Source organism: Paroedura picta, chromosome 15 (genome assembly GCF_049243985.1).
Source record: "Paroedura picta isolate Pp20150507F chromosome 15, Ppicta_v3.0, whole genome shotgun sequence".
Lineage (NCBI taxonomy): Eukaryota > Metazoa > Chordata > Lepidosauria > Squamata > Gekkonidae > Paroedura > Paroedura picta.
The window spans coordinates 23,654,029-23,725,670 of NC_135383.1; the positions used below are offsets into that span (position 1 = coordinate 23,654,029).

The 71,642-nt window shown below is 48.0% G+C and overlaps 1 protein-coding gene across 1 annotated transcript; it reads right to left on the bottom strand.

Annotated features, from left to right (window-relative positions):
• Positions 1-23,381: 23,381 nt before the first annotated feature.
• LOC143824831 (dickkopf-related protein 3-like) lies at positions 23,382-41,914 on the bottom strand. Its single transcript, XM_077312566.1, has 8 exons — positions 41,810-41,914; positions 38,226-38,308; positions 36,194-36,309; positions 28,266-28,318; positions 28,060-28,152; positions 26,016-26,163; positions 24,933-25,095; positions 23,382-23,869 (listed from the first exon to the last, which is right to left on the bottom strand). Exons 1-8 carry the CDS (start codon positions 41,912-41,914, stop codon positions 23,545-23,547), a joined length of 1,086 nt encoding a protein of 361 aa, XP_077168681.1. The 3' UTR covers positions 23,382-23,544.
• Between the last annotated feature and the right edge of the window lie 29,728 nt (positions 41,915-71,642).

Genomic DNA, 71,642 nt, shown 5'->3' on the forward strand with positions numbered 1-71,642 from the left:
TGGTCTCTTACAACATTTATAGTACCTACGACAATAAGTCAGGGGTCCTGCTTGTTTAACTATGTGGGCAAAACCAAATTATTTTTGAGAATGCTAATGAAACCAGTGGGCAAGGGGTTCAGAAAAGAAAAGCCTCTTGGATCACCACGTCTAACAATTTTTCTCTCCTGCCCTTCAAAGAGAACAACTTAAAATACATTTAGGAAGAGCTTCACTTCATATTCTACTTCTTCCAGCTACTCAGAACTTTATTCCCACTTCATCGTTGGCCTTTGTTCTGTTTGTCCTGCTCCTGCCCCCAAACAACTGTGCTCGGGCCCCAAAATCCAAAGAGGGGCTGCAGTGTTTCTCGTCCGTTGTAGGGATATTTATTTATCTTACTTTTTGCAACGTTTTCATTAATGGCCATACTTCTCTTGGACTGTGGCACTTCAAAGGAGAGAAGCATCACGTCCCAACATGTTCCCCAAAGGGAAGAAACACACTCTGCATACGGGGAACATAGCATATAGCTGAAAATGCTGCGCTAAACGCTTCTCCCTTGCAGTCATCTTCTCTCTGCCCAATGATTCCCCCCCCAGCGGAATAGTCCAGTCTACTCCTTTATTTTTCTATAAACTGGCCCTTTTTTCCTCTTTAAAAACAACCCCAGTTGCTTCACCCCACAGTAGCTCTTCAATAAGGCTGCCCACCACATGGAAGGGGTAAGCGTCAGCCATGGTCTGTCGCACCAAAGGCCCCGTAAGCTAGAAACTGGGGAGGCCGGCCACAATGTGTCTCATTGAGCCTGCGATACATGTCCACATGGTTGCCTTTCTCTACTTGGTGGGCCATTCAAAAAAAAAGAAAAGAAAAACCAGGACAGGAGGGGGGGGGGGTCTTTTAACTCAACTCCAGTCTAATCAAAGACATGATGGGATGATGGGGTCAGGTGGCAGTTACGGTAAGCAAGCTCCTTTTGCAGTTGATACTGCATGGCTCATAATTGCGATGGCTACATAAATGGTGCTAGGTATCCAAAAGGAAGAGTCCTCCCCCCATCCATTTGGTCTTTTCTTCCCCCCCCCCCCACCCAGCCTTAGAAAACTAATTATCTCTATGCAAGGCACATAACCCCCTCTCTACGTCCCTGCAGATGGGAAAAACAGCTCTTACCCAGGAAAGGGGTAATTAACAAATACAATAGTACAGATCTCATTGAGGAGTAGAATGGAATGGAACGGTGAGAACAGATGATGGGGGGAAGAGATGGTGGGCTATATAGAACAGAAATGTCAGATCAAGACGTTCTGTATTTATGACCTCACACACCTGTCTGCTTTACCTTAGGGAAGAGAACAAAAGCAGAGTCCAGGGGCACCTTTACAACCAACAAAGTTTTATTCAAGGCGTGCGCTTCCGAGGGCAAGCCCCTCTTCCCCAGAGTGTGAACTGACCATCATGACAGTGGGAATGTATAAGCAGAAGTTATTGGTGTCAAAGACAAAAGAAGCAGGAGTCTTGTGGCACCCTAAAGAGTATTCCCAGTACAAGCTTTTGTGGATCAGAGCCCATTTACGTGAACTGACAATAGTCAAGATATCAGGCAACTCTGACGTTGGAATGAGAAAGGAGGAAGGACTCGTGACATTTTGAATGACGTGCACAGGCAAGGCAGTCTGTGGCATAAGGGGCATGAGCCGGCGTTTCAGAGGACATGATTGCCACCAGGAAGATATGAGTCACTCAGCACCTCAGGAAGGATCAAATATTTGAAAATTGTTCTGGAGGGTATAATTCAATTCACCCAAGCCAGTTTCATCTTCTCTGTCCTGAAAGTACAGTGCAACGTCAGAAAGCAACCAGAAGTGTTTATATGTAATTCCTATAGGTGAAAAGGGTCAGGCACTAGGAAGTGTCATGCGTTTTCTGAACATCACTGAACTGCTGTTTCGAAACCTTCGGAAAGATTTTCTCAAGTTTCACTGAAAGCTGTAAGAGTCTCATCTTTCTTTTAAGATTTGAGCAAAGCACTTGAAAATAGGCTTGGGCACTAAGGGCCCAATTCGGCTGATTTGGCTTTGGCACCCATTGAAGTCAATGGTGCCGTTGACTATAATGGGAATTTCAGCTTTTCCCCCTTTCCCAGGGCCTGGGGGGGATGGGGGTTTAAGTTATAACCTCCAAACTTTCAGGGTAGCTCTTCCCTGGCTCCCCTCCAAATTCTGAAATGATTGGCCCAAGGGGCCCACTTCTAGGGGCTCCTGAAGAGGGTGCCCCCACCCATCCCTCCATTATATCCGATGGAGAGTCCGTCCCATCGGAGCGGATGATTTCAGAGGCCAAATGACAGCAGCAATATGATTAGATTAGGAGTGAAGGACAGAGAGGTATCTGGGGGGAAATCAGCCCTGTCGATGAGCTATCTGTGTTAGGGACGGAGAGTAGTCCGTTCGTATTCTTGGTACTCTGCATCATTCCAAATCAAGAAGGGAGGCTTGAAGTTTCAGCACTTTTTTCATAACGGCATCCTGAATTCAACACTCAAATGGAAACAAGTACTTAAAAAAAAACAGTTTAAAAAGCAGGTCAGGAAATCCTATCATGGGTGCCCCTCTTCCCAGAACAAAAGGGACCAGGAAAAAAGGTCTCTGTGTTCCATTTGTAATGGCCGCACTCACCTCTTCTTCCGTGTCAGTGCTGTCTTCTTCACTACCTGTCACCACAGGGGACGGCATCCCATCAAAAGGGTTAGGCAGACCGCCTTCTTCACCCTCCTCCTGCTGAACAAGCAAGGTCCTATCAGCTCAGGGCTCGATCAATATGGTCGGTGGCTTTAGTGTCTTCCCTCAAGGTCGCGTTTCTAGGGCAGAGAGAGCACTGCTTCCCAGGACCAAAACGGCAAGGGGTCGTCCCCGAGAAAATGCTGTTCCCCTTCCAGGTAGAGTTTGCAAGGGCTGATTGTGGAACTATCAAGGGCCAACACTGGATATTCACTACACCAATGTTAACATGGGTCATCTTCTTACTTGTTGGGATTCTTCAATCTCCACAGAGAGGGGCTGTGCATGGTAGGCATTCTCATTTTCGGGGGAACCTCTCAGCAGCCTGCATTGAACAGAGATCAGACATAGCATTTACAGGAAGGAAACATTTATTTTGGTGTGACCCCCTACAATACAGGAGAGGAGCGTTCCAGATTTGGGATGCGGAATTTACTATCTTGTACTAGGTGGCCTGGCTCAAGATGGGGGCAAATAGGGAGGGAACCCCAGGTATGGGCTGAGCTGGGCAGGGGGGGGGACCATATATTTAGAAATACTTACGCTTCTTCTCCTTCATAGGAATCGCCCTGCTGCTCTTGAAGCCTGCGGACGTCCGATTTCAATTCCTGTACAAATGTCACAAAGAAAACTTGGTACGCCTGTTCAACTGCTACTGTGGCCACCTAGACAGAACCACAGGCCATCAAACAGTTCAGGTGTCGATGCTTGCCTACTAAAGCTTGGGGAGTCTAGTTTTCTAGGGATGCCAGGTTTAATGGTGAGAATTCCCAGAGTTTTATGTGTGGAAACAGTAGGATTGTGTTAGAAGCTTTTTGCTTCAATATACCTCCTGCCGCCCGACCTAACAGCTCTCTTTCTTGGACAGGACTCCCTCCTACCCAAAGATAGGACAGTTGAGGGTTCACATGTATTTCTACATCCCACACTAAATCAAATGCATATTATACAATATATTACAGATAAACCACTCTGGGTAGGCTCCCCGAAGGTCCCAAATAAGGCCAAGGTCCCAAATAAGGCCAATGTTACCTGAACCATCATTTGGTATTCGTCTAGAGTCACTGTCAACTCTTCCACTTGTTTCTCTTTCTGGGAAAGCCAAAGATAATCGTAGCAGTCAGTAGAAGATTATGACAACCTCGCCTTAAAGCCAATTGCGATCTTACAACACAACAAAGCCAGAGTCCAGTGGCCCCTTGAAGACCAACAAAGATTTATTCAAGGCGTGAGCTTTTGGGTGCAAGATTCCTCAGATTGTCACTCGAAAGCTCACGCCTTGAATAAATCTTTATTGGTCTTCAAGGGGCCACTGGACTCTGGCTTTTTTTTTTTGTTTGTTTGTTTGTTTTTAATAATTTCAAATTTTATTTACAATCCATTACAAGAAAAATACATTTAGCCATCTCCAAAGTTACACACCAATAGACTATACTACATTTATAAACAATAACTTCCAACTGTATTTGTTAAAGAATTTACAAGAAAAAAACATTAATTCTCCTGTGCAAAATTTCAATCCATTCTCATTTCCCCTTAATAATTATAAATCGTAACCAATAGTCATAAATCCACAACTATACTTTTTTCTAATATACTCTATCCATGAGTTCCATTTTGTCTTAAAGTCTGTTATTAGTTTATCTTCGACATAAGTTGTCAATTTTGCCATCTGAGCAATTTCCAATGTTTTCAACTGCCAATCAAATATGGTGGGCGTCTCTTTTAACTTCCATTTTTTTGCCCAGACTATCCTTGCCGCTGTTGTCAAATATCTAAATAATTCTCCATATTTTTTATCTTTTTCATTTATCAGAAAACCTAAAAGATAAGCTTCAGGATTTAAAGCTATGGAGTCCTTAAAGATTTTTGAGATTTCTTTGTGGATATTCTGCCAAAAGTGTCTTGCTCTTTTGCATGTCCACCACATATGGAACATTGTCCCTCTCACTTCCCCGCATTTCCAACATTTGTCCGGTAGGCTTTTATTCATTTTTGATAATTTGTGCGGAGTCATGTACCAACAGTAATGCATTTTATAATAGTTTTCCTTAATATAATAACTGTTCGTAAATTTCAGATCTTTACTCCACATTTTTTGCCAGGTTTCCAATGGAATGTTGTGACCAAGATTCCTTGCCCAAACAATCATAAAATCTTTGACCACCTCATCTTCCGTGTACAGTAATAAACATAATTCATACATCTTCTTGATTAAATGATTATCATCTTTGCATAAATATAACTCTAATTGTGATTTTTCTACTTCAAATTCCCATAGCTTCCTATCCCTTTCATATCTATCCTTAATCTGTCTATATAGCCACCAATCTACATATTTATATTCTTGCGCTAATTTCTCGTGAGATTTAATTCTAAACTGCGTTATTCCTTCTTGAGTAAAAGTCTCAATTATATCCTTATAATTTAACCATTTAGTTTCTGGTGTTACTTGCCCTCTGAACAGAGCTTCCTGTGGTGACAGCCATAAAGGAATTTTAGAATATAATTTTCTTTTATACTTATTCCAAACCTTAAATAAAGCAAATCTTATAACATGATGTAAAAATTGTTTATTTGCTTTCTCTTTTTCGTACCATAAGTATGCGTGCCAACCAAACCTCAAGCCTGCACCTTCTAATGTTAATAATCTCTGCTCTCTTAAAACTATCCATTCCTTTATCCAAACCAGACTACATGCATCAAAATACATCCTTAAATTTGGTAATGACTGTCCTCCCCTCTTTTTAGCATCACAAAGAATTTTCATTTTTATTCTAGGTTTTCTCCCTCTCCAAACAAAACTTGCCAAATCCCTCTGCCAAATTCTGAATGGCTTATCCGATTTAATAATTGGAATATTCTGATACAAATACAAAATTTTTGGCAAGATATTCATCTTTATGGCGGATATTCTACCCATAAAAGATAAATTGAGAGTCTCCCATTTTTTTAAATCTTTTTTGACCTCTGTCCATAGTTTCTCATAATTATCCTGGAATAGATTCAAGTTTGTGCTAGCAATATTGATACCTAAATATTTATAAGTTTTAACTATTTGGCATCCTGTTTTCCCTTCTAAATCTTTCTGACTCTCCTTATCCATATTTTTCACAATTATTTTTGATTTGGTTTTATTTATTTTTAAACCAGTTACCTCTTCGAAATCTTTAAGCTTACCTAATACCACATCTATACAATCTAAAGGATCCTCCAAAATCAATATCAAATCATCTGCATAAGCCCTCAATTTAAAGGTCTGTTGTTTAATTTTCAGACCTGTAATATTTTTGTCTTCTCTTATGTCTTGATTAAAGACTTCTAGAGCCATGATAAAAAGTAAGGGTGAGAGTGGGCAACCTTGCCGTGTTCCCTTCTGAATATTAAATTTCTCTGTAAGCTCACCATTTACTATTACTTTTGCCCACTGTTCTTTATAAATCTCCCTTATCCAATTTATAAATGTTCCACCACATTCCATCCTTTCGAGTAAGCTAAATAAAAAACTCCAATCAACAGAATCAAAAGCTTTTTCCATATCGATAAAGAATAACGCCAGTTGTTTATCCGGTCTCAGTTGGTAATATTCGATAACATTTAGTATTATCCTTATATTATTTCTAACTTGTCTACCGGGCAGAAAACCCGCCTGGTCTTCATGTATTATCTTAACCAGTATCCCTTTCAGCCGATTAGCCAGTATATTCGTAAAGATTTTATAATCTATATTTACTAAAGAAATAGGCCTAAAATTTTGCACCTCATTTGTCTCCAGTTTAGGTATAACCGTAATATGTGCCTCTTTCCAGGAATCTGGGATGCCATCAATTATAATCTTGTTCATTGTCTCCTTTAAAGCTATTAATATTTCTTCTTTGAAAACCTTATAATATGCACTTGATAACCCATCAGGTCCCGGAGCTTTACCATCTTTTAGATTGTTAATTGTGTTTATAATTTCCTCTGAGCTTATAGGCTGATTTAATAATTCTAACTGTTCTGAGTCCAATTTCAAAATATTCTGTTTTTCTAAGTATTTCTCTCTTTTCTCCCTAGAGATGTCCTGCTTCTCATATAATTTTAAATAAAATTCAAAAAAACCTTGTTTAATTTTTTCTTCCTCCAGTAATATATTCCCATCTTTCTTTAGTGCTGTAATCAATTTATTTTGTTGTTTCTTCTTTAATTTCCAAGCGAGCCATCTGCCTGGTTTATTTCCCAGTTCAAAATGTTGTTGTTTTACTTTGTTTAACTGTTCACCTAATCTGGCCACCTCTAAGAGTTCCAGTTGTTTTCTTAATAGCTTTAATTGTTGTAGAGTATTTTTATATTTTGGTTTTTCCAACAACATTTTTTCCTTGTTTTTTATTGCCTCTTCTAGTTTCTGCCTTTCTTGATCTTTAATTTTTTTTAATTTACAGCTGTGGGATATCAATAGCCCCCTCATGTAGGCTTTACTTGTATCCCACACCGTTTTCATTTTAATATCCTCCTGCATATTTAATTCAAAGAAGTCTTTTAGTTTCTCTTTACAATCTTTCACAACTTCTTCATGTAATAGTAGACTATCCATCATTCGCCATCTTTGATTACTTTTCCTTCTCTTGGACTTCAAGCTCATTAGTACAGGTCTATGATCTGATATTAATCCCGGTAGTATCTCAATTTTTCTTACATCTAAAACAATATCTTTTGTAACCCAAATCATATCCAATCTGGACCATGAACTATGTCTCTCAGAAAAAAAGGTAAAGTCTTGCATAGTTCTTAACAAAACTTATAAGAATGTCTCTTGGCAGATTTCTTTCTTTAGCATATTTTGAGTTTACACGAAAAATTTCATCCACCTCCAAATTCATTTCTCCCTCATTTTTCTCCAACATCTCACACAAAATATTAACTACTCTATGTGTATCTTCTCCTTCCAGCTCTTGCAGTGAACGCAGTCTTAAGTCTTTCCTTTTGTTTCACTTCTATCCACATTCTTTCTTGATTTTCTCTCTCCTCATTTTCCAGGCTTTCCATCCTATCTTCTAGACTTTCCAGTTTTTCATTGACAATTTTAAAGTCCTCTACTAGTTGAGATATGCCATGTTCCAGCTTTGAAATCTTTGCTGTCTCCTGTTTAATATTGCTTAAATCTTCATCAATTTTATTTACTTTTCTATTCATGTCATTTAAAGTCTCAGTCATTTGTGTTAATTTTATCATCATCTCCTGCATATTCACTTTATCTGGCGTGGGGACAGCAAACTGCATTTGTACCTCCTTTTTTTCCCTGGGAGTCATTATTCCTTTTAGATAAGTAGTAACACTATTCAAAAGTTAATAAGGCAACAACAAAAATCTTCTGTACCGTCTGTGACTTTATACATCAGCTTTCCCTTCCCCTCTTCAGTTTCTCCTTCAGCGTCTTAAACAGGGGTGGGGTGTTTCAATCAGCCTTCGGGAAATAAGAATCTAGCTCAGATGAGTTAGAAGGATTCTTCAACAATACAGCCTCCACTTTACATTTCAATTGTTTAATCACCTAGTTTTAGGAAATGAAAGGTCGCTCCAGCCTCAGTCCCCTCAGGGTCTTTCATGTTGATAGGGAGTTCTTTTTCTCCTGCCGGGATGAAATGCTGCTCTCGGGTTACAGTCACTACGACTGTTTCTCCTTCACAGCTTTCACCTTTATCAGGCACTGGAGCTCCCCCGTCGCTTCTCCTTTGTACTGGAGAATTCTAATTTGCAGGTTAAAGAGTTTTTACCTGCATTCTCTAACACGAAGAAGCTCCGTTGATACGGAGCCAGCCAGCTGGAGCGGAAGTTCCACCGGAAGCCTCTGGCTTTGTTTTGTTGTGCTGCTCCAGACCAACACGGCTACCCACTTGAGGCGATCTTACCATTTATTTTAAAAATGGCTTCTTGTCACCGACTTATGCCTAGCTATGAGGCTGCAGTGACACCTAGTGATCCATGAAGGCAGGTGTGCCCTGTTAATGCACACCTGCAAATGAACAAATCCCGCCAGAACAAGCCACGAGACTCACTTCCATTTGCACTTCCGTTTATCTAAGATCATGGTTTTCAGCGAGGTCTAATGGAAGCACTAGGAGAAGAGGAAGTGAGCTCTGGGTCAGCAGAGGCTGTCTGGTGGGCATGGGACTTGGCCATGAGACCCAAGGGTAAGTCCTGATTAAACCGATAAAGTAGCGAGCTTTCACACGAATCAGAATTCTTCTCTGCAGTGTGCCTCCTGGTAGAGAGTAGCGGGAGATTATACTGCTGCCCCAGGTACCCCAACATCACTGAACCCCACAGGCCAGAGCTCTCGGCTCCATCAGCATGACCTTACCCAGAGGTGTACTCTTTTAAGCCCAATTAAGGCAATGAATTTACACAGGTCAAAGAGAGTTAACCCTTTCAGTTTGGTTTCACTTCTAATTTTCAGGTTGGTGTTATTTGTTAGATGCAGCTCACCTTGTCAAGGTCTGCATTTTTGCAAGAGATAAGCTCTTCACACTCACAGAGTTGTCTCTGCAAGAAAGAAACACAACAAGTCATAACATAAATGATAAGAACAGAGTTTATCAGCCCAACTAAACATGTTAACAATGCTGCATAGGCTCATCAGGTCTCCCGTACCTGCATTTCGGCTTTCTCTGTGCTCAGCTGTCTGATTTGATCCTTAAAGTTTTCTTTTTCCTGAAGCAACATCTGGTTCTGTAGAAAAAACACACCAGAATTTGTACACGGTCATCTCGTGCTGAATCAACTATATTGATAATTTTTCGGTTGGGCTTTTTCTCCAGCTGAATGTGGAGACTGAGAACATCAACTATCCACTTCGGTGGGTTTCCGCCTTATGCATACTTAAGAGAAACAGACACGTACATTCATCCCATGTCGTTTCCTACCATTGGTCACGTGTCCACTATTCCCCACCGTTTGGCTCTACATTTGGTGACCAGAAGCTACAACTGTAAAAGAAACAAGGTCCTTCCCGGAGCCCGATATCCCCTTTATAAAAAGACATTTGTTTGGGTCGTGCTCTTCAAATACTGGCCTGGCAATTGGGGTCCTTTTTGCCCTGCTTACCTCGTCGTACAGTTTATCTGCTTGACTCAAAAGGCAATGCTGTTCTTTTTCCTAAAGTTTGAAGGGGAAATGTCTTAGTTCGTTCATTTTTTTTGACATCACATTTTACAGCACCCAGGAGTGGTTCAGGAGTCTGCATACAGATGGGAACTTGTGAAAAATGGGTCATCAATTATAGACCTCTTGTCCCATGAACAGCAAGTACCACAAATTCAGAGATAGTTCACAAGAAGCCACATGGATAATATATTTACACCACACATTTTCAGACATTTTCAGATGTATTTACACAAAACGGCTGCAGTAAACAGGAGCCTGCCCACAGTTTCACAGTAACTAGGAAGCTACACTCTCTAATCCCCCCAAAGTTGTGATTTCAGTAACCTACTGCAAATTACGACAAATGCACCTACACCTACATGTTTATGGATAACCTCCGCAAGTGAATATCAGGAAGTACTGACCAGCTGCCTTCCTTGCATGTGAAGTTTTCTATTCTCCTCTTCCAAACTTCTGGAGAAAAACTTCATGTCTTCTAATTCATCTGCCATTGCTCTAGCTTGTTCTAGGGCTTGCTGATTGCTGTAATAAAGGGCAAATAGATATTTACTGAAAATGCTCACATTTCAAACTTTGCTGGGTTTACAGGTATGCAAACAAAGAGTGTCGGTGTTGAGAGGAAAGAAGCACAGTCCAGGCTGGAAAATATAGGTTGCCTCCACAGTTTCCATTCTGCTAATAATGGGGTCTTCACCTAGCATGAGGAGCCTTCCTCTGGTAAGAGAAACCTGTTACACTGGACGAAGGCTCCCACCATCAGTACATTGATTAGAAGGCATTATAGGGGGGTGGGAACAGACCTGAAAAAGGGGAGAACAGAAAATACAAAGGAGCCTCTTATTGGATTACATGGACCTCCTTCAACTCAGCTCTCAATATTACATAATCTCATATCTTCTTTTTTACTAAACCCTCTGGCCTAGGAGTGCCAACCTCCAGGTGGCATCTGGAGATCTCCTGGGATTGCAACTGATCTCCAGTCAACAAAAATCAGTTTCCCTGAAAAAAAAATGGCTGCTTTGGAAGATAAACTTTATGTCACTGTACCCCACATTCTCTCCCCTTCCTCAGGCTCTGCCCCAAAACCTCCATGTATTTCCGAACCCTCTACCTCCTTGGATTAGTCCTAATTATTAGTCAGCCAGTCAGTCTGTTTTAACGTACCCTCTCAGCTTTCCTTTCAGGTCAGCAATCTCCTCAGAAAGTCGCAAATTGAGCTCTTCTGCCGTCTCGATTGTCCTTTGCAGCTTGGCATTTTGCATGGCTAGCTGCTTGTTCCCCTGCTGCAAATCTGTGATGCTGCTCGTCACATCTGTCCCCTCCTCTCTTTTGTTAGGGGAAAAAAGGATATGGAAAAAGTAGGAAATCAGAGATTTCTGCACACTATTCTGTGAGAATGCTCACTAGACACCGCAACCATCATCATCAATTTGTCCATTCCCCTTTAAACAACTCTGGTACCTGCTTCCTTGAATATTGTGCTGCCCGTAGGGTTGCCAGCTCTTAGGTAGGGAAATACCTGGAGCAGCCTTTTTCTCCAGGCGAGTGAATCTTCATTGTTTTAAGAAACATAACTTTAATAAGTCTCTTTAGAGACTTTCAATCTCTCTTTTTTTTTACTTTATTAGTAATTTTAACAGTTACTAATAGTTAACACCCAGCATGTTCTTAAGTTCTACATATATTTTATTCCAAAATTTAACCATCCCTGGGCAGCTCCACCACATATGGGAAAAGTGGCCTTCATTTATCTTACATTTCCAACATCTCTTGTCAGAATCCTGAGACCATTTTGCCAATTTTGACGGCGTTAAGTACCACCAGTGGTCCCCAACCTTTTTATCACCAGGGACCACTCAACGCCTTTTACTGAGGCCCGATGGGGGGGGGGGGTAGTTTACTCCTCTACTCTCAACCACTGCCCTAGCGCTCTCTGATCGCTATGGTAATGTTTAAACATCCCTTTAAAATAAGATACAGACACGCCACAACAATGAACATAAGGAACATTTTATTTTCATGGAAATTTTAACTCCTGACAATGACAAATCAGTGGGAACCCTGAGCTTGTTTCTCTGCAATGAGATAGTCCCATCTGGGAGTGATGGGAAACAATGACACCCGAAGTGTGTTGTAAAGGGCCGGGGGGGGGGGGGAAGAAGGTGTCCTTCGGGGCCCACCTCCAATTAGTCGAAGGACCACACGTGGTCCGCAGCCCACAGGTCGGGGATCGCTAGTTTAGAGGATCCTCTAAGAAGAAGACCACGTCATCAGCAAATGCTCTCAATTTATATTCCTGCTGACCAATTTTAGTGCCCTTAATCCCTTGTTCAGATCTAACTTTATTACATAATACCTCAAGAACTAATATAAAAAGTAGGGGTGAGAGTGGACACCCTTGCCTCTTCGTCCCTCTATATATTCTAAATTCTTCTGATAAATCACTATTTACTATAGTTCTTGCCTTTTGATCTAAATAAATTGATCTTATAAATTAATCTTAATTGCCAGGAGATGAACTGAGATGTTGGGAGATCGCCCTGTTTTGGTGTCTTTGCAAAACAGGTCCCTCCTGGAGGTTAATGGGCGTCTGAAATGCCACAAGCTAAGCTGAGCTATTGTATGACCTCAAACTCTGTCAAGAGATTTCTTAATGAGTTGAAGTTGGTCCTTAGATATAAAAAACATTGTCCCTTGAAAAAGGCGTAGGCGAAACACGTCGGGACTTGTGTGAAATAAGGATTAAAGAATAACTGAAACTGAAGAGAGACGACTCAATATAAGTCCAATTGGGATATTTTTTATTGCCATATTGGTTTCCCAGTGCTTCTGTACTATATTTGTCTCTTCACTGGGACCCACCCCTCCCAGTTCATCCATTTTTCCTCCTGGAGGTTGGAAACTCTTTTCTGCAGATACTACAGGCAGCCTCTTCTCGTACACAGAGACTAGCCCACAAAGATCTTCTAGGAAACAGAAAAGAAATACAACAGCTTTCTAGAAAGGGAGTCCCTGATCTGAATCAATGCCCTTCAGGCCAGACTGCTATTTCTCTTTTTAAAACTCCAGAAATGTCTATTTACAGATTCCTCTCGTGTCACATCTGTTTGGGTCCTCAAAGGCTGGAACTTACAAACTTTCCCTGGCCAGCCCCCATAAATGCTTCTAACCCATCAGGACTTTCTGTTCAAAAAAGTGAAATTGTGAAAGCAAACCTGCCGCTTTCTGACTCCCTTTTGCTGTCGGTATGCGCGTGTGAAAAACAGAAAGGCAGCTTTAAGTAAACTTGTGTCAGGCTCTGACTGTATTGATTGATGGCCATCCAGGAGGGCTAATTTTAGAGCACGTTATGACCATCCAGCTCTTTTCAGTGTTCATGAGATTTCAGCCCAAGACTGACCAGCTGCTTTGCAAGGACATCAAAACATGCTGTTGATGTCTTTATTTACTAATCAGCACACACATGTATATCTTCGGAAGGAGAATGCTATCCATTTGGCAGTTCTCTACATGGGCTTCCCTTCCCCACCCCCCCAGCCCCCACCCCCAAAAACCCAACCCGGAAAATTCTGAATATCTTTCTGCCATTTTAAAAAACAATTTTTCTTAATGATTATCGGGATTGATTGAAATAAATACATCATCCTTGGCAACACATTCATTTTTATAGCTGAAACCCTTCCTAACAAAGAGAGGTTAAGTTTATTCCATAAAATTAGATCTTTCTTAATATCCTCCCATACTTTCTCATAATTATTACATCAAAACATGCTGTTGATGTCTTTATTTACTAATCAGCACACACATGTATATCTTCGGAAGGAGAATGCTATCCATTTGGCAGTTCTCTACATGGGCTTCCCTTCCCCACCCCTCCAGCCCCACCCCCCAAAAAAACCAACCCGGAAATAGATTGCATTTTAAACAGTGACAAGTTTCCTGACAAGAGAGGAAGCCATCTGTGCAAAGTCAGCACCATGTCCCAAAAGAGGCTGCATCACTGACCACACTATATTTAGAAAGCTAAGGACAGTGTCCTCTCTTTCTTCATTTGCTCCTTTTTCTTTTTTCAGCACAAGCATTGACCAGATGGCAACATGTAGATATAGCCTATAAACGTCTTGTGTACTGTCTAACCTCCTATATAAGACACAGATTAACAGCCATCTCTTCTGCCTTATTATCAGCCTGAGAAAGTAGATCGACATTGGATGATCTTTCTTTGTTTGTCACGCTCTTTCTTACAGTTGTTTTCCTCTACTTTGTGCTGGGGAAAAAACATTGACTTACCTCTGATGCACAGAAAGTTGCCCCCCTAATCTTAATGATATTGAAAAGTACAAATTAAAGAGTAAAAAACCCTCTGAGGACCAAGCCCCATGAGTGAAGGCTGAGGGACTTGGGAATGTTCAGCCTGGAGAAGAGGAGGTTGAGAGGAGACATCATTGCTCTCTAAGTCACTTGGAGGAGGGCAGGGAAAGGTTCCTGTTGGCAGCACAGGATAGGACCCACAGTAATGGTTATAAACTACGTGTTGTACGATATCAGCTAGATATCAAGAACAAAATTGTCACATTCAGAGTAGTTCAGCCGTGGAATCGACTGCCTAAGGAGATGGTGAGCTCCCCTTCACTGGCAGTCTGCAAGTAGTGGCTGGACAGATAGCTATTAAGGATGCTTTTGGCTGATCCTGCATTGAGCAGGGGTCGGACTAGATGGCCTGTATGACCCCTTCCAATTCTATGATCCAAACTGTAGAGAAAGAGTATTGCATGTTTTTATTCATTTATTAAATGTTCTTACATCATGAATTCTCTAAGTCTGATCTCTGTAAACACATTGTGCCTATTCCGTCTTGTTATCAGAAGTGCCATAATGTAGAAGGACAGAAATGTAGAAGGCCATTCCCGGAGTTGCCATAGCCCAAAACTGTAAAAATGTAATTGATTATTGACTGTCTCCATGATAGCTTGTAGGGAAACAAGGCAACCAGTTGGAGTCTCTAAACGACACCACAAGTATAGATGTGCAAATCTGTCCAGGGGGAGATACTCTTTGATTTACTGGGACCAGCGGTTACTACTCAGTTTGTTCTTGATCCCTGCCCAGGATTGAGGGGAAAGGACAGAGAAGGATGTCAAAACAATTAGTAAGCCAACGCATATGACTTTTGTTAATACAAACCCCTCTTTTTGGCATTCGGCTATCCATTCCTTCATGGCTTGACAGAAGGTAGGAAACTCAACAAAAATGCCTCTCTCTTCTGGATCCAGTCTTCTATAGAGAGACTGAAACCTATAGTCTTCATCACTCTGTCCTGTCATCTCCTGTAAGTATTCAATGATTCGGAAAACAGACACCACTCCTATAACCAGAACACAGGTGAGCAAAGTCAGAGGTAGCCAGTAAAATCCAAGGACATAAAGTTATTTAAAACTGGATCTTTCTCTCATTTCTTGTTTACATTATTCCGTATTTGTGTTCCTGTTTCTCCTATCTAGAAGAAATTTGGATTAAACAATCTGTGTCAAACTGCTGGAGACAATTAATGCTTGAATCGTGTTTTTCTGCGCAAGAACCACTGTGGCAGCAGTTCCAAGAGGATTCGATTGCACTCAAACCTCTTGAAACAATGACATTCTCCCATTTTATTTGCTTTTGTAAAAAACAAAAACAAAATAATGCTGGTAGTTGCTCATCACACCACATAGACCTCCACCATTCAAATATACCATTCCAAAACAGGCATTAAGGGAAAAGAGGCAGTCTGTTGCTAAAGTGCTAATTCCCTGTAATTGCAGTAAACCATCATTGGGTAACAGGACATGGACACTAGAGTCTTTAATAGGCGACACAGAAGGAAATCTGGGACTGCTAGCCTGCTTGTCAGGTAATTATAAAATTGGCCATCTGGTAGCAGTGTACATAAGGGGAGGAGCAGGATAACCCCTCCAAAGGTTCAGAGCATGGTATGTCATTGGGTGGAGACTCAGGATGACTACTGGTGCCTAGATGCCTCAGAGAATTTAAGCAGAGCAGGGTCTAGGCTGTTCTGTCACAATAACTTTGAAGTGGTTATCATCAATTGAATAACTGAACATATGGACCCATGAAGCTGGCTAATATTTGGTCTATCAAGTTCAGCATTGTCTTTTCTGACTGGCAGCAGCTCTCTAGGAAGAGACCCCTCATCTCACCTACTACCTGATCATTTTAATGGAAGATGCCACAGACTGGACCTGGGACCTTCTGCTTGTAAAGAAAACGCTGTACCACTGAGCAGCAGACCCCTGATAAAAACTTAACCGTTTTTTTTTTAAATCTGTCTTTTCTTCCAGGACGTAATGTCATTAAATAGTTACCCCCCGATTTGCTGCTATTTTTACCTGGTAATATTTGAGAACACTGAAATGGGGTAAAGAGTGTGATGCTAAAGACTTCTTGTGCTCATGCTAACCAATTAGGAAACAAATCTCTGCTCCTGCTAGATTTGAAGACTGGATGTCTCTACGTGGCACGAAAACACTTTCTACCTGTTTCTCCCGGATCACAAGCCTGGAATGTGCATTTAAGAACATCATCCTCAGAGCACTGGCTGGCACTCGGAATTATGCTCTCGTTGCTGACGCCAATGTTGTCCCATGGCTCCACTAAGGTACAAGAGGAAGTAACATTAAATGTAAATTAGATTTTTTTATTCCTAAACCTGGATTATCTGCAGTCATCCTTCCGGAGCTGTTATGAAATGTATTTACAATCCCATTACTAAGGTGAGGATGTCTAGAATAAAAACTACTTGGAAAAGGCTCGGTGGGGACTTATATTAATTTAATATATCACTGTCCAGGGAGGGGAGCAAACCAGCAGTGAGGTGGTTGTTGTTGTTGTTGTTGGTTGCGAAGTCGTGTCCGACCCATCGCAACCCCATGGACAGTGATCCTCCAGGCCTTCCTGTCCTCTACCATAGCAGTGAGGTAAGGCAGTGGCAAAGACTGAAGGGGGATCTGAGTTTACAATGCCAAAAAAGCAACTGTCTGTTAAATTATTTTTCTTCCCTCTTCATAAGGGCAAATGAGACATGAGGGTTCCATGGGCTACAGTCCCTAGTTCACCCAAGATGGTAAGATAGCCCCACTTGCCATGAGAACCTAGCCATTAAGACTAAACCATAAGGTGACCAGATTGTCCCACTTTTAAAGGGACATCTGGGGGCACCTGGCAAATTGTACTTATGCTGCAAGTAAATATATATATATATTACAATACTATTTTTGCGTTCTATGACCATTTTTGTTGCTCCATATAGACCAAATTTTTAATCAAGACCCCCCCCCCCCCAGTCAATGGTGTCCCACTTTACCAATGTTAAAATCTGGTCACCATATTAAAGCAGCTACCTGCCAGCTAGCCTTGGGTTGGCCTGTTACAAACCCATGAGGGAGATGCCCTTTTTCATGAAACTGACCAGGGAGAGCAAACTGTCTCCCACAAGAAGTTTCTCACATCACATGAATTGTTACAAACTGATCTTTTCAGAAATGGCTAACACGTACTTCCTGTCGATTCCGCAGTTAATTCTGCGTATTCGGTACTCTCGAAAGAGCTGTAATACGCGTCCTCCATCATTGCACAGAAACACGTTCCTGAATGAGGAATTTCGCTTCACTGGAAGCAGTTTTGAAAGGAAAAGCAGTGCGTTAAAACCCATTTCTCCTTCTATCTTTAGCAAACGAAATATGAACACACAGAGTTCTAGTATCTGCACAGCTAAAAGCCTCTTCGGGTAATTCTTTACCAGGTTTTGTTAATCCAATACAAACACTTAAATTATCTCTCATTCAGAACTAGAGTAGACAAACCAAAGCATGAAAATCCCGTATGTTTTAGGACCATCATTCTGACAAATCATTCTGACTGGTTTAATAGCTACATTAAGAAATCTCGTGCTGATAAAATTGAAATTAATTTCCGTTTCCTTTTCTTGAGGGTGTAGTTGATTAGCTGCCATCAGAATGGTATCAGTTATGAGAACTCAGATGCATTTGAGTTTATTTGTAGGCCTCACAAAATTTGGACTAGGAAAATGGCTAAACAAAACACTCTCTCCTCTAGCATTCTGCAGTGCATATACATGAAAGGCAGAAGTTTTCAACTCTCTCATACATGCTAAGGGAGTACCAAATACAAGCCATGGGAAACAAACACTTATCACAGTTATATGCAAAAACAACCCAGTATTTCAAATGTGTTTAAATCCCAGGGGCATCTATTTATGACAACATCCATTTATAAGAAGGCGCTGTTATAGTAAGAATTTTCCAGCTTATTTGGAGTATCCCAGGCTAAGTTTAGAGAACAGAAATGCTATGGCAAGAAGCAGCAGCAGCTTTTATATGCCGCTTTTCTCTACTTGAAGTAGGCTCAAAGCGGCTTCCCTTTCCTCTCCCCACAACAGACACCCTGTGGAGTGGGTGAGGTTGAGAGAGTCCTGATCACTGCTCGGTCAGAAGAGTTTTATCAGTCACCCAGATGGCTGCATTTGGGGGAGTGCAGAATCGAACCCGGCATGCCAGATTAGAAGTCCACACTCCTAACCACTACACCAAACAGGCTCTCAGTTTGAGGAGGACTTAGTGGATAGCTGAGAAAAGCCCCGATGAAAGGCTGGCATTTTTTCAGGTGGGGCAGCTCAACTCACATAACCCTGGGACAATCAGAATAGAAATGTCATGGGCTACTACACTAGGGGGAAATACTCGATTCCAACTGCGTTTGAACAAGCAGCAGCCTAAATGCAAAATCCTGAATGGTGGGATTGCCCCTGCTGAGGGAAAGGCCACACAGAGCAACGAGGCAAGAATTATTACTAGCAAGCAGAAATATCTGAAACTAGAGCTAAAGGAGGGACAGGGAGAGGAACCCTGTGAAATGACAATCTGTACACAGCCCGTGGCGCCACGGGCGCCACGGACTGAATAAAAGAGTAAGGGGTAGTGGGGAGGAGTTAGGGCGGGACCGGTCCAGGATAAAAACTCGGAGTGTCAATCCCGTCCCATTGCCTGCTTCACTCGCTCAGGGAAAATGGCGGAGCGGCTGGTGAGAGCCTCGGCTGGGCGGTGGGCCGGGAAGCCTTCTCTCGGCCGCCGGAGCGGCCTCGCAGCATCGTAGACGCTGAGAGGACGCTCCGCTGGCCGGCAGAAGGCTCCAGAGAGCCTCGGGTTTCAGCTCAAAAGAGACCTATTGGAAATGTCAAGAGAAGCAAAGAGGTTTTGTCAAGTGAAATGTCTTGGGGATTCTGCACATGTCTGAGTGGAGGTCTCAACGCAACATCGGAAGCAAAAGGTCGATGTGAATGCTGAGGAGAAACATTCTGGAAATGGTAAAGCCCTCAAAAATTACTGGGAGTGGGAGTGGCTCTTGTGGATCCTTTTCCTGCTTATAAATCAAGAAATCCAGAAAAAGCAACCTTTCCCTTCTACTCGAGGAGGCAGAGCCTTTCCATCATAACAGCTTTTCTGCTTTCCCAAGAGCCTATAGCATACTCTCTTTAATAAGGGAAAGCAATCTTGAGCTAGCAGCTGTTCTGGTGGTTAGAAAGCCTGGGGAAAGGTTTAATTTAAATTTGCCTGAATCTCTCTATAGCCTGAGTCCAGTTCTCTTGAGTGTCCTAAACTGGCGAGCCTCCAATCACTCAATAACAATTTCTCCACAAGAAACATCAGGGTGGATCCAAGCAAGCATGATTGGTGCTCCTGGATTGTGCGCTGGGAATACTTTAGACAACTGCTTTTATGGTCTTGGCACAGAATCTCACTTGCCTGCTTCTTCCATCCCTACCCCCTTCAAATCAATTTCTTCTTACAGCAAATATAAATACTCAAAATTAAAATATCAAGAGAGACATTCATTTTATAGTTGTATAATTCAACGTATAAGAGCCTCTTGTGGCGCAGAGTGGTAAGGCAGCCGCCTGAAAGCTTTGCCCATGAGGTTGGGAGTTCAATCCCAGCAGCCGGCTCAAGGTTGACTCAGCCTTCCATCCTTCCGAGGTCGGTAAAATGAGTACCCAGCTTGCTGGGGGGTAAACGGTAATGACTGGGGAAGGGACTGGCAAACCACCCCATATTGAGTCTGCCATGAAAACGCTGGAGGGCGTCACCCCAAGGGTCAGACATGACTCGGTGCTTGCACAGGGGAAACCTTTACCTTTACCTTTAATTCAACGTATATTTGTTATTGAATGACAGAGAACTGAGAAGACAAAAAGCTTGCCACAGTTAGCAGCTGCAGGCCAGCTCATTCCCTAGCCATGAGGCAGGCTCTCCAGGGGTGATGGCACAGAGGCTGCCAAAATGGCTTCTTTCAGCCGCTTTCTTCTTCAATAGGTGAGACACTCCAGGCAAACTTTAAAGGGTGGATTTATGGTGTGGGAGAGAAGCTGTACAGAAACATCAAGCTGTAAAAGGACACAGCAGTCTGCTTCTTGCCATGTGAGCCACTGAGAGCAAATTGGGTAGCCATGTTGACCTGAAGTACCACAACAAAACTTGAGTCCAGTAGCACTTTTAAGGTTGACATTCAAGTATCTGCTCTGGATTTCCTCTCTGCAGCATAGGTTTCGGTTGCACCTGGGTGTGATGATGCTCTAGATTATAAGCCCATTTTAAAGAGTAATGAAATGGGCGCTAGGAGGACTCGGGCAGCCTCGGGTGGGGGGTGGGCCGGGAAGCCTTCTCTCGGCCCACACAGGCCCCTTTCGCCATCGCCGTGCCCTTGCCGGAGCCCTCCCAGCGCCCATTTTATTCCTCTTTAAAATGGGCTTATAATCTAGTCAGTCAAATAAAATAAGACTTGGATATCTTGTGCGATAAAAAAAACATCCAACTACACAACAGCGCTGCAGATTTAAGAAAAATGTAGGACTTTACGTCAGATTGTTTAAGGCACCTTACACAGACTGGTAGGAAATGCATAATATACTTTATCTTTGTATCCATTTATGACCCAAGCAGCAATGGTCAATCAGTGCTTTCGTATATATACTCCTTGCGCGTGAGACCGCCCTTGAATTGACAATATTCTCTTTCTTTGTATGGTTAGTTTTGTTTTTAGTATTTTAACCGCTATTGTATTCGTTTATTTAATCTGTCCAAACTGTTTACTGGGAGGGGGAGGTTTATGAATCCTTAAAAGAAGAACCAATTCGGGTTTGGTAACCAAGACAGCCACAAGACGCCGTCTTCGGGCTCTCCTAGTGATCCCGGGCTCGTGTTTGCTTTGGCAGCGCCTTGTTTTCCCCCAACCCACAAGGAGGAGGCAAAGACGGAGCTCCCTTCGCTACGAGGCTCCCCGCGGCTCCCCCTCCGCGCCTTTCGCACCCACGGCCCTTAGGGGGCGCTGCCTTCTGTAGCCGCTCTAGGGGGCGGGGACAATACTGACCCGCGAGAAGGGCGTGAAAATGACAAGCGGCAAAGGGGTCCAATCGCTGGGCAACTCGCGACAGTGAGAGGCGGGTCCAAAGAAAGGGCTCAGAGACGCTCCCTCTCTCGCGGCGCACTCAGCAACGCTCAGCCGCGGCGGGGAGTACCGGGACCGTCGCCAAGGCAATGGGCACGCGCATGCGCTGGAGCGGTCGCCGATCGAATCTTGCTTTGCGCGTGGGTTCCGCGGCTTGGGAGCGACGTGGCCGCGCTCCCGAAGCACGTTTAGCATTTGCGGTTTTATGCAAGGCGCAGGATTTAATGTGCAAGGATAATTCTTCAGCAAAGCGGATGCCTTGGATAAAACTCGGCTGCTCTTCAAGGCGGCGCTGGTCGTCTTCTGCCGCCGCCCCGGCGTCTCTGCATCCCCCTTGGCATCCTGCCATTCCTCCGCTGCCCTATTGATTTATTTATTTTTTGGCATCCTACCCGGATCCTTTGCACGCTCATCCCTCTTTCCCGTCTGCACTTTCTCGCGGGTTGGTTTCGTTCCGCGTCCCATCAGCTGCCTTGTGCCGTTTTCGCTCCCCCCGTAGCACTTTATCACTCCTCCCCTTTTGCAGCCTGTCTAGGTTTGCCACGTTTCCCATGGCCAAAGATGGGGTGGCGGGTGAGTTATCAGATCCTGGCTGGGGAAAGTGCTGGAGATTTGGGGACCCTCCAAAGCATTTTGTCCGGAGGGACTGATCAATGTGCTCTGGGAAAGACCTGCAATTCCGAACCACTCCTGAAAAAGCACTCCTTAAAAAGTTGCCAGAACATCGTGGTGTAGATTGAGCAAAGAGGCTGCTAGGTGATGAGTCCCCCCAGTTACAGCTGGCCACATTTTGTGTCACCGCCATAAAAATCTGATGCTCCAAAGTAGCATAGTTTTAAGTTCTGTTTTATGATCTGTTTTAAATTGCATTCCATTAAACGACCATATTCTTTTGGTCTCTTATGTACTGACTTAATAGAACTTGGCCTGAACGACTGTAATAAAGTTTGATTGATTGATTGATCTGTAATTCCAGGGGATCTCTTGGTTTCAAGTGGAGGCTGGTATCTCTATCATCATTATTATTAAAATTTATATAGCATCCCATGAAACCACCTGGGTGACCTTGGGCTCATCACAGCCCTGATAAAGATGTTCTGACCGAGCAGTAATCTCAGGGCTCTCTCAACCTCACCTCCCTCACAGGGTGTCTGTTGTGGGGAGAGGAAAGGGATGGCGACTGCAAGCTGCCTTAAGACACCTGGTAGAAAAACGTGGCATATAAAAACCTTTCCCGTCAACCCCCATGATGTATTGTGGAATTTGTTTTCTATTCTCTAAATCACATTTTTCTGATGCTATATTTTTCTATGGAAAACTTTCTGACCAATATACTCTACCTTTAGTTGTCAGGCCTATTATTTATTATATTTTTATACCACCCTCCCCTTAGGGCGATTCACATGGAACATAAACATAAACAATCTTATGCTGCAGATCAATCATATTAGATGGGCTAAATGTGAGAGACAGAAGACCGAAGACCCATATTAATGTTCTGACCCCTCATAATTGCCCCTTTTATTTCTTTCTGCAGCCTTGCCATTCTGTTTCCTGCCCACAGGTCTTCCCATCTTCAAGGTTCCTTAGAGCAGTGGTCCCCAACCTTTCTGAGGCTGGGGACCGGCAGGGCATCGGGCTGCGCCCACGGGCCGCACCCGCGCATCGGGCCGCGCCTGCAAATTGCGCATGCGCAATTCGCGGGCGCAGCCCAGCCCTGATTCCCTCTCCTCGCCCTCCCGCAGTAAGAAGCTTCCCGGGCCGCAAGCTTGCGGCCAGGGAAGTCTTTTACTGCGGGGGGGGCGGGGAGAGGGAGCCGCGGCCCGGCGCCATGGCCCGCAGGTTGGGGACCACTGCCTTAGAGGGTTTGGGTTTTGTTTGTTTATTAATGAAACGGGATCCGATTTTTTTCCTTCGCCGGAAAGCCTAAGAATGACGGTCAAAGCGTAAACAGAACAGCATTGTCACATTAAAGCTTTTATTAACAAAAACAAACGTTTGTCATGCACAACGTAGACGTCAGTGGGATAGGAGGGGCAAGGCCAAAGAGGGAAAGGAGAAAGATGAGGATGGCAAGGAGGAGGAGCAAGCTGTGAAAGTCTCAGGCAAAAAACCCTCAAAGTTAGTAAAAGCCGGGTCCAAAGTACTGTCCCATTTGGTCAGCCAGCTGCTCAAGTTCCTGGAAATCCGACCGGTTGGGATCGTCCCTTTCCTCCCATGGAGACAGTCTCTTCTCTTCGTAGTCTTCACTCAACTCAGCATCTTCCATAGAATAAAGGCCTCTGGGCAGGCTGACTATGGCCAGTTGGCCCTCTGGCCTCGAGTCACCATAGTAAGCCTCCTCCTTGTTCCGGTTCAACAGGATAGGCTGTAAAACAGGCAGCTGTTCACTGAGGCTGTTGATCTCCATGCTGTTCTCTGGCTTTTCACATGTAGAAACGGCATATCTAGGAGGGAAGGGAACACGGTGGCAGAAGTGGGATTAGTGGGAGACATACAAATGTAGTATCATTTCATCCCGGTGCAGATCTGTTGCATTCCTGTGTCCTCTGTGTTGTTTGCCCTTCTTTTCTCAGACCCAATTTGTGGTTGGTTAGAGATCGTAGTGCCTGCATGCCTTGCTCAGAACAGCAAAATGCTTGCAATCCCAGGGCTATTTTCATCATGGAAATAAAATGTTGAATTGCTCTGGGTTGTTCAGCAATGACGAACATGAACCAAACGTGAAAAAACAAGGACATAAACCTGATTACCGAATGTAGATTAGTTTGATCTATCGTATTTCCAATAGCCACATTGCTGTGAAAATTGGGCATTGAAAACAGACAAGAGGAGAGTCCATTTGTTTGATTTCTGGTGTTGGAGAAGGCTTCCACTGATTTTGTGCACAGCAAAAGTTACAAACAAGGAAATACTATAGCGCATAAATCCTAATATATCACTGGTAGGCGAAAAGCACGAAACTATCACTATGTCAGCTCAACGGAGAAGGCAATTATGCTAGGATTGGTCAGTGGAAAAAGGAAACCAGATTGACATCGCGGTGGTTAGATGCAATCAAAATGGACACCGGACAGAGCATTATAGAACTAAAAGAAGAGTGCAAGATCAAAAACCATGACCACAGTTGAGCCATAGGCTCGCCACCAATTGGACGCGACTGAATGGCCAACGTGATCAGCATTTTCAGCTGCTTTCTGTTGACATGGCAGGAGGTTTGCCAGGCTGATCTTCACTTTGCAGCTGCAAAGCAATTTCTCATTATTATTTTTATTTTCGATCACACACAATTGCAACGCTAGGAAAAAAAACATTCTAAAAATGGTATGCATCGCTCTAGCAAAGAAATCGGGAATTAAATCCCATCTGCCCAATCCAGCCACAACGAGGAGTAAACGAGAATCAGCTAATTGAAACAGCAGGAGCCACTTTAAAAGAGCCTTCTGTTCATTTTAGAACTAAGTGACACAACAAGGAAGGGGATTCTTTTGACAGAATTAATCCTCTGACCTTTTACTTCTGCACTGCAAGCCCTGGGCACATGGACAATACTGCCCGGATTTGGCAAATGCCGCCTGGTTACCCCAGCCCATCAGCCCAAAGAAGGTTGTGCTAGGTGTCTGGCATGCTTCTCCTTCTTTCGGATATGGAGCGCAGACTGGAAATGATAAAGCTGCAAGGAGATAGGGCAGAAATTGGGAAACCTTACATGTGCAAAATGCAGCGATCAAAAGAAGTGCCGAACGTCCCCTCTGTTAGCCCTACTTGAAATGAATGGGGTTTCTGCGGGAGAAGTTCTCTGGATAGTCAAGAAATGTTGGCTTAATTCTCAGCGAAATTCAAGGAAATGTAGGCAAGAATTTCTCAAAGCTATTGTTAGGAGGTAGCATTGTCCAGATCAGAGGTCCTCAATATGGAGTCCGCTGGCACCCTTTCTGATGCCTGCCAGGACTTCTGATTACTCACTGGAGGCTGGATTCCCTGTGTTGACTTTTTAACCATTGTTTCAGCATCTGCTACCACCAAAACATAAGGCTCTTTGCTGCATCTGATGGTAAATTGTTGTATGCATAAAAATATTTTCAAACAATGTTTCTTTTAAAGGCATCCTCCCAAACAGACTTTTGGCCCCGAAATGTTGAAGAGTTGCTGTTACACTTATGTTGGACCTCACTTCCTAACCTTTTGTGGTTGGCTCCGCCTCTTGTGACAGCCATTTTGGAGTTGGCGGTCCCTCCTGCGGCAGCCATTTTGTAGTCATACCCAACAGTGCTAAAAAACGAAAAGCCTGAAGACTCCTGCTGCAGACATATGTCCTTACGTCCCCCAAAGAGGATTAAGATCTAGTAATCAAAACCGAAAGGACCGGATGAGGGTCCATGGGGGCCAAGGGGAAGCCAGTAAAACTCAGTGGCCACAAAGGTTATTGCCTTTTTGCAGAGGCTGTATCCACGAAATGTAATGCCTAGCCATGCCCCCCAGCAAGTAACATCTGGGGTAATCAGACTGCCCAAAGCGCCCCCTTTTATTGCATCACTAATCTGCCATGAGTTCCGGGGAGAGCAAAAGGGGAAGCCTGTAAAGGCATCTCACAGCTGCTGGTGGCACAGCACAATCCTGAAGCACATTCGTCTCTGTTTGGGTCGCATCTCGTCCCACTCTCTCCTTGGCTCACACCTTCTGCGCACTTGCCCCAGACGCACAGGTAACCCAAGCAGCATTCGCCATCCTTTAGGCAAGTCTAGGAGACAGGACAAGCGAGGTGCAGGGAGCTTGTACCCCATTCCTTGAAACACCCCAATAGTCTATTCCAGCCTTTCTCAACTTTTATTTTACCATTGAGAAACCCCTGAAACATTCTTCAGGCTTTGAGAAACCCCAGAGTGATGTGGTATGTGTCAGTAGCTTCTGTACATTTAAGCTTTCGTACGTGCTCAGAAGCTACTGGCACACACTAGGGGGCTTTTTGCACGGCTTCAAAATCGCACAATGGCTGCCAATTGGTAACGCTATTGATTTGCCATAACGCATGACGTCGTACACAATCTGCAACACTCCTGAAACCAATCCGCAAAAAGCGCTTCGTTGTAGCGCTTTCAGGGAAATCCCAAAAAGTGGATTCACCCTCCGGATAGCGATACACTCCTGCAACCAATCTGCAACAGTAGCGCTAAAGACCTGTGCGTTACCATTGTTGCTGGTTCTTCAAAGTCCCTCCCCCTGGCTCTCTCCTCCAAACTTCCGGCGAAGCGATCGCCATTTTTTTTTCTCCGAGCGAGCGGGGATAAACGCACCGGCGAGCCTCTTTCTTTTTAGAGGCTTCCCTGGCTTCAGTCCTTCACCTTTAGTCACTAAGCACAAACCACATAAAAGCCCGTTTGCTGAAATAAAGTCCCTTTATTTTTTACACATTAATTCAGCCGAAAATCGGGCCCGTGAGAGGGGGGGGGATTTATTTTTTATCACTCGAGGCAGCGTGCCAACGATCATACAATCAAACGACAGCTCACATTAGGCAGCTGGATGGGTCTCTCCGTTGCAATGAATCTACCTAGATTCGTTGCTATGGGTCTGTTTTTTTTTTAAAAAAAACCTTTCTTAAAGGGAAAGGGGCTGTTTGGGAGCATGCTAACGGCTGCCCATTGGCTGCTTGACGGCCAGGGGCGGGACGAGCTTGGCAATAGCGCTTCCTTTCTAGCGATTTCTGCCGAGACCGGAAGCCTGTGGGAAACGCTAAAAAACGCAACTGATTCCACTACAAAGGCAGGTATGCAAAACGACGAATTCCACTATTTTAAATGGCGATTTTTCATTCCGCAAACAATTTGCAACAAAGATCCCCGTGCGTAAAGGCCCTAGAGCTTTTTAGCAGCTGTGGAGAAGGAGACTTACATTTGATAAGTGGACATCTATTTTTGTTATTCGTGCAGAATTTTTAAAATCTCACTGGCTGCTTTCTCTACTCTGTATCATGTGGGCTGTGTCTATGTTTTTCACTTTATAAATTTGCACAACGAGGGTTAATATAATCTGAACATTTTTCGGATATTAGATTTCAGATTATTATAATATGACATTTTGCGGACACCTAACCCTCCAGGAGGCAATATCACCAGGGGGGAGCCGTAGCTTCTGTTCCTTCATGCAATACTTTTAAAGTCACTTATGCCATTAAATGTTGAGTCTACATTTAAAGTCCCTGCATTGTCATGTCCAAGTCTATGCTGGTTCTGACTTTACCGTTTGCATACTTCAATTTCAAGATGTACGCCCGGAATCAGGAGGAGAACATTCCATGGAGATGAAAAATTTGCTGCGTCAGAAAAACCAGAGGCCATTCCGACATGCGTGCGTTACACAGTGGATGGCGTGGCCTGCTGGCAAGTGGGAGTCACAGGACCGCCCATGTTCAGCACTTCCCTTCAGGGGAAAGACCATGTTCCCACAATGGATGCAGCATCGAAGCCGCATGCAAACAATGCTCTGTCAAGCATACCCCGATGTACTCTGTTATAAGGTACTGTCATTGCTTTTCATATGCCTCTGATCGGAATTTTTACTTTTTGTTGTCTATGCACATCGAATTCTATGCCAATAAAGGTTTTCTGCATCTCTGTCTTTACCCCGGTGTACTCACCATATCCTCAGCCTTGCACTGCTGACACCGGGATGCAAGCAGCGACCGGAAACAGAATGGATCCCTTTGACAATCATTGTCGTTCTCGCACACCTGTCGGGGAGGAAGCAAACACATTAAAGGCCACTGGACTATCAGGTCAGCTTTTCCAGTCCTGGGGAATAGCTAGAATTCCAGCAGATCCCCTCTCTTGCCGCAAGCCTTACGTGAGGAAACGGAGATTGGGGTTTAGAGTTGCATGCTTTGCCAGGCAAAGGGGCTGGGAGCAGGGATGGAGCACCTGCAGATGCTGGTGTGCTCACCTACCTAAGCTTGAGATTGGCCAGGATCATTGTGTCACCTGATTGGTTTGGTCTCTCTCTCTCTCTCTCCAGTGACTGCTGGCAGAATGCTTCCTGCATGGCCTGAGTGTAAATTTTATACAGGAACTTGCTCCTGATTTAGGTTGTTATCAGTCAGAAAGGAAAAGGAAAAGGCACCTATTCCCTTCTTTTCCGTTTGGTTCTCCACTCCGACGCCACAGACTGCTCCAGTGTAAGATAATACGGCAAGGACAGGAAAGCATTCAGACTTACTGGCACTCAGCAAATGTTTTTAAAGTTTGACTCATGCCGGCTGCAGGAAGTGAAAGCGAGAGAGCGCGTTCAGCGTATAAAAGCACGGGAAACGGGTTAGTGGCCAACTTAGGGGCATGCAGGTCAGTGGAAGCCAACTTAAGAGGAAGGAACATAGAAGGAAGCCAGAACACAGCCCTGTCGTACGCCTACTTGCTGACTAACCGATGTAGAAATCTTGGAAATTATATTGCATTTCAACGAGGAATGCTTAACAAGTTGTTAATTAGGAATACGAGGGTCAGAGGTACCGTTGGGACTTCTTCTGTTCAGGAAACTGAATCAAACGCTGAATCAAAGTTGATAAATACCATATTGAGCTTTCTCTTTTGAGAAGATGAAATCAAACAAGACAAAACTAACATGTGGTGCAAAACAGAGCTATTTTTCCTGAAGCCTATCCGTTCCAGACCCAAAATCTCAGTTGCCTACGTCTGAGGCTGCCATCTCTGGGTTGGGAAATACCTGGAGATCTGGGGCAGGTGAGCTTTGGGGAGGGGAGAGCAGGATATAAGGCCCTATAGAGTTCACCCTCCAAAGCAGTCATTTTCTCCAGAGGAACTGATCTTGGCTGTCTAAAGAGCACTTGCCGGTGATCTCCACATGCCACCTGTGTTGGAATACTCAGAGGGGATACGTAGTCAGCATGCTTAGATTAGGAACTTTCTGGTATTTTTCAAACACGCTCCTATGTCCTGATTGGCTGGATTAGAAATTTTCTGCTTCCCTGAGTACACTTCCTGCCTGCTTTCCCCTCCAGTACATTAGTTAGGACTCTCCGTCTCTCCTTTCTTACTCACAAAGATTGTTTCTCTTCTCAATAAAACTATTGTGTTTTTTTAAGCTGCAGGTGCACCTCTGTCTCGCATATTTGAACTCTGCGAACAACCTGGAAGATGGCGTCCCTAGCTGGATCCAGTTATCCAATTTAATTTGCACAAGGGAAGCATACAATTTACCCAAAACAGAGAAAAGGCTAAGAGGATGATAATTAGGAGGGTTGTTTCTGGCTGGGAGTGGTGGGTGAATGAATGAATGAATGAATGAATGAATGAATGAATGAATGAATGAATGAATGAATGAATGAATGCTGCCTCTGATCTGGTATTATCCTATCCTATTATCCTATCAAATGCTGGGAGGAATCAAATCTGGCCCAGGGGCCATAACAGTCTGGTTAATCCATAGCCAATTTTGTCTGGTCGTAATGGAACACAAACAGACAGATCCACTGGCTTAGGATACATCTGTTAAAACTGCACTGGAGTCTTCGAATAATGGGCTTTTTCAATACTTGAAAAAATACTTGTGGCATTGTTTAAGTGATGGAAGTCTTCCCTAGGGTGGTGGTGGGGGGGGGAGGGGGTTTGCAGAGGGAAGGTAGCAGTGGCCAGGTGGTAGCTTTCCTTGGGGTTGGTTGAGGCCTGGGGCTCTTAACCTAAGGTGACCAGATTGCCCCACTTTTGGAGGGGCATCTGGGGGTACCTGGCAAATGGTACTTATGTTGCAATTAAAAATATGTATATTACAATACTATTTTTGTGTTCTATTAAACTTTTTGCTGCTCCATATAGACCAAATTTTTAATCAAGAACCCCCCTGGTCAGTGGTGTCCCGCTTTACTAATCTTAAAATCTGGTCAACTTATCTTAACCAGCCAATGGGAGGGGGTATCTCTGTAGCCTTTGGCCCCTCGTATTTCATTTATATTATATATATATATATATATTTCATCAGACTGGAGAGAGGTGAGTAGCGGGGTACCTCAGGGTTCGGTGCTCGGCCCGGTACTTTTTAAGTACTCTGATGAAACATATATATATATATGTTTCATCAGACTGGAGAGAGGTGAGTAGCGGGGTACCTCAGGGTTCGGTGCTCGGCCCGGTACTTTTTAACATATTTATTAATGATCTAGATGAGGGGGTGGAGGGACTACTCATCAAGTTTGCAGATGACACCAAATTGGGAGGACTGGCAAATACTCCGGAAGATAGAGACAGAGTTCAACGAGATCTGAACACAATGGAAAAATGGGCAAATGAGAACAAGATGCAATTTAATAAAGATAAGTGTAAAGTTCTGCATCTGGGTCAGAAAAATGAAAAGCATGCCTACTGGATGGGGGATACGCTTCTAGGTAGCACTGTGTGTGAACGAGACCTTGGGGTACTTGTGGATTGTAAACTAAACATGAGCAGGCAGTGTGATGCAGCGGTAAAAAAGGCAAATGCCATTTTGGGCTGTATCAACAGAGGCATCACATCAAAATCACAAGATGTCATAGTCCCATTGTATACGGCACTGGTCAGACCACACCTGGAGTACTGTGTGCAGTTCTGGAGGCCTCACTTCAAGACGGACATCGATAAAATTGAAAGGGTACAGAGGAGAGCGACGAAGATGATCTGGGGCCAAGGGACCAAGCCCTATGAAGATAGGTTGAGGGACTTGGGAATGTTCAGCCTGGAGAAAAGGAGGTTGAGAGGGGACATGATAGCCCTCTTTAAGTATTTGAAAGGTTGTCACTTGGAGGAGGGCAGGATGCTGTTTCTGCTGGCTGCAGAGGAAAGGACACGCAGTAATGGGTTTAAACTTCAAGTACAACGATATAGGCTAGATATCAGGAAAAAGTTTTTCACAGTCAGAGTAGTTCAGCAGTGGAATAGGCTGCCTAAGGAGGTGGTGAGCTCCCCCTCACTGGAAATCTTCAAGCAAAGGTTGGATACACACTTTTCTTGGATGCTTTAGGATGCTTAGGGCTAATCCTGCGTTGAGCAGGGGGTTGGACTAGATGGCCTGTATGGCCCCTTCCAACTCTATGATTCTATGATTCTATATATATATTTGTATACCGCCCTCCCCGAAGGCTCAGGGCGGTTTGCGTGAAACAGAGCAGAAACAAAACAGCAGGTAACTTAGATTAACAATAATGAATGAAGTGAAACAACCAGCAACATGGAACCGTAGAAAAATTAAACATTGAAGTGACTCCTACTGAGAGCCCAGTGGGTTGGACGGAATTAGGGTGGGTGCCATAGGAGGGAGGCTCAGGGGGGGAGGGCCCTTGGGAAGTGGTGGTTCAGATCGACCTCCTCTACCAAATGCCTGTGGAGGAACTCTCTTCTGCAGAACTGTTCATAGGGTTGACCTGTACTTTAATGCCACCTGTGCTGCTTCTGGGGATCCTGCTAGTCCTTCAACGGCTGTGGAGGTATTTGTAGTTATCAGACAGATTGAGGTAGACCCCCCCACACACACACACACGTGTGACATGTGTGTCTGTGCCGGGTGTACGGACACAGCAAGCCTACCCTTTTCAACCAATCTATCTTTACTGGTCTGGTAAAGGTTACCAGGACGTCGGCTCTCACCCTCTGGTACCATCGACCTACCCATCTCTTCCACCACTCCGAGGTCGGTACCCAGCATGCTGGGGGGTAAACGGTAATGACTGGGGAAGGCACTGGCAAACCACCCCGTATTGAGTCTGCCATAAAAACGCTAGAGGGCGTCACCCCACGGGTCAGACATGACTCGGTGCATTTTCCAAATGTGGCCATCCCAACCCCGACCTCTGGGTATGTGGGGTGGGGGGAGAGAGAAAGAGACCCCGATGGTCCTAAGAGAGTCCTCGGTGCTGTGTCCCCTCTTTCAGGCAGGAACCTGACTGTGGACAGTCCGAAGTACCAGGCTCTAATGAAGGAGTGGGAAGAAGAAAAGACCTTCTGGCTGGCCTGGTTCTCCGACGGGAGCTACGCCACCATGGTGACCGCATTCTTGTCAAATCCTGCAGTTTGCACATTTGGGGTTCAGGGATGCTGCAGCACTGTCCCTCAGAGCACAGAAGCACCTTAGCAGCAGGGGATCCCTGGTAGGGCTGCCAAGATCACCTGGCCCAGGAGGGAGGTGGGGCTGAGAGAACCCTGACAGAAATGCTCTGAGATCTAACAGGACTGTGACTAGCCCAAGCTCATCCAGCTGGCTGCAAGGGGAGGAATGGTGAATCAAGATGAGGAGACAGAGATCCGGTTGGAGTTGGATGGCAACTTCTGTGTCTTTAAGAAAATCGAGGCCAGCCCTGTGCTCCTAACAAAGAGACACCAGAGACACAGGGCCTCCCAAGATGACTGTGGACATCCTTGTGAGAAGGAGCCCCCTAGCGGCAAGGAGGGCCACGGATCAAGGTAGAGAACTGCAGCCTTGAGAAATACCTTTACAGATGGCACATGGCGCTGGCACACAGATCCTGTGACTCTGTCAAGAAGATTTGGAAGGATCATGATTTGCCAGTGGTTGAATGTGATGCAAGTAGCCATAGTGAGATTTGGGTCTTAGCAAAGGGAACAGCACCAAGTTACAGCAGCCATTTTGGCTTGGCTCCGCCTCCAGAGGCAGCCATATTGGGGTGAGGCTCACTGCCTTCAGTCAAGATTTCAAAGGTGCCTGCAAGCTCCAAGAGGTTAGGCGATGCCGGACTGCACTTGGAACTGAATGGTTCTGGAAATGGGAAGCAGAGGTGCCTGGCCTTTGCCTTCCTCTGCAGAGCCTTCCTTGGTGGTCTCCCTTCTAAGTTCCTACCCTCATCAACTTCCAACCTATGGCAACTCCAGCAAAGGGGTTTCAAGGCAAGGGAAAAGCAGAGGTGGTTGTCCATCGCCTTCCTCTGCAGAGCCTTCCTTGGTGATCTACCTTCCAAGTAGTGACCCTGCTGAGCTTCCTAGATCTGATGAGATTGGACCACACCATGCTGCCTTCCCTTCCAGCACCTGCTTTCCCTCCCAGTTCCAGTTTGGTATAGAGGTTAAGGCCAATGAGCTCTACTCTGGAAATCAGGCTGAGTTCCCCATGTCTCCTCCACACGCACAGCCAGCTGGGCAATGTTGGGCCAGCCACAGTTCTCATGGAGCTGTTCTCGCAGAGCCATTACCACAGAGGACTCTCAGCCTCACCTACTTCATGGGGTGTCTGTTGTGGGGAGAAGTAGGGAATCAGGGGCCAGCCAGTCCCTCTGGAGGGCCAACAACAGGGCATGGAGGCCAAGGACTCCATAAGAACATCAAAAGATCAGACCAGTGAAGGTCCATCTACTCCAGCTTCTTCTCTCAGGGGCCAACAACAGGGCATGGAGGCCAAGGCGTTAAGAGCTACTTCTAACGAATCTCAATACCTTGGACAATCCTGGCTCCCACTGGGGGTAAAATACCCCACCAACGCCTGGTTCTCCTGAAATCTTTATTCATTCATGTATTCATTTGGAAAAGAGCCAGACCCGTCTCCTCTCCAAGCCCTGCTCTTCTGTGAATCTACCCCGTAAACCTCCTGGAATTTCCCAGTCCAGAGCATGCAGCCTTACCTGTAGGTGTGGAGATTCCTTCTAGTGAATCCCTGGGTGCAAGGCAATATACATTACCCCCCTCCCATGCGCACACTGGCTGAAGCCCCCTCCTTCTCTGTGGTTGAACCTCTTGTTGGCTTCCTTTTCATCTCCTGCTTTCCAGGTTTTCAAGAAACTGCTCCGTCCCGAGGAGCAGATGGATTTAATTCTGATGGCCATCAGAGGCATGAGGCACGACACTATCCACAACACCAAGTGTGCCGTCCGCATACTAAGAACCATGCTGAGGAGCCCCGTGCCTGATTTGGTGAAGGTAAGAGGCGGGGGGTGGGGGGATGTCCATTTGATTGTTGTTTCTGTCCTGTTTCGCCTTTCTTTCCCCCCAAAATCATCTTCTGCCAAAGTAGGTCTTGCAAAATTCCTTTAAGTCTGGTTTGGTGAAGAACATGTAAGAAGAGCCTTGCTGGAACAGACCAGTGCGTGTCCCTCTAGTCCAGCATCCTGACTCTCACAGTGGCCAACCAGCAACAGGGCTCAGAGGCCAAGGACTTCCTCTGATAAGAGAAAAGCCCTGCTAGATCGGGCCATTAGTCATAGAATCATAGAGTCATAGAGTTGGAAGGGGCCATACAGGCCATCTAGTCCAACCCCCTGCTCTACGCAGGATCACACCTAAGCATCCTAAAGCATCCAAGAAAAGTGTGTATCCAACCTTTGCTTGAAGACTGCCAGTGAGGGGGAGCTCACCACCTCCTTAGGCAGCCTATTCCACTGCTGAACTACTCTGACTGTGAATTTATTTTCCCTGATATCTAGCCTATATCATTGTACTTGTAGTTTAAACCCATTACTGCGTGTCCTCTCCTCTGCAGCCAACGGAAACAGCATCCTGCCCTCCTCCAAGTGACAACCTTTCAAATACTTAAAGAGGGCTATCATGTCCCCTCTCAACCTCCTTTCCTCCAGGCTGAACATTCCCATGTCCCTCAACCGATCTTCATAGGGCTTGGTCCCTTGGCCCCAGATCATCTTCGTCGCTCTCCTCTGTACCCTTTCAATTTTATCTGCATCTTTCTTGAAGTGAGGCCTCCAGAACTGCATACAGTACTCCAGGTGTGGTCTGACCCGTGCTGTATACAATGGGAGTCTCTTGTGATTTTGGTGTGATGTCCCTGTTGTTACAGCCCAAAATGGCATTCACCTTTTTTACCGCTGCATCACACTGCCTTCTCATGTTTAGTTTACAATCCACAACTACCCCAAGGTCTCGTTCACACACAGTGTTACTTAGAAGCGTATCCCCCATCCAGTAGGCATGCTTTTCATTTTTCTGACCCAGATGCAGAACTTTACACTTATCTTTATTAAATTGCATCTTGTTCTCATTTACCCATTTTTCCATTGTGTTCAGATCTCGTTGAACTCTGTCTCTATCTTCCGAAGTATTTGCCAGTTCTCCCAATTTGGTGTCATCTGCAAACTTGATGAGTAGTCCCTCCACCCCCTCATCTAGATCATTAATAAATATGTTGAAAAGTACCGGGCTGAGCACCTCCCTCCAGACGGATGAAACACCATTGACAACGACTCTTGAGTGCGGTTCTCTTACCCATTCCCTATCCACCTAACTATCTGAAAATCCAGTCCTTCAATTTATGCATCAGAACATCATGGGGAACCTTATCAAAAGCTTTACTAAAATCCAAGTAAACAACATCAACCGAATTTCCACAATCCAGCAAACCTGTTACTTGGTCAAAAAAGGAAACCAGGTTGGTCTGAAAGGACCTGTTGGAGACAAATCCATGCTGACTTCCTTGGATCACCAAATTGTCTTTCAGATGTTTGCAGATCGATCCCTTTAATATCTGCTCCATTATCTTCCCCACAACAGAGGTCACACGCACTGGTCTGTAGTTTCCCGGGACTTCCTTCCTCCCTTTTCTGAAGATCGGATTAACATTTGCTCACTTCCAGCCCTCCGGGACATCTCCGGTCCTTAAAGAGGTCCCGAAGATGATGGACAAGGTTTCTGCAAGTTCTCCAGAAAGTTCTTTGAGCACTCTCGGGTGCGTTTCATCCGGCCCAGGGGATTTGAACTCATCCAATTCAGCTAAATGCCTCTCGACAACCTCTCTATCCATGTCTAAGAGGGCCAGAAGATAGATCTCCCCCTCCTCACCGAGATCGGACACGGGGTCGAGAGGACAGTCTCGAGTCCGAGAAGCCATTTCTGTGTCGGCTGCGGAGCATGCCGCTGTATCGCCGACAAGGGGCACCTCGACGTGGACAGAGGTGCTGGTTCGTGCTCAAGAGCCTTCGGCGTTGAGACATCTATCTTCGGTGGCAGTGGAGCTCCCGCTTTCAGCTGAGACCCACAGAGATGCCTCGGTACCTCGACGTCGACATTCGCTGCTGAGGTTGAGATTGCACAGTTCACCATTGTTGTCTGACGAGGACGTACCTTTGAAACCTGCTTGTCCATGGACCCCCCCTTTCTGCAGGTATTCCGGGACAAGGTTATTTTGCGCCCTAGTGTTACCTTTCTACCAAAAGTGATCACCAAGTTTCATTTGGGACAGTTGTTGGTGCTACCAGTTTTTTTCCCAATCCAAGCTGCATAGAGTTTCTTCCTACCTGTATGAAGATATTTGTCGGCAAGAGAATAGAGGGCTAAACAGTGGTCTAGAGTAGAACAATTTTTAGTAAAGCCAATTTGTTTGGGACCTATTAGGTGTTTTTTCTTCAGGATCTTTCCCCCTCTAGTTTTTAAGGCTTCTACCGTCTCCCCACTGGGGTTTCCCAGTGATCCTTCACCAGACTCAGCATCCTATGCCGATGTGTGCAATAGAACAGAACTTCCAGAGTTTAATCCCCTGGCAGAACGCTCGGCCCCTGTATCTCCCTGCAGCACACTGGTGATAAAAGCAAGGGTCTCATTAACAGAAGGTTTGGCTTTTGGCACAGGTCTGCCTTGAGAGCGTTCAACGCTCTGGTGAAGAGTGCATGCCATGAGGATCAGGTCCTAATAATGCTCAAGAGAAGAGGGTCCGAGTTTCTTTTGAAGCCCTCAACTCACCAGAAAGGTCTCTACCTCTTTGCTAGGTAAGAACTAGGCTGCTGCAACAAAAGACTAACTTGCTCCCCATTTTGCGAGTGTCCCACATGGGTGGAATTTTTTTTAGGCGGGAGGGAGCAGGGGCCCTGTAGATGCTGCTTGTTCACTCGGCCTCAACCAAATGCCTCGTGGAGGAGCTCCCTTTTTCAGGCCCTGCGGAACTGTTTTAGCTCCATCAGGGCCCTGATCTCCTCCGGGAGCTCATTCCACCAGGTGGGGGCCAGGACCGAGAAGGCTCTGGCCCTGGTTGAAGCTAGGTGGGCTTCTTTAGGGCTAAAGATAAAAACCCTATACATATAAAATCAAGTAAAACATTCTCATAATAAAAATTTGAAGCCAATAGTGGCGCAAATACTTTCTGATGACGTCCACTGAGCCTTGATCTCATAAGAGAGCTGCGTAACAGTGCTGCCAACATCAATCTCATAAACAACAGTGGAATGTTCAAACATTGTCAAGGAAGGGGGTGGGGGAGCATCAGTTTGAGGGAGAGGACCAGCCTGATCTTATCACTCCATTCATTCCACCCGGCCTCAACCAAATGCCCGGCGGAAGAGCTCCCTTTTGCAGGCCCTGCGTAACCCAGAGAGTTCCGACAGGGACCGCAGCTCTTCCGGGAGCTCGTTCCACCAGGACCACTTCCCTGTGGCCTAGTAGTTGTAGTAGTATATTACAATATTTAATTTGTATGCCGCCCCTTCCCATATGAGATTGGAGAGGTTCACAATAAAAACATCAAGTCCAACAATAAAATGGCTTTAAAATGGCAAATATCGTGAATAGATTGCTGGCCAGATGCAGGTGGCAGGTGACATCATGCAGAGCACCCATAATATAGCATCTGCGGGGGCTGAGTATGGCACTAAATTTATGGCGTGCGGAATTGCCCTAAAAATTGCTCCAGCTGATAGGGTAGCTTCCTGATGACATGAACTGAAATCTGAAATGAAAATAAATGTGGTGTGTGTGTGTGTGTGTGTGTGTGTGTGTGTGCTAATGTCAAAAAAATAAAGGCCATGCCTACGTGCTCTCTCTTCCTGTGTGCATCAACAGAGCCATGATCCGGAACGAGGACTGCGGGAGCATCCTGCCCTACCTCCTGAAGACTCTGGAAAGCCCAGAAGATTTCCGGCATGTCACGCTGATGACCTTCTTAGTTGAGGTGAGCTTCGCTGGTGTCTACAGGACACGGAGGCAGAAGAGACCCAAGTCATGTGTTTTGAATGAGAGGTGGTGGGCTGACAACGCCAGCAGAGGGCAATGGCTTCGTCTCAAAAGGCAGAACCAATGGATGAAATTAATCCAAAGGATGTTCCATCTAAACCTCCAGAAGAAGTTCCTGACAGGGCAGTTTCTCAGTAGAACAGGCTTTCTTGGGAGGTGGTGGGTTCTCTATTTTTGGAGATCTTTAAACGCGGGCTGGTAGCCATCTGACGGAGAGGCTGATTCTGTGAAGGCACAGTGCAGGGGGTTGGACTAAATGACCCAAGAGGTGCCTTCCAACTCTAGGATTCTATGACTCTGTGAATTAGTGAGGGGCAAATCAGGACCCCCACTCATCTCTCTTGGTCCTTGCTGCAACAGATCATGGTGGAAAAGAGTGGGGGATCTTCCGCCAGCAATACAACAGGGAGGGGGGAAGGGGGAAATTAAAAAACGATTAAGGGACTACAGCCCCTTCCCTACAAAGAAATGTTTAAAGAGGTTAAGGCTCTACAAGCTGGAGAAAGTACGGTTGTGGGGTGACATGAGAGAGGTTTACAAGACTATGCATAGGGTAGAGAGGGTGGAGAAAGAATAAAAAAATAAATAAAATATTTTCTCCCTTTCTTCATCCCTTTCTTGCAATACAAGAACTTGGGGGCGCTCGATGGAATTAAGAAAGAGAAACAAAAATGTTACTCACTGCTCGAGAAAGTGGTGACAACCACAAGGATAGACAGCTTCAAGAGGGGAGGGGAGAATCTGATGGAGCAGAGGCCCCTCGTGGCTATGAGTTCTAGATGGAACACTCTGTCTGCGGCAGTGGCACTCTGTACTCTTGGTGCCTGGGAGAAGGTTTTCTCAAGGGCTGAGTATGCACTGACTTTGTTTTTTCCAATGTGGATCCTGCTGAATTGATTTCAACTCGCGTCTTCCTGAGGGCCGATCTGGGGGAGAAGGCAGGGAGCAAGGCAGCCTGCGAGTGAGTTGCCAGTCCTGCTTTTCTTCCCCTTCTTCTCCAGCTCCTCCGCCACCAAACCTTCCACAGCACCACCGAAGACCACATCATCCGGCAGCTGAGGAAGCAGCTGAATGCCACCAAAGAAGAACTCCGGTCCCTGGCTCTAGACGGCATGCTTCAGCTAGCTCCTCATTCTGAGAAGGTGCGAGGGGCTCAGCACCCCCACGGGGAGGGGGGCATCAGAAATGTCCCACAGGGGCTCAGTTCCCACAGTATGTGTTTTCCTCCGGGGGCCAGGAGCCTTCCCCCAGGCAGGCTCTTTCTGCTGGGGTGGGTGGGGGATGTATGTTGGCAGAATTTAAATATGAGAAGGAGGAGCTGGCTGCTGGCTGCTTAAAAAAAACTCCTGGTATTTCCCAATCCAGAATTGGTAACCCTATGCCTGCTTTTCTTCCTAATGGGGACCCAAAGTGGTTTACAAGATTCCCCTCTCCCCTAATTTACCCTCACAACAACCCTGTGCGGTACGCTAGGCTGAGAATGTGTAACTTGTTGGCAGAGTTTAAATAATGAAAGTAGGCTCACAGCGCCGGCTGCTTAAAGAATGAATCATTTTATTAAGAAAAGAAACAAACTTGTTTGGGTAGGAGAGAGATAGTCCTACCTGTCTAATTGACAAATATTCAGGAGGGAAAAGAGAGCAGGAAGTGTGCTCAAAGGAGCAGGAAGTCTCCGACTGGACCAAGCAGGAGGAGATTATTTGAAAAACACCAGGAGGTTCTTAATCGAAATATGCTACTTACACATCTCCTCCGATGCCCCCTACAGGATATGCTCCACATGTTGTTGAATCAGGCCCTCTACAGATCTAGCATATTCCAACATGGTCATCATAGGCAAGAGAGACCCGCAAGACCTAACACGGTTGCCCTTTCACACAATAATACCCAAGGAGCAGTGCAGTCCCTCCCCAATAGCGGATTCAACCATCCCTCTGGCTCTATTCAGAAGTAACTCTCTAGAGATTACCCAAATATCAGTGGTCTTCACCATAGAAAATGGGATGGGGGGGATTCCTAGAATGTTGCTGACGATGTGATATCACTTCCTGGTACTCGGAAATGACATCACGGCATCAGCAACACTCCCCCTCCCCTGCCTCCCCCTAGGTTGCCGACCTCCAAGTCAAGCTCTGGAGAGCTCCAGGAATCACCCCTGAGGTCCAGATTTCAGACTAGAGTTCTCTAGGAGAAAATATTGGCTTTGGAGAATGGGCTGTATGGCCTTACGCAGCCAGCTGGGTGACCTTGGGCTTGCCACAGCACTGAGAAAACTGCTCTGACCGAGCAGGAATCTCAGGGATGTCTCAGCCTCACCTCCCTCTCAACATGTCCATTGTGGGGAGAGGAAGGGAAAGCGAATGTCAGCCACTTGGAGCCTCCTTCAGGGAAAGAAAAGTGGCATAGAAGAACCAACTCTTCTTCTTCTTCAGTAATTTTAGGGCTCTCTCAGCCTCACCCAATTCACAGGGTGTTTGTGGTGGGGAGAGGAAAGGGAAGACAAATGTAAGCCACTTTGAGCCTCATTCGGGTAGAGAAAAGCGGCATAGAAGAACCAACAGTTCTGACCGAGGAAGAATATCAGGGCTCTCTCAGCCTCACCTCCCTCACAAGATGTCCATTGTGGGGAGAGGAAGGGAAAGCGAATCTCAGCCACTTTGAGCCTCCTTCAGGGAAAGAAAAGTGGCATAGAAGAACCAACTCTTCTTCTTCTTCAGTAATATCAGGGCTCTCTCAGCCTCCCCCCCTCTCAGGGCATCTGTGGTGGGGAGAGGAAAGGGAAGGAGGTTGTAAGCCACTTTGAGCCTCCTTCAGGGAGAGAAAACCAACTCTTCATCTTTGTGGGTTCTGTGCAGTCCCACATGGGTTCTGTGAAGATCGCAGGCCTGCTTCGGAGAAATAACTAGCCAACTTAAAGCTCAAAATACTCCCAAGAGTGCTAGCCCCTCCCTTCTCAGAGTGACTTTCCCGCCCAAAGTCACGTGATGTGGGAGGAGCTAGCAATCTCCCCTCAGTCCTTTTCTTGCCGCTGGTGGAGAAAGGACGCTAGCCGACTAGCTCTGTATTTTACCTCAAGTGAGAGAGATATCTCTGTGAGGATTCCTTTCTGTGAGGAAAAGATTTCTAATGGCTCTCTTCAAAAAGTGTAGTCAGTGTGGGGCCAAAATGGCTCAGACTGATCATTACTTTGTGTCTCCTTTGTCTGGGTGAGGGGCATTCTACACCCCAATGCCCCTCCTGCAGGAGACTTATGCCTAAGACCCATGACGAAAGGGCCAGGCGAATTAAAGCGGCCTTATGGGAGAAATCATTAATGGCTTTGGACAACCCCAGGCCTTCAACCTCCTCAGCTCCCACTCAGCAAGCTGTAGCAGTGGTGGAGAGAGCAACCTCAGAGCCACCGAGGAAGAAGAAGAAGAAGAAGAGAGCTGCCCCCCCCATCTAGGGCCCGCTCGCCCTTGTCTTCAGGAGGAGCCGAGAACAATAGGAGGCAGGCTTCTCCTTTGCCACTGAGACATCGGTTGGAGTCGAGGGGGCGACCACGAGGTCGAAGGACTGCATCGCAATCGGCCGCCGAACAGCCTGACTCCCCTAATCGGATGTCGGCGCCAAAACTTTCGGTGGAGCCCTCGTCGTTGAAGGAGCTCGCTTTGCCAACGTCGGAGGAGCAACTTGAACAGCTTACGGAGCGGCACAATTTGTCGTCCTCTCATCGTCGAGGTTCACCGCCAATGCTTCGGCATCAACATTCCCCATCATCATCTGATGTTGACATGCCAGCAAGACCACGGCATCAACGTCGAGTCTCTTCGTCTCCCTCTTCAGCCGAGTCATGGGTCCCGATGCTGTTCCCGGCGTCCTGGCGTCGTTGGGGGAAAGATCTTCCGACGTTGAAAGACTTTGCCACAACAGGACGATGACAAGTGCCAATGTCTGGGCAGATGTGCTAAGCAGGGATGTCAACTAGCTGCAGGAGTGGTCCCTAGCATCCCAATACCTTACCCCTATTTTTCAAAACTGGGGAGAACCTACAATAGATTTATTTGCAACAGCAGAAAATGCAAAGTGCCATCTGTTTTGCTCGAGGGGAGGGGCAGATCCCAGGTCAATAGGGGAAGCCTTCCTCCGCCACTGGGAAAATTACCTTTTCTATGCATTCCCTCCCTTCGGGTTGGTAGGGCGCGTAGTGACCAAAGTTTTATCAGAAAACACACATTGCATTCTGATAACACCCTTTTGGACCAAGAAAACATAGTTTCCGACACTTTACCGATTAACCAGAGGTCGGTTTGTGCACCTGCCTCTTCAGAAGGATCTATTGCATTGGGGAACGTTTCTCCACCCTGATCCACACCCTCTGCACTTAACAGCATGGCTCATACGCCCCAGAGTACCCTTTCAGTAGAACGCATCTTGGAGTCGGCAAGGAGGCCTTCTACACGCCGCTCTTATGCATCCAAATGGGGGAGGTTTGAGGAGTGGGCCACCTCTTGAGGTTGTGATCCTCGTTCCTGTACAGTGGCTAATGTCCTGACTTACCTGACGCTTCTGAAGGAATCTGGACTGTCGGACTCATCTGTAAACGTCCTCCTGGCTGCTACCTCGGCTGCACATATTTTAATAGATGGCAAACCAATTTTTTCCCATCCTAAAGTATGTTTGTTTATGAGGGGGTTAAAAAACTTGTTTCCCCTTTTGAACCTTTGGCAACTACGGATTTGTGGTTTTTATCATACAAAGTAGCTTTTCTGACTGCCATTACATCTGCACGTCAGGTAGGAGTGCTGGCAGCATTGTCCATGGACACGCCCCCCCTTTCTGCAGGTATTCCGGGACAAGGTTATTTTGCGCCCTAGTGTTACCTTTCTACCAAAAGTGATCACCAAGTTTCATTTGCGACAGTTGTTGGTGCTACCAGTTTTTTTTCCCCAATCCATCTTCCCTATTCGAGAAACAAAGGCACACCTTAGATGTCAGAAGGTCATTGCTTTTTTATTTGGACAGGACAAAACAATTCAGGAAGGACAAATCACTTTTTGTATGTTTTCGTGGCACTAATAAGGGGAATAAAGCCTCTTCTCAGACGATATCGCGATGGATTGTCCAGGCTATTCGTCACGCTTATAAATTGTCGAAGCTGGATTGTCCTTTGAAAGTCACTGCTCATTCCACCAGAGGACATCAGCTGCATTTGCTGCAGGACTTCCGATGTCTGACGTCTGCAGAGCGGCCACCTGGTCAACGCCAGGGACATTCATAAGACCCTATTCCCTGGATGTTGACGCTACAAAAGATGCGGCTGTGGGGAAAGCAGTACTCCAATCAATACTGCGCTCGTAGCCCACCCCATCTATACGGTGAGTCCGCTTGCTAATCTCCCATGTGGGACTGCACAGAACCCACGAAGATGAAAACAGGGTTGCACTTACCTGTAACTGTTGTTCATCGAGTGGTCTTCTGTGCAGTCACACAACCCTCCCTCCGTCTCCACTGGGCTGCTTCTATTGATTGATTCAGCGGCAAGGGGAAGGACTGAGGAGAGATTGCTAGCTCCTCCCACATCACGTGTCTTTGGGCAGGAAAGTCACTCTGTGAAGGGAGGGGCTAGCAGTTTTGGGAGTATTTTGAGCTTTAATTTGGCTAGTTATTTCTCCGAAGCAGGCCTGTGATCTTCGCAAAACCCATGTGGGACTGCACAGAACCCACAAAGATGAACAACAGTTACAAGTAAGTGCAACCCTATTTTCTTCTTCGTCTTCTTAGGTCCCACTGAGGTCCCTCCCCCTTCACAAAGCTGCCATCCCCAGGCTCCAGCCCCACATCTTCAGGAATTTCCCCACTCAGCATTAGCAACCCTACCCCTGCTCATAAAAGCCCCCAGAGATTGCCAGCACAGAGGTGCTGATCGTAGATGGGGAGGGGCTGAGCCCTTCCAGTCGGCCTTCCTGGGGGCACCAGGTTGTCCCCTGTGTGAAACAAAGGGCTGGAAGGGATGGATTGTTGGACTAACCCAGCACAAAGGCTCTCCTGTTCTTCAAGCCACAGAGGTCAATTCCCCTGGAGAAAGCAGCAGCTTTACACGGTGGCCCTCTATGGCCCTGTGCCCCACTGGGGGTTGCCCGTTCCTGGCCACAGGCAGGGGCTAAGAGGGTATGGATGCTATATTTAGGCTGAGAAACTGCTGGAGATTTGGGGATGAAGGCTGGGGAGGACAGGGGCCTCATGGGGTGCAATTCCATCAAGCCCATCCTCCAGAGTTTCCCTTTTCTCCAGGGGGACAGACCAGTATCGACTGGAGATGCGCTGTCATTCCAGGGGATGCCTAGGTCCCACCTGTAGTCTGCTAACCCCTGGTCCTTCCCCCAATCCCGCCCTCCCCAGACTCCACCCAGACATCTTCAGGAAATCCCCACCCCAGAGAGGGCAAACATGACTTTTGGGAGGGTTGTCACGCCCCGCACTTCTTGGTCGTGCAGATGGCTAAGCTGGAGCCTTCCGTGCCAGACATCTTGAAAAGGCTGAAGGAGTCCAACCGAGCCATCAATGTGAAGGCCCTCAAGGTCTTGCGGTACCTTTTGAAGAGCCTGGAGGGTCAAGCCATCAGCCACCTCGCCATCCAAGTGGCCAACCAGATCATCCCGCTTGTCGATGACGTGAGTTTGGCCAGTCGTGCGCGGAAATCATCTCTGCATGTTGGGGGGCGGAATGAGGATTGGAAACTCGCTTTTCTATGCCTCTGTCTCTTCTCTCCCTTTTCTTTTCACTAAGAGAGATTGGAGGGGGGTGTTTCATTGTGTCAGTCCAAAGTTCAATCCCTGGCATCTCCAGTTAAAAAGGCCCGGGCAGGAGGTGATGGGAAAGACCCCTGGAGAGTCACTGCCAGTCTCAGTAGACAATACAAACCTTGTTGGATTAAGGGAAGGGCTGGTGGCTCCACAGCAGAGGTTCTGCTTGGCATGCAGAAGGTCCCAGGTTCAATCCCCGGCATCTCCAGTTAAAGGCTCTAGCAGTAGGGGGTGTGAAAGACCTCGGCCTGAGACCCTGGAGAGCTACTGCCAGGAGATAATTTGGACCTCAATGGACCAAATGTCCAGTTCAGTGGAAGGCACTTTCATTGGCCATCCAATCCCTTCCTTAACTGGATGTCTCTCCACCTTTTATCCGGCTGAGCCCAGGCATCGCACAAAGTGAGACTGGAGGCCATCTCCACCTTCAGTTCCCTCATCGACAACATCAGGAATGAGGACAAGGGGAGCATGAAGGAGCTGGCCGTGCAGACCCTGGTGCCGCTCTTGGTGCACCTGCACGACGTTAGCCCTCAGGTAGCCCAGGTGAGTTGATCTGCCCCTCGGCAGCCTCTGAAGGTCCTAGGCCATCCCTCTCTGTGGCTTCGAAGTCCTCCCCGCTGCTTTCAACACGGTGTCATCATGTCCTGCCTCGGGCAACCGCCAGGACCCAGGATATATGCTGACCCCACCCTGCGCCCCGGAGGGAAGGACCGGAATCAATGGGATGAAATTAATTCAAAAGAAATTCCGTCTCAACATCCGGAAGAAGTTCCTGACAGTCAGAGCAGTTTGTGGAACTGGAGATTTTTAAACAGAGGCTGGATAGCCATCTGACGGAGAGGCTGATTCTGTGAAGGCTCAAGGGGGTGGAGGTGACAGTGGATGAGCGATAGGGATGTGAGTGTCCTGCATAGTGCAGGGGGTTGGACTAGATGACCCATGAGGCCCCTTCCAACTCTTTGATTCTATGATTCTATTCTGTTTATTTTATTCATTTATTCCTTCAATTTGCACATGGCCCTTCTTGAAACATTTGATGAGACCTTAAAAATGAGCAATTTGTGATTTTTTTCTCTAGGGAAGGAAAATAGAGCTTCACACGTGTACGTACTCATGCACCCCTTCGTAAGAATGGAATTTGAATGAATTTCAATTCCCCCCCTCTTCTATTCTAGTTGAGGCGCTACAGAAAGCTTGGTGAACACCTTTTCGTAGAACAGGCATTCTTCTACCTTGACAACTCACAACACTGTCTTAGAGAGGCATCGCTCAAGCTGTTAGGCAAGGCATATGGGGTTTATCTTTATTGTTGTTGTCGTTCTTACCATTACTATTATGTCCCACCTCACGGACCCTTCCAGTCCAACACTCTGTGCCACACAGTGGCCCAAACCCACCAGGAGGTCCACCAGTAGAGCCAGAGCTCCAGAAGCCCTCCCACTCTTGCCCCCCCCCCCCAAGCATCAAGAGCATGGAGGATCACTTCTATTCAAGTAGAGCCAGTCCACATTCAGGATGCAGTCAAAAGGGGAGAGAGGGGCCAATCCAAAGAGACCTTCCTTATCACAAATGGGCAGCTTTTCCTGGGAAGAAGAGGGCATGGTCCCTATATGGGAGGCCTGCAGAGACCTGTGTCTCGATGGAAGGCTATGTGGAGAAAGGGAGGGAAGGCCAAGTGAGGAGACGGAAAGGACAAAGGGAGGAAGGAGTGGGACAGCTCCCAGGTGAAGACAAAGAGAGGCATCCCGGTCAAGAAGCTAGCACCTATATGCCCAAAGAGTGATGTGATCCCCCAAAGTCTAGGTTTGCTGACTCATTCCAACCCCCCCCCCCCCGAATTCTTGCACAGTAAAGGAGCATTTCTTGGCCCCATCTTTGAGGTTACCGAGCAACCAGGTCTGTTCAGAAGGCAGCATAGGAAGCTCATTGGGTCACCTTGGGCCTGTCAGATGTTCTCAGCCTAGCATACCTCGCAGGGTTGTTGTAAGGATAATACTGAGGGAAAGACATGGTGTGGTGGAACTGGCCCGCTTTTATTTTGTCAGCCCTATTCTGCCTTGCCCACCCCCTTTTCTGGCTGGTTGCCAACTCCAGTTGTGCTGCAAAAGGGTCTTTTTGGGTAACCACCTCCACCTGGTTTTAGCACAGGGCCATGTGTAGGGAGGATCAGGTCTTTCAGCTTCCCTTTCCCTCTGTGTCTCCCACAGCCTAGCACGTGAGCACCGTGGGGATAATTTACTGCAACCTATACACCCCCCCCCCTCCCAGAGGAGTAGCTGCTTGTCAAGGTCCCTCCCCTGAATCTGAGACTTCCCCTTGCACTGGACTGGTGTTTCCAAGACTGGGAGCTTCACATAGATCAGAGAGCCACTGCCAGCTTCAAATTTATTCAGGATTTATTTAAAGGTTTATAAGCATCTGTAAACCGCTCCTGCGGAACGGTAGGAATAAAAGGGTAAGGGCAATGTGGGAGGAGGAAGGGTGAGCCCTGTCCGGGATAAAAACTCGGAGGGCCCAATCAGGAGCCACGAAGCGGCTCCTGATTGGGCCCTCTGAGTGTCAATCCAGGGCCAAGAGGCTAATGGCCCATTGGCCGCTTGGCCTGGCCTGGCCTGGGCCGGCCGGGGAGTCACCACTCAGAGGAAGAAGCCTTCCCCAACGGTAAGTCCGCCGGCCGGCCTCCCCGCGGACTCGGGAAAGGAGCAGGGACGCCGCTCCATTCCCGCCCCAGGTCCCTTTATGCTGCAGGGGGGGGCGCTGCGGTAGGCGGGGGCCTTCTACTGGGCCCAGGAACAGCCCCGCCGCATCGCATAAGCAGCAAGCCTACTCCTGGGGTCGGGAGAAGGCCCCGAGTCACGGCCAGGTGTGATCCCCTGTGGCCCCCCCAATCGTCCTCAGCCTCCGCCTCCGCCTCCGCTTCCCGGCCCCCCAAACACACAGCCTCCCACCACTCTCTTCCACAGCAACCCCCCCTCGCCCCCCCTCTCTGCCTCTTTCTCTCCCTCTCGCATGCTCTGTTTCTGTCTTTCTCCTTTGCTTTCTTTCTCCCTTTCTTCCTGCCTTCTCTCCATCCATTAACCCACCCCTTAATCTCCTTTCTCCCTCCTATAAGCCCATTTCTCTTCTGCCTTTCTTTCTCCCATTCTTGCTCCCATCGTTTACTCTCCTTTCTCCCTCCCAGGCCTCCCCCAACCACCCACTGCCCGCTAGTGCCTGCTGTATTTTCTCTACAGCGGGCTTAAAATTTAGTATCTTATTAGCACAGTTAAGCAACAAGTCAAAAGAAATTGTGTAAATCACAACCCTTTTGTCCCTCTCCTAAAACATACCCTATCTGGTGTTAAAAACAGAGTCAGCACCTTCCTTCAGAGGTTCCAAGTTTTGCTTGTTTATTCCTCAGCTCACCTGGCAGCCACGTGGTCCAAGATGGCTGCCCATTTCCTCTCAAACCAGTGCAACCCCAGGCCAGTTCCATCACAGTAGGATATAAGCCACTCTGGTCCCCATTGATGGGCTGTAAGTGAATAAGGGTTGTTTTTTATACCCCACTTTTGACTACTACAAGGAGTCACAAAGTGGCTGACAATTGCCTTCCCTTCTTCTCCTCCCAACAGACAACCTGTGAGGTAGATGGGCTGAGAGAGCTCTGACAGCTCTGTGAGAACAGCTTCTAACGGGACTGTGATGAGCTCAAGGACCTTAGTGGGTATAATGCTATAGGGTCCACCCTCCAAAGCTTCCGCTTTCTCCGCTGAGTTGATCTCTGTCCCCTGGAGTTCAGTTGTGATTCTGGGAGATCTCCCTGCCCAATCTATAGGCTGGCAACCTTCTCTGGTCCTCTCTGATCGCGGTTGGTATTTGTGTCCCTAGAAATCATCGCTATCGGATCGAGGAGTGAAGACACCCTGAGTGCAATTTCGACTGGTGAGTTGCAGTTCTGTTGCCATGCCCCCTGGACTTCCCACACGGACTAGAGGACCTCTTGGTGGGGGGCACGGCTGAAGCATGGCATCAGGGAGGCCTGCTCTGTGTTGGGAGATTCGTGCAGATTTGTCAGTGGACCTTGGGGATGGGAGGGCTGTTGTAGGCCAAGAACCTCAGCAGGGTGTGTGGTCTCAGCTCCTGGTGGGAAATTCCAGCAGATTTGTGGGTGGACCCTGGGGACGGGAGGGGAGGGATCTCCGTGGATCATGAGGCCCTAGAGTCCACCGTCCCAAGCAGCCATTGTCTCCTGAAGAACAGATCTTTACTCTGCTTTGGTTCGGCCTCACTTGGAGCCCTGCGTTCAGTTTGGGGTATCGCAGTTGAAAAGGGATGTAGACAAACTGGAGCGTGTCCAGAGGAGTGCAACAAAGATGGTGAGGGGTTTGTGAAAGTCCTGCAGAATGCAGGGGGTTGGACTAGACGACCCAGGAGGTCTCTTCCAACTCTAGTATTCTATGATCTCTGTAGTCTGGATAGAGGCTGTAATACCGGCATATCTCCAGACTTGGCCTGGAGGTTGTTAGCCTTACACAATTTGAGAGCCAGTTGTAGGGCTAGCGCTCATGACTGCTTGGGAGGGCAGACTCCTTAGCATTAGCCTCCACTGAGGTCGCTCCCTGCCCCAAACCCTGCCCACTCTCGACTCCACCCCCAAAGTCCCCAGGTATTTCCCAACCTGGGGTTGGCAACCCTTACCATCTGCCTCCCCATCTTCTCTGGCTCACCTGTCCTGTTCCCTCCCCGTCCCCGCCCTATCTCCTGTGCCCTTTGTCCTCTCAAAGCCCGGCCTCCCTCTGACTTTTCTCTCCTCTCCTTCTAGTCGTCAACTTGGTGAAAAGCGACCCTGAGCAGAACACCACGGACCTGGTCCCACTGGTCATGCAAGCCATGGCCAGAGATGCATCATCGGCCACCCTTCAGAGGAGCTGCTTTGGGAGACTCAGACATTTCTTCCGGCGATAGTGGAATTATCGTGTATATTTGTAGAATTGTATATAGATATTAGATATTGTAATTAGATATTAGATATATTAGATATATAGATATTGTAATTAGATATTAGATATTAGATATATTAGATATACTAGGTATATTAGGTGTATTAGGTATATAGATATTGTAGTTAGACATTAGAATTGTATATAGTTTTAAATTAGTATTATTCATTGCCTGGCAGTGTGGTAAGCGGCCAATGAAGATGCAACACCTGTACTTGGCGTAACAAAGGCCACAACTTTATTAACTGCCCCCTGACTTGGGGGTTGGCTTGGCACGAGGCGAGGAGTGATCCCCGTGCAGCCGTCCGGCTGCTAACCTGGGCACAAGGGGCGCCCTGGGTCCTCCTTCCTCCCAGCCGGAAGGAAGGCTCCCTTGCCCCTTGGATGCCCTCCTGGGAGGAGGCGGTTGATGGTTGTCGGGCGTCCATCGCATACAACCATCCCTACCTCCTGGCCCCGAGCCCCTGACCTTCCCAGCCGGGTAAGGCCGCACTCGGAGTTGGCCGATCTCTTATTGAGACCCCCAACCCCAAACTGCTCCCTGGCCAAACTACTCCACCTCGTGCCCCTATTCCGCCACTGAACGGGGGGAGTTTCCCCCCATTCCCGCCAACCCCCCAGAAACCGACCCGCAAAGTAACAAGGCTGCCTTCAAACCATGCAGCCATAACTCGGTTCCCTAATCGGAGAGATGAACTCCGTCCCTCCGAAACACGTTAGACGCTGCGTGCGTGATCTCAGCGTGCCGAATCACAGCCCCGCCCAACTCGGCCATCAACTTCCGCGGTTCACGATTAATTTTCTCCTTGGCCCGGTGCACTTTCTCCGGCCGGTGAGCATGTCTCCATGCTCTCCCATCCAGCTATTCCGACCATATCAAGTATGTCTGAGGCCAACGCTGCCGTAGCAGTCTCATGTCATCAAACACCTTGCGGCGAAGCTGCAGGCCCGTCGTTTCAGGCAGGTCATTCTCCCCCAGCTGAATCACCAGTATTGCCGGGGCCCCGATCCATGCACCTCGCGGGACACTACATCCAGTAGGGCTGGCCACTCCATGCCACGGTGACCGGACCACTTGACTCCAAGTTTCTCCTCCAGTCCCAGCTGGGACCCCCATCTGGACGCTCCGGCATACCGACTCGCCCAAAAGACGATGCTGTGACCCACGATCACGGCCACAGGCTTCAATGGGCTCAGTCCTGCAAACAAGTGACACGTCATGAGACAATCTCACCTTACATAAGTGGCATAGGCCCCTGATTTCCACCGCCCAATGCTCATTATCTCCCCGGGCTCAGCCCCGTCCCTGAACACCTGTGTGACGGCGCCTATCCTAAAAGAGTGCGTGCCATACCACTCTGGGCATAGGCCCGCTTCCCGCAAGCAGAGTTTCAACACTGCTGCGAACTGAAACCTGGACAGGAAAGAGCCATCCCTGTGGATAAGCAGAAGGCCTGTGCAGCCCGGTTGGGTGGACAAGTACCAGCACAGATTCCGCACGGGACATGCTGCCCTGTGATCCGAACTGCGGAGGAAGACCGCGGTGCCTTTGCCCCCTTGGTCCGTTTTTGACCTCCTGAACCACAACTCCACTCCACCTGCTGTGAACCGGACATCTTCAAACCGGAGAGCAGGGGACCCACCTGCCCTCCGCGTTCAAGCTACGATTTCGGAGCATCTAAACGCCCCGTAAAAGGCTAGCGTGAAAGCCGCCCGGAACAATTTCTCCTAAAACACCGAGGAACAGACGGTCCGGAGCTGGGCTAAAATCCGCAGCAGAATGTCCCTCGTTATTGGATGCCTGGCTTCAGATGCTGCCCCCGCAGACCTCCCCCAACCCTTTATGGCCTTTCTGGCTAGAAAGGAAGAGTCAGGGTCCCAAGACCTGGCCCCTCTGTTTTGTTGTGAGCTAGGGGAACCCCCAACTCCTCCGCTAACTCTCAAAAAACCCTCAGGCGTTCGGCGCAGCCACCCGTTCCCCCAAGCAAACAGGAAGTCATCCATTCCAAAAAGGTGCTGAACCGTTCGAAGGCCGCACAAGACACCAAACATGGGCATGGTTCTGTCAACGTACCACTGGTCGCCGAACTGGATTCCCAGGAGGTCGAAATCATCAGGGTGAATAGGAAGCAGCCGAAACGCCAATTGAATGTCGCTCTTGGCCAGCAGCGCACCAGGCCCGCATCCCCGGATCATGGCCACCGCATTGTCAAAGGATGCGTAGCGTACGCTGCACTCCTCGTCCGGTATGGCGTCGTTGACGGACCCTCCGTACGGATAGGACAAGTGGTGGATAAGCCTGATTTGTCCAGCGGCCTTCTTCGGCACTACCCCCAGTGGCGACACCCGCAGGTTAGGTAGGGGCGGCCTGTCATAGGGGCCTGCCATGCGCCCCGCTAGACATTCCTTACTCAACTTATCCACCACAATCTCCGGAAGGTCTTGTGCAGAACGGAGATTCTTGCATGCGGTGGGCATCCGGTCCCCCGTGAAAGGAATCCGGAACCCTTCCGTGAAACCTTTGGCCAAAAACAACGTGTAATGTATTGAGTTAATTGGGCCAACTGCCCCTTTAAGGCTTTGCAGACATCTCCCTTGTATTGAGTCTATTTAAGTTGCACGTGTGTTTTATTAGCTGCTGGTTGTTAGGTGCCCCTGTGCACAATAAACGGTTTTTGTAGAACGTGTGTCTCTCTCACTATTTAATAGTGGCGACAAAGGTGGGATTTTGGCCCACAGAGAGAGAGTGAGAGAGAAGGAATGGCAACACAAGGGCACATTGAAGAGTTCGACGTGTCTGACCCAGGGAAGTGGGAAAGCTACGTTGAGCGGTTTGAATTTTATGCCATTGCGAACGGCATCACAGATGCCGACAGGAGGAGGGCACTTTTCTTCAGTGTGTGCGGGGCTCGGACTGATGAACTGGCGATGGCTCTGGTGGCCCCAGCCCTATTGACGGCGACCTCAATAGAGAATGTTCTGGCCACGCTGACCGCCCACTTCACCCCCCGGCCCTCGGAAATGGCACGGAGGCAGCTTTCTTCCTGAGGGGGCAGAAGCCGGGCGAAAGCATTGCCTCGTACGTGGCTGAATTGAGGCAACTGGCCCAGCATTGCAACTTCCGAGACCTCGAAGAGGCCCTGCGAGACAGACTAGTCTGTGGTCTTCGGGATGAGGCGACACAGAGGAAGCTGTTTGCCTGACAGTCACTTACGTTCCAGGCCGCCGTGGACGAGGTACTGGCAGCGGAGGCGGCCGAGGCCAGCACGCGAGCAGTCAGGCAGGCACGAGGCCCCAGGGGCCTGACGGGCGAGCCGGAGGAGCCGCCAGGGGAGGAGACTCATAGCCTGCGGCCAGGAGCTGTGCTGGCCCGTAAAGCACCCACAGAAGAGCACAGTGAGAGGGCAGAGAGCCCCCAATGGTGTGGGAGCTGTGGAGGGCCCCATGCCAGGAGCTCATGCAGGTTTAGGGAGGTGCGGTGCCGGGCCTGTAAGAAGTGGGGGCATATTGAACGGGTTTGCGGGGCAAAGAGAGGCTCCAACACAACGCAAGCGAAAGGCAAGGCGTGGTCGCAGTCAAGCTCCAGAGCCTGTGAGGTGGCCGTGGACAAAGAGGGGGAGCCCGAATACCTGGTCCAGAATTTGCGGCAGGAGTCGGCTCGGAAAATCACGGTCCAAGTGAAGCTCAACGGCTTGCCCTGTAACATGGAGGTGGACTCCGGTTCCGCTTTTTCAATCATCCCGGAGTCCTTGTTTGAGCGCATCCGACTCAATGGGAGTTTGCAGTTAGAGAAATTTGATCTGCCTCTGACTGATTTCCAGAGGAATCGGGTGCCACACTTTCGGTGGCGGAAAGGAATTATGCCCAGATAGATAGGGAGGCCCTAGCCATGGTCGTGGGGGTGCGGAAATTTCATGATTTTTGTTATGGCTGCCCATTTACCATTTTAACCGACCACAAGCCCCTTCTGGGTTTATACGCTCCTCATAGGCAAACTCCTCAAATTCTGTCCCCCCGGGAACTCCGTTGGGCTATATTTTTGAGTGCTTATAATTATGAGTTGGAGTATAGACCTGGGGCCAGGATGAGCCATGCCGATGCCTTAAGTAGGCTCCCATTACCAACACCGGCTGAGGACCCTTCCCCGGCACATGGGGTCATGTTGCTGGAGACCTTGCCAGCCCCACCGCTTCATGTGGGAGATATTGCATCTGCGCCTGCAAAAGACCCAGTAGTGGCCAGGGTTTTGAACTGGGCATGGCGAGGGTGGCCAGCACAGGTGCCAGGGGACCAGTTCGGGCCATTTGCATCAAGGCGGGCAGAACTGTCTGTTCACAAAGGGTGTCTTTTGTGGGGGGCAAGAGTGATTATTCCAGAGCAGCTGCGGTCACGAGTGCTGTCAGCACTTCACATCGGACATCCTGGCATGGTGCGGATGAAGGCACTGTCCCGTAGTTATGTCTGGTGGCCAAAAATGGACGTGGACATTGAGGGGTGGGTACAGAAGTGTGCTGCCTACCAGGAGTCCCGGCAGCTGGCAGCTCATGCCCCGGTGCATCCATGGGAGACAGCCAGGGGGCGCTGGTCTAGGCTTCATATAGATTTTGCGGGCCCGTATAAGGGGCAAATCTTCTTAATTGTTGTGGATGCTTATTCCAAGTGGCTAGAAGTGTTGCCAGTCCCATCAATGACAGCGCAAGCAGTTATCAAAGAACTGCGCCGCCTGGTTGCATCACATGGCATCCCGGATGTAATAGTTTCGGACAATGCTGCACAATTTAGGGGTGCCGAGTTCGAGACATTTCTGGCAAATGGACTTGTGCGCCATGTGACATCAGCGCCCTTCCATCCGGCGACCAATGGCCAAGCAGAACGCATGGTGAGGACGACTAAGGATTCACTGGCACGGCTGGTGCACGGGGACTGGGGCCAGCGGCTTGCAAGTTTCCTGCTAGGCCAACATGTGACACCCTGCATGTCCACTGGTCGTAGCCCGGCGGAATTATTGATGCACCGCCGCCTGACAACATTGCTGGACAGATTGCACCCAGATTTGGGGGAGCCCAAGGTGCCTGGAGAGAAGTTGGGAGGTCGGAAACCAAGGGTGTTTTTTCCATCTGACAGGGTGTATATCCGGAATTATGCAAATGGGCCTGTGTGGTTGACAGCGGAAGTCCAGGAGGCGACGGGTCCAGTGTCATATAGGGCAGTAACTCCAGATGGGAAGGTCTATAGACGTCATGTTGATCAAATGAGACGGAGGGTCCCCACAGATAGCCCTGTTCGTATGGAAGAGGCCAATGGGCAGGGAGGTCTGGCATGTGACCAGGGAACCAATCAGGAGCAGATCTAGCACCGAGTGTGGGCAGCAAGGAGGCTGAGCCAAACAGCGATGCCTCAGGAGAGCAGGGCATTCCCCCTGATCCCGCAGACAATGAGGGCCCTCTACCAAGACGGTCACAAAGGGTGCGTTTGAGACCGCAGTATTTGAGGGACTATGTTGAATAGGGGGGGAGGGGTGTAATGTATTGAGTTAATTGGGCCAACTGCCCCTTTAAGGCTTTGCAGACGTCTCCCTTGTATGGAGTCTATTTAAGTTGCACGTGTGTTTTATTAGCTGCTGGTTGTTAGGTGCCCCTGTGCATAATAAAGGGTTCTTGTAGAACGTGTGTCTCTCTCACTATTTAATACAACACATCCCCCTTCTTGGGATATTCCCTCAACCAGTCAACCAGGGGCCCCAACTTAATGGGGGTAGACGCCACCCGTGATAACTCAAGCTGACTTGCCAGCCCCTTCTGCTGCCCTCGGCCTCATGCTGGTCTCCCCTGCTTCTGGAGGCCTCACCCGGCCGGGCGCGGGAACGCTGCCCGGCTATCGCTGCTCCCGCTGGACTGGTCCTCCGACGCAATCACTGCCCTCCCACGGCCCGAATCCCAAGCTCCGATCGGGCCGGACGGGCAAGCCGCATCCCGTTCCCTCCCACCGTCACGAGGCGAGGCCTCGAGGAGTATCTCCGGACAGCACGCTGTCCTCCGGCTCCTCCAGAGGCAAAGGAGCGAGGTCCTCGCCTCGTGGCGCTTAAATACGGCGCCGAGGCCCGCCCCCTGCCTCGTCATCAGGACGCGCATTTGTGTCTCTTGCCCGCCCCCTCGCTGCGGCAACCACGGCTGCCGCTGACTCGCGGCTGTTCTTAGTTTTAGAAAAATCGTCCCTAGTTTAAAAAATTATTGTTCATCGTTATATAATATTACTGTTATTATTGTTAATATTATTGTTAAGAATTATTGTTAATAGTTTTAGAAAAAAATATTCATAGTTTTAGAAAATTATTGTTTATAGTTTTAGATAATAAAGTTATATGTTTATTATTAATTAATGCAAAGGATGCTTGAAATTATTTGGGATGAGCAGATCTTGGACATAAGTGGTGTGATGTTTGTACAAGATACAGGAAAAGAGCCAGAGTCCAGGGTGTAGTCTGCAGGGGGCTTTTTACCTGCTCCCAGTTCGTATGAATCCCTCCTGTCTACACTGAGTTGTATTTGCATTTTGATATTGGGCACTTTAAATTTTCCCTCTGCAACATATATAATTGATCAGGAGTGACCCTACCTTTCCCCTGCAATATCCAGAAGTGGATATAAGCCTCGATATTTCAAAAATCGCCATCAGGAAGTGTGCAGATTTCTGCTTTTTGCAAATTAACTTCCTGCCTCGTGCCTCCAATGCTATAGGAAATCAGATCTCCCTTATTGGCCAGGTGTCAGTTCAAAGACTTCCTGGTCCCCGGTTACAAGGCTTCTTTTAAAGTTACTGTGGCCCACTGCCCTAATGCTCTCGGACTCTGGTCGCTATGGTAATGTTTAAACATCCCTTCCAAATAACATACAGACACGCCACAACAATGAACATAAGGAACATTTTATTTTCATGGAAATTTTAACTCATGACAATGACAAATCAATGGGAACCCTGAGCTTGTTTCTCTGCAACGAGGTAGTCCCATGTGTGCCTGACGGATTGTGGATGAAGTAAAGGGCCGGGGGGGGGGGTGGCGTCCTTTGTGTCCCATTTCCAGTTAGTCGATGGACCACATGTGGTCCATGGCCCACAGGTTGGGGATTGCTACTCCAGAAGACCTAACTTCTCTCAGAAGAGATTTGCCTCTTGGATTTATTCCCCCCTCCTCTGCTGTCTCCCCCTTCAAGAAAAGAAAGAGACTCCTGCTGTGCTTGACTCCCCTCCCCACTCTGAGCTTCCCCAATCAAGTCCAGAACACTTTCTGTTTCAAATGGGAGAAATAGAGGAAGACCTGAGTTCAAATCGATTTAAATTCAGTAGGATCCCCAATGGAAAAACAAAGTAAGTGCGGAATCAGCCCAGGATCACCTTAAAGTCTAACCAGACTTGTGGCAGGGGAGGATCTTTTGTGAGAAATGGCTCCCTTTGTCAGATACCATTAGAAGGTGAGTCCACCTGTCCCTGTATCTTAGAGAGGGGATTGATTTCAGGTACTGAGTGACAATGCAAATGACAATGCAGAGAAAAAAGACCCTGGTAGAAACGGTCTGATACATGTCCCTTCATCTTCCCACAACATTCCCAAAATACCTTTTCCCATTCATGACGCTTGGAAAGGCAGTTGACTTGGCAGCTTCCTTTTTCAGGCTGGAAGACTTGATGTCTCTTTGAAACTTTGCCTCCCCCCCTTCGCCACTCAAATAATGCAGGATGCAGGATGCATTCAGGAGCAGATGCAAGGTGACAGATGTCTTATGGCAGCATAGGCAGGGCAGAGTTTTCAAATCTTTGGGAATAGTAGGGATCAGTTGGGAATCCCAGGGGGTGAGGTCTGTAAGTTGGTCTGCAGCTTTTCCAAACAGAGATTAAGAAGGTTACTAACAGTTGAGACAGTCAGAGATTTTCAAAAGGCTCCTTCTCTGCAGATTCATGAATGCAGAGAGAGAGAGACATTACAGTCCCAAAAGGACAAAGGGGCCTGAGGTCTGGGGGTGACAGCATGATTGTTATGCAAATTCAAAGTACTCGAATTCAAGGCTCTAAACTTAAAAGAGAGAGAAGAGAGAAGAAGTGGTAAGTAGATGTGTATTGCTTGTTGCATTAGAAGGGTTGTCAGTAGAGACACCTTTCACTACAGACTGAAAAAGCAGGTTCAAAAACCTGGAGTCGGATTACAGAGAAAACTTCTGGGCAGGAGTTGGGAACCAAAAAGAAAAACCATTTGCAGTGGCAGTGGAATGCCATATTCCACCCAGAAATCACAAAACAGAAAAATAAAGATTAAACAATTCAAAAATGCAAACCCTCAAAATACAAATACCAAGAGAAAACCCTGGGAAGAATGTCAGAGACACTGACAGACGCATTATGGAACATCTACTCAGTATGGCATAGAACATACCTGGAGGTTTTACCAAAAACAAACCTAAAAATACAGATTTTGACAATAGAAGGAAAAGTTCCCTTATTGGCATAAGAGAGGAAGACCAAGAGACATAAGGATAGCCATCCTTAAACCAGTAACATTTCACAATACCAGGTTAGGTCAGGCAGAACTTCTAGTCTGTTGATTTTGGGGATTCAATCAGAAGACAATATCTATAAGAGCTAAGAATGACACAACAATAATGCAAGACAATTACCACGGGCACAACATTGTGGCTCAAACCCCCCAGCCGAGATTCCCCCCAGAGGTGGTGATGAAGCCACAGGAGTAGATCTGTGAAGAGCAAAATCGGGCTCCGAATCAAGGTGGCCAAGCAGTCCTTTTATGCAGAGCTGGAAATAACCAAGCTGTTAAAAAAAATGAAAATGTCAGTTGAGAACAATTTTCGTCCCCAGGACTGTTTTCAAAGGCATAAAGATACACAATGAATATTACAGGTAGACAAAAATAGAGGAGACACTCCTGCAAGAAAGAAGGTTGTCAGTGTGGGGGCCAGGTCTACCAGACCTGCCCATAAATGTTATCTGTTAGGTAGACATGTGGCGGTGTACAAGTAAGATCTGAAAAGCAAGAGTTACACGTTCCTTCAAACATCCTGCAATCAGGTTGCTGTGACGTCAAAGAGAACTAAGAATATTCAGTGACTCAATTACAGAGGCATATTCAAAATACACCACACATTGAGCAAGACTGAAATGAAAATTCTGCACCAGAAAGGGCAGTCTTATTCTACTAATGGAAATAAATAAATCAAAAGACACAGTTCACAAAATAAGAGATTGCAACATGCATGGCCAAAATGTCCAAGTTGAAAAACATTGCTAGATTACAGTAAGAGAACCTGGAAATCAAAAGTCACCTTCAAAACAATCTTTAAAGGATTAGAACAAAAAAATAAATAAATAAGAAAGAAGGTTATCTTATATAAATGCACAAAACAAATAACCTCAAAGGGAATCAAAGGATTTTTTCTCCTCCCCCCCCCCCCCATATACCAAGTTACTGTTCCTTTAAGGGTCCGGAGCTAGAAATGTAGCTGCCGCTAACAATTGCCAGGCTGATCAGGTGTCCATTACCCTGGAAATTCTAATTAGAGAGTTAAACATGCTAATGTGACCCACTGAATAGGAAGGAGTAATTGAAGAGGCGAAGTCAGAAACTCAAAACACACACACAAACACACAAAAACATTAGAAGGGAGAATGAAACATTGGTCTTACCTGAAGGTTTCTACTCCAGTTTGGTGTAGTGTTTAGGAGTGCAGACCTCTAATCTGGCAATCCTGGGTTCGATTCTGCACTCCCCCCCTCCCCATGCAACCAGCTGGGTGACCTTGGGCTCGCCACGGCACTGATAAAACTGTTCTGACCGAGCAGGAATATCAGGGCTCTCTCAACCTCACCCACCTCACAGGGTGTCTGTGGTGGGGAGAGGAAAGGGAAGGAGATTGTAAGCCGTTCCAAGCCTCCTTCAGGGAAAGAAAAGCGGCATAGAAGAACCAACTCTTCTGCTTCTTCTTCTTCTCCTTCCCCTTCTCCTTCTTCTCTTCAGTGGGGCGAAGTCTCACATATGGTTAGGTCATGCCTCTGCTCTTCCGGGTAAAAAAAGGTAAAGGTATTCCCTGTACAAGCACCAGGTCATATCTGACCCTTGGGGTGATGCCCTCTAGCGTTTTCATGGCAGACACAATATGGGGTGGTTTGCCACTGCCTTCCCCAGTCATTAATGTTTACCCCACAGCAAGCTGGGTACTCATTTTACCGACCTCGGAAAGCTGAGTCAACCTTGAGCTGGCTACTGGGATCGAACTCCCAGCCTCATGGGCAGAGCTTGAGGCTGCATGTCTGCTGCCTTACCACTCTGCGCCACAAGAGGCTCTTGCTCTCTCAGGTAGGGCTATTCTTATCCAAATTATTTTGAGTGGCCTTAATGGGTGGCCATGGGCTGGCCTTCCAGTTTTTAAAATCTCCTCCATACAGATCTTAATTCGTATTTTGCCTTGCAGACCAATGTATTTTTGTTGTTGGTTCTGGGAGGGAAGTAGATGACTTCCCCCAATGAAGAGAATAAACTTCCAGGTAAGACCAAAGTTTCATTCTACTTCAGTGGGGGAAGTCATCCACAGATGGTTAGCCATGCCCAAGCTATGGTCCCTAGGGGGGGAAAACAAACAGCGCATGGGCAGCATGGGATATTCCGCCACCTGTTGGGGCATTCTGCCAACAGCTGCTTTCTCCAAGGTGGTTCGGTCTATCTTGGAGCGTCTGGCACGGGTCAAAAGGGCCACCAGGTTGCAACTCATATGCCATGTAGATGCATTGTTTCAGCCAGAACAAGATGGGGGATAGACACTGGCCTCCCCAAGTTCTGTGTATTATGGGAAGGAATAGGGCAACGGACCCCCTATGGGATGATGTCCTGTTCAGTTATACGTGTAGATCCCAGCACACGTCTAATGTATGCCATTCCATCTCCTCCCGGTCCTTCAGTCTGAGACAGAAGGAGGGCCCATACCAGACTCTGGGTGCTGCGGAACACAGTTCCCTTTGGGGATGAAAGAAGAATCCAGGAATAGTGTCACAAAATCTTTTCGGAATATGCACAGCTCCCTTCCTGAGGACAGTGCTGCAATTTCTGACACGCCTCGCCAAGGTCACTGCCACTAGGAGGGTCACCTTCCAAAAACAGACACTTTAGTCCATCTGCTCTCAGAGGTTCAAGCGGTGAATGTGGCAGTGCCACACGAAGATTGCGGAGAGTTTCCAGGAGGGGAAATGGTGCTTCACTGGGGAAGCCAACGGCATCAAACTCTAAGGACTCTCTTGATGCATCTGCTTGAGCCCAGAGCCTCATTCCTCACAGCGACCTGTCCCTCCAAGAGGTTCAGTCTCAGAACTCTCTCACATCCATTGTACAAAACCTGAACCACTTCTGTTACCTCTGACTCAAGTGGGTTCAGCTCTGCCCAAATCCCCCTCAGGCCAGGCAGGAAGCAGCAATGGCCTCCGGGCACCTCCTTCTCCTGCCTGATGCCTCTCCTTTGGGCTGCCTCTTCTTGCCGTCCTGCAGCCCCAGAATTGTCTCCCTCCCCCACCGATGGCCCGGTACCAAGGTTCCCCCAGCAAGAAACGTACCTCAGGTCTGCCACGGCCTCCATGCAGAGGATCATCCTCGGCTCCAGCCCCATTAAGGATCTCAGCATGATGTCCTTGGGCAGACAAAGGTTCCAGAAAGAGGGCATCAGAGATCCTAGGGCTGAGGCAGGGCTGCTCCTGCCCCACACCCCTTCCTCCCCCCCCCAGTCCCCCTCACAGGGACGCTGGGCTCTTAGGCATCCCTGAGACTTGCCCCGCATCCCGGAAGCAGGAAAACCTCCCGGGGGTGTGAGGGATTTTCCTCTGCCTCTCAGGAAGAGCTTCTGAGGCCGACTGAGGGAAGAGCAGGGAGATCTCAGCCTGCCATTAGCACACCGCAGGGGAAAGCCTTAAAAGAGCAGGGGAAAGAAACAGCCGAATTCCACCCCCACCCCATTAAGGGGTCCTGCATTCTCCCACCCCCACCCCTGAATTTCCCCTGAGTCTCAGTCACTCTTATTTTGGCTGCAGCCTCCTCTTTGGGGAAGGGAAGAGTGGTCTTCCTTTCCTGCTCCCGGCTGTGGCAGACGCACCTGAGGGCCCGGAGGAAGCAGAGCTCCTGTCGGGGGCCCTGGAAGTGGCCAGAGGGAGGCCGTGAGCCTGGCAAGGGGGGCCGAGGAGGCCCTGCTGCCCGGGAGAGAAGCAGCCGTCCCCAGCCAGAGGCCTTCTCTCTGTCTGCATTGGAGCCGGTCCCTCCTGGAAGTCTCCGCGGCCTCCCTGGCCCTCCAGGGCGCCTGGCTTGCCCACGGATCCCCTCCAGCCTGCCCTGCCGGCTTCTGGGCAGTGCCTTGAGGGCCGTCCCGAGGACACGGCATCCTTGGCAGACGGAGGCAAGCGAGAAGCTTCTGTCCCTCCAGGAGGGGCTGGTGGGGCAGCCGTGGGGCTCCGTAACCCAGGGGATTGGGATGGCGGGGACCCCGTTCCCTTTTCTGCAACCCCCCCTGGCAGGGGCAGCGGCCAGCCCAGGCAGGATCCCTGTGCCCTGCCTCCCCAGCTCCGGAGCCTTTCCCTGGAGATCCCTCCATCTGCTCCTGGAGGCAGAGAAATCAGAGAGGAAGGGGAACGCGAAGGGAACAGCCTCGCGAGGGAACGGACATTGCTCTGCGCCTCGTGCCTCAGAGGCTGTACCTTTTCCTTGGCGGCCAGGAAAGCCAATAGAACATCCTCCGCACCCCTTTTGGGGCGCCTCCTGCAGGCAGCTGCAGCTGCGGAGGAAGTCCTCGGTTAATATCTGGAGAGATCCCACTCTCCTTCCCCCTTCCCAGGTGGCTTCTGGGGGTGTCACTGTCCTCAGGAGTCCTTTCGCTTCCACCCGCCTCCCTGCCCTCCGTCCCACGGCAGCCTGGAGCATCTCCTCACCTGCAGGCTGGCCCTCTGCTCTGGCCAAGGGAGGCACCTTGGCCCTTTTAAAGAGGGCCCTTATCCGTTGGAGGCTAGAAGGGAGAGGAGAGACGGGGATTAACGTGGCAGGCGGCACCCTGTGTCCCCAATCCCACCCACCCTGAGATCCAAGCCTGCTTGAGGGAGTCTCTCCGGGATGGGAGCCGATCCCTCCGTCTGCCGCATCGTGCCTCGGCCTTGATGGAACTCCCCTTCCCAGGAGGCCAGCCAGGCTCCCTGGTCAAGCCAAACCGGGCAGGGGGAGTCCGGGCTGAAGACTGCCAAGGCGGATTGGGGGAGAAAGGCCGCAGAAGCCCTTCAGACTGGTCTGGGTGGGCAGGGGGCTGCAGGGCATCGGAGGTCGGGAGAGAACCTCCTCTCTGCTGTCCCCTGGCCCCAGGTGGTGGGGGGGCTCTTGCCCCCTCTTGCGAGGGAGGGGGAGGGACCGGAGAAGGTCTGGCACACCCTTTCCCTCCCCTGACGCGGAGCTGAGCATTCAGTCCTTGCCACGGGGTGAGGTGGGGACAAAATAGCAAGGGGAACAAAATGCAGACGCCCCACTTACATATTGAGATGATGCGAAGCCATCGGTTTCAAAATATATACAAAATATATACTATATATATATATATATATATATATATATATATATATATATATATATATATACATACATACAAATAAACAAATATATACAAATATAAATATATACACACAAATAAATATAAAGATAAAAATAAATAAAAATATAATTAAAAATATAAATAAACAAAAACAATAAATAAATAAAACAAATAATATAAAGAAAATTAAATAAATAAATAAAATAAATTTGAGAAATAAATTGATAAATTTAAACGTAAAAGAAATAAAACAATAAACAAAAACTTTTTTCAGCACTCTCTCTCTCTCTCTCTCTCTCTCTCTCTCTCTCTCCCACCTCCTCCACTCTCCTTCAACAACCCACAAAGGCCCCCCCCCCCGGGGAGCGGCAGCCCAAGGCACCAGCAGGGGTGACGTCACAAAGGAGACCCTGACCCCGCCTGTCCCCCGGGTCACAGTGGCCGAGCTGCTGGTTTCCTGGGGTCCCCCCCCCCAAGCACTGGATGAGTCACTCCCTGGGGTGGAGTTTGTTTTCCCAGTGGGGCAGCCGGAGCAAGGATCCCCACCCCGCACAGATTCTGCGCTGTCCACGTATGGACCCAAATTTACGATGGTCATAACCATTTCCCACCAGGGAAGCAGCTACACAGGACTCAGAGATGTCAGGGAAGGAGGGTGGAGGAATGAAAACAATTTCTTGCTGTAGAATAGCTCCTGTTTTTAAGGCTGCTGAACCGTGTCTTGAGAACAGAGCCAAAAATATTAAATGGGCAAAAAAAGGTACCATCCAGAGCAAGATGAGAGCCCACAGATCCAAATCTTTTCTTGGCATATAAAAACTGTGTTACACTTGGAAGTGGACTACATAGACAGTCATTACATAAAGCCTTCCAAGGAATTGATAAACAAACAAGAAAATTGTCCTGAACAATAGTCAGGACTTAGTTTCATGGAACCTCGCAAGTATCTGGCCACAGTTTCTGTTATTTCCCTGTTGATGTTCTCCAGAAGGAGGGGACCCTTAAGACGGCCGGGAAGTCCTTGCTTCTGTGTCAGAACAGGGCCCAAACGTTTTCTTTGAAGCTGCGACGACAACAACATCTTCTCTTTCCGGTGCCAAATATTATGGAAGGGGCGGGGAACGAAGAAACACAACTTTGACTTTTTTTCACAATGGAAAACTGAATTTTATTAATGATGGGGTTGTCAAATAAAAGAGGTTTCAATCACTTGTTGTGAAGCAGACTTTTCCCCACAGAGCATCGTCCTTTTTCCTCTGGGAAAGCCTCACAGCCTTGATCTGGAGGAGGAAAATCGGAGGGAGAAGAAAGGTGCAGAGTGAAGGAACAGGATGCCAACTGGAGGGGCTTCAATTCGGTGATAACCAGAATCAGAAAAGGCCTCGGTCGTTCAAAAGCAGTGGGGTAAAACTTGGGGAATCAGGAGTGCCTGCAGAAGGGCCCATCAGCCTCATCTCACGTAGGCGGGGCCCATCGGGGCACCTCCTGAGGGCACCTGGGGTTGGGCCGCTGTGTGGCCCAGAGGGCCAGATTGGACGGGGCACTGGCCTGACCCAGCTGACCTCTCTCACTTTCTTAGGTCTGGGGCAGTGATGCTCTGTGTTCATGGTACTGGTGGGGGGGCCACAGTGGGAGGGCTCTGGACCTTCTGATGGCCCCTCGGTTTTGGCCTCTGTAGGGCCAGAGCATTGGTCTAGCATCCCCCATGGAGGCTGGCATCCCTACGCAGAAGAGGCCTAGATTCTACTCTGCAATTGCAGAACAGCACATTTGCAGGGGGGAAATCTGATGGAAGGAATAGGTCATGGGATCCAAACACCCCCGAAAGTACAGAAACACACCTGTCACACCTTTAAGGAGGCCCACTGGATTCTGTGGCTGTTGGGGGGCCCCTTAGAAACCACAGTGGTACTCCCAAACCTTCGATGCCTTGATTTGTGGGAAACTGAGGGAGGGACGGAGTGGAGACATGGACTTGGGGGGGGGCAAGCCGGCCCCAAAAGGCCCCTCCCTCACTAATCCCTCCATGAAGGAGGCCCCTGCAACGAAAGGCCCAGGAGCCACTTCTGGAGACTCACGACCAAGAATTGAGCATGACGTAGGTGCGGTGGCTACGGAGCCTGAGGCCTGAGCTGACAGCAGCAGCCACCACATAACGGGACCTGTCAGGACCGGGTGGCCAACATCCAACAGCGCCGGGGAGAGCACGAGGGAGAGGAAAGCAGAGGGAAGCTCATGATGGACGAACAAGTCGAATTAGGCAGGCTGGGAGTCGGAAGAAGGAGAAAAAGAGTGGGGTGAAGGCGTAGGGGTCTCTGCCTTTCAACCTAGAACCTTTAGGGGCTTTATTATAGAATCATAGAATCATAGAGTTGGAAGGGGCCATACAGGCCATCTAGTCCAACCCCCTGCTCAACGCAGGATTAGCCCTAAGCATCCTAAAGCATCCAAGAAAAGTGTGTATCCAACGTTTGCTTGAAGACTTCCAGTGAGGGGGCACTCACCACCTCCTTAGGCAGCCTATTCCACTGCTGAACTACTCTGACTGTGAAAAACTTTTTCCTGATATCTAGCCTATATCGTTGTACTTGAAGTTTAAACCCATTACTGCGTGTCCTTTCCTCTGCAGCCAGCAGAAACAGCATCCTGCCCTCCTCCAAGTGACAACCTTTCAAATACTTAAAGAGGGGTATCATGTCCCCTCTCAACCTCCTTTTCTCCAGGCTGAACATTCCCAAGTCCCTCAACCTATCTTCATAGGGCTTGGTCCCTTGGCCCCAGATCATCTTCGTCGCTCTCCTCTGTACCCTTTCAATTTCATTGCTAATGTTCTCTTTTGATAAGAGACAGGAAGCCGCCGTGATTTCCCTGAGGCAGAAAGGTGGCTCGCAAATGTGTTAAATCAAATAATGAAATGGGGGCAGTCCGGGGGCCAGAAAGCGGAAGCAGCAGGGAACGGGGATACAGTGTCAAAGGGGATGATGGGCTGACATCTGTGTCAAAACCTGAAAGTTGAAGCCCTGAAATGCCACCGAATGTGAGTCGGAGGACGAATCAGCATTTGGCAGCACTGAACTTAGCTCCTGTGACACTTGAGGTTCATTAGGAGTAGTAATAGGCACGAATCAATATCAAGGTCTTGCAATTTTTTCCATAGAAAACACCTGGAGATAGAATCAAATGCACCCTTGAGGTCAACAAAAGCTGCATAGAGTTTCTTCCTACCTGTATGAAGATATTTGTCTGCAAGAGAATAGAGGGCTAAACAGTGGTCTAGAGTAGAACAATTTTTAGTAAAACCAAGTTGTTTGGGACCTATTAGGTGTCTTTTCTTCAGGGTCTTTCCACCTCTAGTTTCTAAGGCTTCTACTGTCTCCCCACTGGGGTTTCCCAGTGATCCTTCACCAGACTCAGATTGGGCCCTCTGAGTGTCAATCCAGGGCCAAAAGGCTAATAGCCCATTGGCGCTTGGCCTGGCCTGAGCCGGCCGGGGAGTCAGCGCTCAGAGGAAGAAGCCTTCCCCAGCAACCCCCCCTCGCCCCCTCTCTCTCTGCCTCTTTCTCTCCCTCTCGCATGCTCTGTTTCTGTCTTTCTCCTTTGCTTTCTTTCTCCCTTTCTTCCTGCGTTCTCTCCATCCATTAACCCACTCCTTAATCTCCTTTCTCCCTCCTATATGCCCATTTCTCTTCTGCCTTTCTTTCTCCCATCGTTTACTATCCTGTCTCCCCTTCTCTCTCTCACTCCCTCTCTTTCCCCCTTTTTCCCTGGCTGCCTTCCCTCCCCCCACCCTCTCTCCCCCAACCACCCACTGCCCGCTAGTGCCCGCTGTATTTTCTCTTGGTTGTTGAACAAGGCCATGTATAGGGAGGATCAGATCTTTCAGATTCCCTTTCCCTCTGTGTCTCCCACAGCCTAGCACGTGAGCACCTTGGGGATAATTTACTGCAACCTATACACCCCCTTAGAGCCTCTTGTGGCGCAGAGTGGTAAGGCAGCGATATGCTGTCTGAATCTGTCTGCCCATGAGGTTGGGAGTTCAATCCCAGCAGCCGGCTCAAGGTTGACTCAGCCTTCCATCCTTCCGAGGTCGGTAAAATGAGTACCCAGCTTGCTGAGGGATAAACGGTGATGACTGGGGAAGGCACTGGCAAACCACCCCGTATTGAGTCTGCCAAGAAAATGCTAGAGGGCGTCACCCCAAGGGTCAGACATGACTCGGTGCTTGCACAGGGGATACCTTTACCTTTATACACCCCCACCCCACCCCACCCCAGAGGAGTAGCTGCTTGTCAAGGTCCCTCCCCTGAATCTGAGACTTCCCCTTGCACTGGACTGGTGTTTCCAAGACTGGGAATTGTTCATAGATTAGAGAGCCACTGCCAGCTTCAAATTTATTCAGGATTTATTTAAAGGTTTATAAACATATCTTATAAGCAAAGTTAAGCAACAAGTCAAAAGAAATTGTGTAAATCACAACCCTTTTGTCCCTCTCCTAAAACATACCCTATCTGGTGTTAAAAACAGAGTCAGCACCTTCCTTCAGAGGTTCCAAGTTTTGCTTGTTTATTCCTCAGCTCACCTGGCAGCCATGTGGTCCAAGATGGCTGCCCATTTCCTCTCAAACCAGTGCAACCCCAGGCCAGTTCCATCACAGTAGGATATAAGCCACTCTGGTCCCTATTGATGGGCTGTAAGTGAATAAGGGTTGTTTTTTATACCCCACTTTTGACTACTACAAGGAGTCACAAAGTGGCTGACAATTGCCTTCCCTTCTTCTCCTCCCAACAGACAACCTGTGAGGTAGATGGGCTGAGAGAGCTCTGACAGCTCTGTGAGAACAGCTTCTAACAGGACTGTGATGAGCTCAAGGACCTTAGTGGGTATAATGCTATAGGGTCCACCCCCCAAAGCTTCCGCTTTCTCCGCTGAGTTGATCTCTGTCCCCTGGAGTTCAGTTGTGATTCTGGGAGATCTTCCTGCCCAATCTATAGGCTGGCAACCTTCTCTGGTCCTCTGTGATCGCGGTTGGTATTTGTGTCCCTAGAAATCATCGCTATCGGATCGAGGAGTGAAGACACCCTGAGTGCAATTTCGACTGGTGAGTTGCAGTTCTGTTGCCATGCCCCCTGGACTTCCCACACGGACTAGAGGACCTCTTGGTGGGGGGCACGGCTGAAGCATGGCATCAGGGAGGCCTGCTCTGGGTTGGAGATTCGTGCAGATTTGTCAGTGGACCTTGGGAATGGGAGGGCTGTTGTAGGCCAAGAACCTCAGCAGGGTGTGTGGTCTCAGCTCCTGGTGGGGAATTCCAGCAGACTTATGGGTGGACCCTGGGGACGGGAGGGGAGGGATCTCCGTGGGTCATGAGGCCCAGAGTCCACCGTCCCAAGCAGCCATTGTCTCCTGAAGAACAGATCTTGATTCTGCTTTGGTTCGGGCTCACTTGGAACCCTGTGTTCAGTTTGGGGTATCACAGTTGAAAAGGGATGTAGACAAACTGGAGCGTGTCCAGAGGAGGGCAACAAAGATAGTGAGGGGTTTGGAGACCAAGATGAATGAAGAAAGGCTGGGGGAGCTTGGCCTGTTTAGCCTGGAGAGGAGACGACTGAGAGGGGATCTGATAACCATCTTGAAGCATATAAAAGGCTGCCATTTAGAGGATGGAACAGAGTTGTTCTCTCTTGCCCTGGAGGGACGGACCAGAAGCAATGGGATGAAATTAATGCAAAAGAAATTCTGTCTAAACATCAGGAAGAAGTTCCTGACAGTTGGAGCGGTTTCTCAGTGGAACAGGCTTCCTCAGGAGGTGATAGGTTCTCCATCTTTGGAGATTTTTAAAGAGAAGCTGGATAGGTATCTGATGGAGAGGCTGATTCTGCGAAGGTCCAAGGGGGTGGCAGGTGACAGTGGATGAGCGATAGGGTTGTGAAAGTCCTGCATAATGCAGGGGGTTGAACTAGATGGCCCAGGAGGTCCCTTCCAACTCTAGTATTCTATGATCTCTGTAGTCTGGATAGAGGCTGTAATACCGGCAGATCTCCAGACTTGGCCTAGAGGTTGTTAGCCTTACACAACATGAGAGCCAGTTGTAGGGCTAGCGCTCGTGACTGCTTGGGAGGGCAGACTCATTAGCATTAGCCTCCACTGAGGTCGCTCCCTGCCCCAAACCCCGCCCACTCTCGACTCCACCCCCAAAGTCCCCAGGTATTTCCCAACCTGGAGTTGGCAACCCTTACCATCTGCCTCCCCATCTTCTCTGGCTCACCTGTCCTGTTCCCTCCCCGTCCCCACCCTCTCTCCTGTGCCCTTTGCCCTCTCAAAGCCCGGCCTCCCTCTGACTTTTCTCTCCTCTCCTTCTAGTCGTCAATTTGGTGAAAAGCGACCCTGAGCCGAATACCACAGACCTGGTCCCCCTGGTCATGCAAGCCATGGCCAGAGATGCATCATCTGCCACCCTTCAGAGGAGCTGCTTTGGAAGACTCAGACATTTCTTCCTGCGATAGTGGAATTAGGGTGGATATTAGATATTGTAATTAGATATTAGATATATTAGATATATAGATATTGTAATTAGATATTCCAATTGTATATAGTTTTAAATAATTATTGTTGTTACAGTTCTTTTATGCAGAGCTGGAAATAACCAAGCTGTTAAAAAAAATGAAAACGTCAGTTGAGAACAATTTTCGTCCCCAGGACTGTTTTCAAAGGCATAAAGATACACAATGAATATTACAGGTCGACAAAAATAGAGGAGACACTCCTGCAAGAAAGAAGATTGTCAGTGTGGGGGCCAGGTCTACCAGACCTGCCCATAAATGTTATCTGTTAGGTAGACATGTGGCGGTATACAAGTAAGATCTGAAAAGCAAGAGTTACACGTTCCTTCAAACATCCTGCAAAAAGGTTGCTGTGACGGACGGGTCCTCAGGCAGGGCGGCTAGCAGCTGCATGCAGCTACATTCAGCTGCTGATTGGCGGTTTGGAGCTGGACTGACAAGCGCAGGGACCAATCGGGAGGCAGGATTGGGCCCTCCGCTTGTCAGTCCAGGGGAAGGGGCCAATGGGCACCCTTCCTCATCCCGACAGGGCCCGCCCTCAGGGCCCTTAGTCTATTATTTTATCCGTTCTGCAGGAGCGGTTAAAGATATATATTATGATAGAAATACACAGTTCTGTTCTTAAGAACTAGAGGACAGATTGTGGGCAGGGGACACACTTTGGGCGTAAAAGTACAGTGAAGGGTCCCAGGTTGAATCCTGAGGATCTTTGACAAAAGGATCTCTTTTCTTGCAGAGTTATAAGGGGAAGCGTGCAGCCTGCACTTTCAAGGGATCAAATCTGCAGCAGAGACAGGACCAGGGCTTGTTTTGGTTCCAGATAGATACCCCCTCCCCACTTTCCAGGGTAGCCCTGGATACCCTCATAGGTTGTAGTCTTCTATTCTGCTAATAAATATTGTGTTGCTGCTGTAAGCGATCACACAACCCAAAGTTTCTTAGAGCCCAGCAAGAACAAAAGGTAGTGGCTCAACCCAGCCATGTTTGAGATTGTGCAGCTTGTTCTAAAAAAAGTCCCGATTTCAGATGTTCTGTCATGTAATCATTTGAGTCATGGTAGAGCTGAATGAAGCAATGTCCAGCAGCCAAACTCTGCACCGATATAAAGGCATTTAGCTTGATCTGGGCATTAAAAGACACAGAAAGCTCTGTCGGCCTGAGCAAAGGGTAGGTCAGCCCTCAGAGCTATCGCAGCCTCGGGATCTGAACTCGCATCTTTTCTTTCTCTATTCCCCACAGAGAACTCCCAGGCCTCCTCCTCAAGCTCACCTCCGGCAACTGCTTCTCACCGTGGCCCAAGAGCGCCCTCATGAGGCAGTCCATGCAAGAGCCCCTGTTTGTGGGGTTTGCCG

Bases quoted from the DNA above. Each gene is read 5' to 3' on its own strand.
- LOC143824831 (XM_077312566.1), bottom strand. From the start codon at position 41,914: ATGCAGTCCTTCGACCTCGTGGTCGCCCCCTCGACTCCAACCGATGTC. The intron at 28,319-36,193 runs GTGAGGAGGGGG...CCCTGCTCCCAG, and splicing joins CGACCCCGTGTCCGATCTCG to CCCCTTTGCCTGGCAAAGCA. The intron at 25,096-26,015 runs GTGAGATGCCTT...ATCTCCTTGCAG, and splicing joins GTGCTGTGCCACCAGCAGCT to CTTTATCATTTCCAGTCTGC.